This window comes from Patiria miniata, unplaced genomic scaffold, assembly GCF_015706575.1.
Source record: "Patiria miniata isolate m_02_andy unplaced genomic scaffold, ASM1570657v1 HiC_scaffold_2, whole genome shotgun sequence".
Lineage (NCBI taxonomy): Eukaryota > Metazoa > Echinodermata > Asteroidea > Valvatida > Asterinidae > Patiria > Patiria miniata.
Window position 1 is genome coordinate 8412028 of NW_024037058.1, and position 72089 is coordinate 8484116.

Consider the following 72089-nt stretch of genomic DNA (forward strand, 5'->3'; position numbering starts at 1 on the left):
GAAATCTTGTGTATTTTTTCTTCTTTTCGTGACCAATCATCTGGCCAAAAATCAATTCCATGCTCCAATTAATTTTTGAGATAGCATGTCCTCTTTGAATATAGTTCCTGTGCAAAAGTGAGGCAAATGTTCTGTTTGGAGTGCCACTGCAGGCCATCGCCAAGTTTTGCTACGGGTCGCGACACAAGACACTGTTGAGGGAGAGAAAACCAATATTTCGTTTAAATCTTTTGTATATTTTGTCTTCTTTTCTTGACCAATCATCTGGCCAAAATTCAATTCAATGCTCCAATTAATTTTTGAGATAGCATGTCGTCTTCCACTATCGTTCCTGGGCAAAAGTGAGGCAAATTTTCTGTTTGGACTGCCACTGCAGGCCATCGCCAAGTTTTGCTACTGGTCGCGACACAAGACACTGTTTAGGGAGAGAAAACCAATATTTCGTTGAAATCTTGTGTATTTTGTCTTCTTTTCGTGACCAATCATCTGGCCAAAATTCAATTCAATGCTTTAATTAATTTTTGAGATAGCATGTCCTCTTGCACTATCGTTCCTGTGCAAAAATGAGGCAAATGTTCTGTTTGGACTGTCACTGCAGCCAATCGCCAAGTTTTGCTACGGGTCGCGACACAAGACACTGTTTAGGGAGAGAAAAACAATATTTCGTGGAAATCTGTATATTTTGTCTTCTTTTCGTGACCAACCATCTGGCCAAAATTCAATTCAATTCTCCAATTAATTTTTGAGATAGCATGTCCTCTTGCACTATCGTTCCTGTGCAAAAGTGAGGCAAATGTTCTCTTTGGACTGCCACTGCAGCCTATCGCCAAGTTTTGCTACGTGTCGCGACAAAAGGCACTGTTGAGGGAGAGAAAAACAATATTTCGTTTAAATCTTCTGCATATTTTGTCTTCTTTTTGTGATCAATCATCTGGCCAAAATTCAATTCAATGCTCCAATTAATTTTTGAGATAGCATGTCCTCTTCGACTATCGTTCCTGTGCAAAAGTGAGTCAAATGTTCTGTTTGGACTGTCACTGCAGCCCATCGCCAAGTTTTGCTACGTGTCGCGACACAAGACACTGTTTAGGGAGAGGAAAACAATATTTCGTTTAAATCTTCTGTATATTTTGTCTTCTTTTCGTGACCAATCATCTGGCCAAAATTCAATTCAATGCTCCAATTAATTTTTGAGATAGCATGTCGTCTTGGACTATCGTTCCTGTGCAAAAGTGAGGCAAATGTTCTGTTTGGACTGCCACTGCAGGCCATCGCCAAGTTTTGCTACGGGTCGCGACACAAGACACTGCTTAGGGAGAGAAAAATATATTTCTTTTAAATCTTCTGTATATTTTGTCTTCTTTTCGTGACCAATCATCTGGCCAAAATTCAATTCAATGCTCCAATTAATTTTTTAGATAGCATGTCCTTCTTGAATATAGTTCCTGTGCAAAAGTGAAGAAAATGTTCTTTTTGGACTGCCACTGCAGGCCATCGCCAAGTTTTGCTACGAGTCGCGACAAAAGACACTGAGAGAAAAACAATATTTTATTCCGGGCCCTTAAGCGGGCCCTGAACTCAACGTGCCAAAACTTTGTGGACCCACCTATTGGGGGACCACATTTTTCTGCAAACAAAATGAGTTTCAGATCGGCCATTGCGGAGGCCGAAGAGCTCTCACTTTCACACCGACTGAAGGTGCCCCCGTTCTGAGTAGTTGCCCCTTTTTGGTGTCCCCCCCCCTCCCCCCGTTTGAAAAGCATTGCGCCGTCCCTGCCTTCTGGTGCCGTACATCAGATTCGAACTAGACAAACTTGTTTGTTTCTGCATTCATTAGGGGACGTTGAACATTATTGGGTTCAACAAATACAAAACAAATGGGATGTCTTCCTAAAAAGTTAAAGTAATAACAGAAGAGTGACAATTTCGACGATTGCACATAAAAACACACTTTGGGCGGGACGTCACCACGTTTAATGGGGAAGTTTCTTTTTTAACTTTTATGCAAATTTTAGGAATGAGATAATTCGTCACCGACACCACGAAGTAACACTCTACTGTGTTAAAGCATATTTTTTTCGATTTTTAGTTTTTTGGATTTTTAAACATTATTCATCAAGGCCTACCATTGCACGAAGTTTCAAAGCTTCAAGAGCTTCACTTTAATAATTACGCTAAGTATCCATGGCAACTTTTGCGCAAAAGTGACAGTGTATGAGCGCGCGCGCGCTGACCTGAAGTTGCACTTTCCTCGTGTTAAATACATTGAAGAGTGTTACTTCGTGAAAACGAAAATTTACAGTTTCGCAGCTTTTTCGGTTTCACGAACTAACACTCATCCTTTTTCTCTTATTTCTTGTTTATTTAATACACAAACGAGTGAAAAACAGCAGATTTAATAAATTCAATTCATCAAGTTTCCACAACGAGAAACCCAACTGAAAATACTCGGTCGTTTTGACGCAAAGTGTTGTTTTAAAAGGCGTTCAACTTTAGTTGCCGTTTTCTCCGATTGCTAGTTTTTACTGGTATGTAGATGGGTGTTACTTCGTGGTGTCGGTGACGAATTATGTCGACTTCCTTCTGTCCCCCCAGTTTTCTGTCCCTACAAGTACATCCTAGCAACAAGTGTTTGTCCCCATCACTACGGAACAAGACAGGTGCATTTGAACGCACCCGGGAGCAAAGGGAGAAAGTAGGGGCAATGGTACCCAACAAGTCAGTAGAAATTCGACCTGACGAGGAAAACGCTACATGTAGGCGATGACAATACCCCTCGAGCCTCTCGGCTGAGGGGTAAAAATACAACATTTGCAAACATCAAAAAATAAAACTACCAAATCATTTTGAAATACCTTGCTGGACTGTTAGTGAATGACAGTGTAAAGCATCCTGTAAAATCATGGCACCTGGTATACTGTCATTTTCAAGAAAAGTTGTATTTTTGTATCAATTTCCAACGCTGATCGGCCGACCAGCGTTGGAAAAAACTGGCTTTTTTCAAATACTGGCCCCAATTGACCATCGCACTTGTTTGCAATCGATTACACACCTATGAATGGGTACAAGCCAGCTAGACTGGTTACCTGACTTTACAATTCCCCAATGTATGTAAACTGCTCTGTTTCTTCTTAAATGGAGTCAGGGAACCAGACTACAGGAAAATGATTGTTTTTCTTGGTTTTTGTAGCATTTTTTAACCCAAAACCTCAAAAAAGTCAGTGTAACTATATTTGCTATATATTTCCAACCCCCCAATTCCATCCATTTCTGAAAATTACAGTAAAAGCAAATGATGTATATTCCCTTTATATATTTCTATCGGAACCGAAGAGAACAGAAAGGAAGAAGGGACGTATTAAAGTGGCAGGTGTATTACATTCGTGTGAGTACACAGCGTTTAAAAATACAATATTATTAAAAATCAAAATGTCATTTACAAGAAAAATGTATGGGCCAGCACACAAAAGAGGGATTATTGGATTTGAGGAGAGATCCACAGGTGAACATCATAATGGAGAAGAAATGACCGGCAACGGACAATTTGTTTGGGCGAGGATAAACGAAATGGGTTTGGGGTTGAGATAGATATCAGGCTGGGGACAAAGAGAGTGGCAAGAAGTGGGATCATAAGAAACTAAAAATTTGGGTTTTTTTCCTCCTGTGCCCCCTCCTTCCCAACCCCCTCCCCTCCATTCTCACCCAAGCATAATGCCCTATGTATCTCCCCCTCCTTACACTTTATCTCTCTCATATGTTTCTCCATCCATCCCTACATGCCCGTGTGTCCCCCATGGCAGGTGTTTCTTTATATACATACCAGTACCACTGTCATTTGTCAGCAAAATTGCAAATTGACCTCGTTTGAATCAGAGTGCACTTAATCACACCCTGATTTACATATTTAGGCCACGCCCACAAAAGGGTAAAATAAGAAGTGTTATAACGTTAAAAGTTTTACCTTGTGCCCAAATGTATTTTAAAGCATAACTGAACGGGGAAAAGGTGCAAAAAACCTGTTCTTGTAAGTTTTAAAGTGTTTACTATCCGTACCCTTTTCTATAAGCTCCGACTCCAGCACGTGTAATGTAAAGTACATGTACTGCTAACCTGGTCAATAGCCTATTTGTTTCAGGAAAAAGACATTTGATGAGAAAATTGCGGGTTTTTTTTAGAAATGGGTACAAAATAGCCAAAATGCATCGGCAAACATGCCAGGAAAACTTGACAGGAATAATAAAGTGCGTTGCGATGATATAAACGAAAATATGCTTGGAGGGGGTGGCGGCCCCGCCCCCTCCATGCTATTGGCATCGCTCTTAAGTTAATTAGTGTGATCTTAAATTACTCGTAAGCTACATTTTTATTTTCGTCGAGCATTAAAGCACTTATAAAAACCGGTTTTACAATTTTCTATATCGTGGCGTTGCAACTGTATCAGCGAAAAGGAATGGGAGGGGTTATGGCCACGCCCCCTCCTATACAGGTTTTTCATGTCTGGCGGGCACCTTCCATCACTGAAAATGTCTGGCAGTGGCCATTCATGATACCTGGGACTAGGCCCGACATTTTCCAGTAGGTTTTATCATAGAGCTAGGACCATGGTTTTATTGGGTTAACTCACCAGCTGATCTAGCTCAATTTTGTGGCCCCTTTCTCATGGCCCTCCTGCTGCGCGTGAAAATTTGTTAACTTTCCAGCTAGGCTGACCCCCCCCCCCCTGGCTCCCGGTCTATACAGGGACATTTTGTGGTTTTTTTACCTAGTTGAAAGAGCTAGGTCATCCAACTATCTATTTTTAATACAATGTAAAAGTTCACAGGGAAAACAAAAAAATGCAAAGGATACTATTCAAATAAAAGTATGATAAGCAATATTTGTTCATTGCTGTCTAGAAATTTTGAGTAACATATTCGTCAAGTTGGTTCAATGGGATTCGAACCCATGGTTTCCTGCATTTTAGTGCAGACGTCTAACTACACGGCCATCAAACTTACAGTTACCTACAGATATGTTTATCTATGATTTAATTTAATGCAAACATTAAAAAAAATACTTTCGTCGGATCAGAGTATTTCTCAAAATGTTGCCTTTTTTGGTCCCCCCAAAATAAAACCAATTAGACTTTTGATCGGAAAATACTGGAACGAAAGTGTGGACAAAATGTGATTGGTGTTGGTAACTTAGGTTTTAATTGAGGGCGCCCTACATGCTGACAGGTAGTAAGGCCTTGGTTAGCAAAAATCACATGAGGGCGGTAGTCAGTATAACCATTAATTCTGCTTTCTGATACAAACAAAACAATAATTTGACCTTTAATTAATGTTAGGTAGAGGCAAGAATCTGGAGGGACTTACTTTAAAAAAGTACTGAAATTGCATGATAAAGCATCTGAAAAGAAAAGTTCCAGTTGCTACGCCCTGAATCTTGCCAAATGGATGTTAAATTGCGGATACAATAGCTGCCAATTACAGATACAATTACAGTGAAGGTAAACAAAAACACGAAACCGCTTGGTTAACCACTACTGCGATAAATTTTTTTATGATTTTTTTTTAAAGGAGAACAAAACTTCAAAGCATTTTAAACATTATTTTAAAAACATACGCCTACGGAGTATTGTCCGAAAACTTGTAAGAAAAGAAAACTATGCTTGCACAGGTGGGATTCGAACCCCCGACCTTCTAATTTTCCATGCAAGTGTCTTTACCGTTCGACCATCGAACTTGAACATTTTAGGATGTTGAATTAAATATGTACAGTAGGTATGAATAGGAAAAAATACCATCATCACAGTACTAAACAGACTTGCGAGATATTTTTTCACAAAATTTGTTTCCCCTCACACAGCATTAAAACAATTCTTTCTAGTCGAAAGTTTCATTTTACGAAAATAATTTTATGCAAATAACCGCGCGGAGAAAAACTTTCGTGCCAAAATGAAATGACACGGGGCGTGGTCTACGAATCACTACGCTGAAGATGGGCCAGTGATGAGGCACGGTACACTGTAAACAAAATAATAACTGGCTCCCGGCGCAAAGTGCTTTTGACCGTATAGGGACGAGGTACCAGGGACCATGTGCTTTTTCGCATTGGTGTTGCCGATCGGCTGTAAAATAGCGGGAACAAAATCAAGTAAGTTTACCGCTATTTCTCCTTAAAACACATTACACCTTCAAAATTTTGTAGACTCATGGAGCTAAGAAACTGAATGACTTACTCTTATTAATGGGCTTATGTACTAATTCTGAATTTGTGCAGTTGAGAAATGTTCGAAGGTTTGATTTTTATTTTTCAGTCGAATGTGAAGTCCTCCATCAAGAAAGACATTATGTAAATTTTTAACCTAGTTTCCAGAAAAGAATGTGTTTTCCAGTGACCTTTTTGGGATAGTTTTGAATTTGAAATACATTTTTTGTTTTGTTAAAAGTTTCAAGCAACTCAAGAAAAATTATAAACATTTCTACTCTGGCCTCAACGTATGCGCAGAGACTGTTCTTCTTTATGGCTTCGTGGAAGGTTACTAGCTGTGAGAAGGTACTTTCCACAATCACTGGTTCGCGTCGTCCGATGCTTATGAAATCAGAGTCGGAGACACGGGACCAGGGATATACCAGACGAACTCGCAAACGGTTCATTTGAAGCACATGTTGTAAATTGGCGGCAAACTCGGCATTGCGCATTCTAACTTAATTGCAAAGATTATCTGGGAGGTGACGGACAGAACAGTGAAAGTAAGTTTGCAACCTTTTTGCCTAAAACGTAAATATTTGCATGAACACATTTTGTGTAAATACTGTGACAAGTAACTTACAGGCTGAAAAACACTTTGTGAAATGAAAATAAACTCTTTGGGAGGAGAAAAAAGTGGAGAAATAGGCCTAATTATATTCCCATTCTGCCAACTTTTCAAGTGCAATGTAGTGACAGTGCATTGCTAAAAAGCCTATGAATAGGAGAAATGAGTTCCATACCTGGAAATCGCTTAATATTCTGTTCACAAACCCTATGAGACTGGTCTGAAAATTCCAAGTGTTTTCTCAGTAAATGCTTCAAAGTTTTCCCTGCTAAATTTGACTTTGGAAAAATGTTGCAACCTGATGCCACAGCGGTTGTGTACAAAGTCTACGAAGAGTCGAAAAAAATTTAAAAAAAAAAATGGAAATGTTTCTCAGTCCCAGATTTATGTCTTATCACCATTTTTGCATTCACTGACATTCATTGAGATGATATATGAAGAAAAAAGTGGCGTCGGGTTACAACATTCTTTCCAACTTCACCTTTTCACGAAAGTGGGAAACCATTTTCACACCTAGTTTGGGTAACTCCAGCTTAGGCCAATAAAATAATAGTTCTGCTTCCGGTTTCCCTACCTAACCCTATTCTGAGAGCCCCTACCCTATGTTTTTTATGGGAAAAATTTGAAAAAAAAGACACCCAAAACCATTAATGTTTACCTTTTACCCTTGACTGCACGCAGACGCCTCCATATGATCGTACTAAAAAAAATTGGCAAAATAAACCATTTCCCTACCTACCTACCCTATTTTTGACTGCCATGTAATCGGGAGCAGAACTTTTTTTTGGGCCTTACATGTTCATCACAAATTTGCCATGTAGGCCTAATGCTGGAGGGAAAACTGCATTGTAAACATACCGGGTCAACAGGCGTTGGGGGGGGGGGGTATTTACCCCCCCCCAATATTTTGTAAGGACTGCCGTTTTCCATTCAAATGCCCTTTTTCACCAGCACTCACTCACCCCCCCCCCCCCCAATATTTTGTAAAGGGTGCCCTTTTCATGAACAAGTGCCCTTTTTTTTCTGAACGAGTGCCTAGCTTTTTAAAAAGAAGTCGTGCCTTTTTTGTCCCATCGCCCGTTCGAGGTGCCTTTTTTAAAATTCGCGCATGGATCGCCCTGAAAAGCGCCGTATATTGGTCATTAGTATGCACAATCATCGGCTTTGAACAGTGCCCCCATGGACAGATGGTACCAGCCCCTCCCCCCCCCCAAACAGACAACAGTTACCGAAAAATATTGATGATTTTGTTGGTGCTGCTGTCAGTGTGTGTTGAGGTGGTTACATGTACGCGGCACCATATACGAGCAAAACAAATCTGGATTTTGTGGATTCTCATTATTTTATAGGGACTTCGCCATTTTTGACCCGCTACATATATTGGGGGTGTGTTTACGAACTGGCGAAACAAGCATTTTACTTCATAACTATATTTCAAGGAAATCGCTTTCAAAGTTATGCGAGTTTTCAGATGACAAATTTTATAGTTTAACATCACAATTGTCGGTAAAATTTTGCAGGTCACCTGCACAGAAGGTGCTTTTAATAATACACCTATGGGTTAGAGTCATAATCGGAATTTTAGTGGAGAAAACAAACTCTAAACAAGTTTTTCAGTTCGTTAAACCATTTTTTATGCGCTTATGTATCATGTACGTTGTGAGAACTTTTTACGAACTGGCGCGTGTACTATTTTATCACTTCATAAAAATTTGACAGTGTGGACAAGTATGATGCAATGATGTTTTACGAACTGACACTATAGGCCTATATGCGGTAGTTCGCCCCAGTTTGTTTTTATGTGAGAAATATTGTTTGCAAACCACCATTATTGTCCATGGGCGAAAGTTATAAGAGAAAATGTTGTTCCCACATGTATTTACTATTGACCAAACAGGATGGATTGATTGGATTCCCTTGGAATTGCCAGACACCAGAGCAGACATTAATTAACACCAGTGTTGTAGTCAAGTACTTTTTTTCCGAGTACCGAGTACTGCCGAGTACTTAGGTTGCCGAGTAGGAGAACAAGTACCTCCGAGTACAAGATCGGATCTACGAGTACGAGAACTTGTACTTCCGTGTACAAGTACGAGTACTTACGGCATACGGCAAATGGTTCCTTGTGCGTAATTGGCCCAGGCCCAGTCGACTGATATACGGACCCACTCACAGCAAGCTGTTAAATGTGTTTGTCCGTTCTTGCACGGAGTAAAATCAGGAAATCTCGATATCTCAACAAGCCAATCAACAATTTCCAACTGAAAGAATCGATAAAATAATAAGGCCTTGGTAAGTGAAGCTATAACATTTTTTTCCACGAGTACTGCTATTCGAGTACGAGTACTTTAATGATTGAGTACAATTTCGAAATGTCGAGTACGAGTACTTTGCTGCCCGAGTACGAGTACCGTCATTTCGAGTACGAGTACTTTGACATTCCAATACGAGTACGAGTACTCCAAAAAAGTACTCGAGTACTAGTTATAAGGCCAACGTACGAGTTATGATTCCCATGCAAGGTGTACGTGAGAGAGATTTTTTTCACCATGTCCCTAATATAGCCTCGTCGAAGGCGGAATCCGCCCCCCCCTCAACATTTTCCGTGATAGCCTCTAAAAAAATTTTTTTCGCAACCCCAGCTTTTATGACTTTTTAGCCTCGAGCTTTGCGCATCTTTTGATACCCAAAACATAAAAATCGGACAACGGGTTGCCGCGTAGCGAAAAATTTTCCGGCGCAAACTGAATTTTCGCATACACGTCGTGTACACAGAGCAGAATTGCCATTCATACATATGAATAGTTAATTAGCCATAATTCCAAAACCCTTTGACCTATAGTCATGAAATTTCTTGCGTATGTTTAGGAAGAGTTGCTCTATGCATGTGCCAAGTTTCAAAATTTTTCGGCACTAGATGACCAAGATCTTGGGGGGGGGGGGGGTGGAATCCGCCTTCACCCGGCTGAGAGATGGTCAAAATAACCCGGCCCCTTTAGGGTTAACACAAGTGGGAAAAATCATCAATTTTCGGACAAGTGGGACATTGTTTACATTTCACTGGAGGGAAAACATTTTCTTTCTTTCTACACAAGTGGGATACTGTTTTCACACCTTTTTACACAATAGGGAAATCATTTGTTTCCAACTACTTGTGTGAAAAGGTATGCAAATGTTTTCCCACTGTGTGATACTTTTTTCTTTTTCACATTTGGTGAAATAAAAGTGAATTTCCTGGGAGGAGAAACACTGTGAAGAAAAATTCCCCTTCCCATGTTAACTTTCAATTGCAGTGTACTCTAACATGCAGAACATGTAAAGCTGGGGAATTAACTGTTAAAACCAGAATTGACTGAATTTGAATAGGAACAAATGTTCAGCCAGAGAAAGAGGGTTACAATTAATGAATTAAAAATTTTGTATAAACTGCATTGCAATCATATCATTCATACTCAGAATGCAATGTGAATGTCCAAGAAAGCTATTGATTTTCAGAAATGGGAGGGCAAATTTAACGAGCATTTCATATAGGCAATTTACAGTAGAAGAAACACAGAAAAAGACAAAATATATAGATCATTCCTGTCAAATCACCCCCCCCCCCCCAGAAAAAAAGTTTAAACCCCATCCCCTTGAAATTGGTTCATATTTAGTGTACATGGCGAGTTAGGCTGAACAAAGTCTAAAAAAAAATAATTTTAAGGCCATCGGGCAAATTGATTCTGCGATACTTTTGTTTGCAATTTTGGTAAAATTGGGCATGGCCAAGTAATTTAAAGTAATTTGAACTTTACTCTGACCTTGAATTTTTCTTGTGGACCACATGAGCTTGTGATGACCTTGGTTGAAAATTATCCCACAACATATTTGCTACAAAATATCCAACAATTGGGAATATATTTTTTGTTTGGTTTCTAGCTCATCTGAAGTTGGCATGTATGCAGTGAACTAGCGGATTTAAAGCAGGGATTTTGTTTTACCCTGAAATGTGTATATGTATAGGGAGTATATCATTTTGCAACACTTTTGCCAACTTTGAAATAAGCTAGATACCAAACAAAAAAATATATTACAAAAAACTAAATTACCCCCATTTTTTGGGATATTTTGTAGAAGTCATGTTGGGATGCAATTCAACACTGTTTTCACGAAGAGCCACATGTCGATTTTGAAGAAAAAGCGTTTTCGAGATAAGGCCAAAAAAAACCAAGTCGGTCTCTGGTCAGCGCGCGCGTTGATTTTAATCATGCGTGTCAACCTTTTTTTTTTTCCTTCAAATTGTCCGTGGTAGCTACAGCAGCGCCCTCTATTGCCGCACTTCCTCAAATTTTTGCACCAAGGAGTGCTAAGGAATGGTGAAATGGCTCCAAGGCAAATGATGGAGGGCACCTAGGCAAAATATGGAGGACCCCAATGTATATGAGGACACAACAAAAGCAAAATAGTAAAAAAAAAAAAAAAAAAAAAAAAAATGCATCGCCGCATCAATTCCGGAACTTTGGTCTGACCAGAGACCGAATATTTTTTGTTTTGGCCTAATCGCAAAAGAAGTTTCTCATATTTTAAAACTGCAAAAAATACCACTTTGCAATAACTTTGTGCAGCAAGGAAACCATCAAACGATTCTAAAAGAGCTGAATTTTTACATGAACCCAGTAATTAGACTTAATTGGTGAAAATTAATTAGTAAAGATATGTGGCTGTTCGTAAAAATGCAAATTCAGGTTTCCGACATATTGGCCCTTTCTGGTCAACGTGTATTTCCATAAGCGCGTGAGTACACGCGCGCAGCTGAAAATGTAACAAAGATATGTGACTCTTCGTGAAAACGCATATCTCATTTGACCTACTTTTACGTATATCCGTGCCATGGGTGTTGTACGCGTCCAAAGGGCCAAAATGTATGAGGCTCTTCGTGTAAATGCAAAATGCATATATCGAGATTTCTGCCCCTTGCAACATTAATGTAACTTAGAAATTAATGATGTTTTGCTTACAGAAGTAGGTCAAAATGGTTAAGTACAATGTTTTAATGCAAAATATTGAAAACAATCAAAATCGAAAAAATTGAAATTTTCGACATATGTGGCTCTTCGTGAAAACGGTGACAAATTGTCATCTAAGTTTTTCTCAAGATCATAAGATCCACAAGGTCAAATTGAAGGTCAAATTGCAGGTCAACTTGAAGGTCAATATGTCATAATACTTGAAAATACTTCAACTTGAAAGGTATTGGTAAATTTGGATTTCTTGTGTCTTGTGATTTTGCCATTCCAAAGAAACCAAGATTAACCAATTAAACCAACAGGTATAAAGATAAGGTCGTATGATAATTGATGACCACGCCTATTTTGGCCAAAATCACCAAACACTGGTTGGTGGTAGCGCAAAACACGTTTGTCTGATGGCACCATAGAGCAAGGACCCAAGGAGTCTGCAGAACTCTTGGGCGATTTACATTTTGACCATTAACATACCAATCCCTCGGGAATGTCTATAGCTACAGCACTGTGACCGCAAGCCTGGACCATTCAAAGCGTGAATGCCAGCGGCCTTTGAACACGATGATCGTCGCCGCCTTTTTAGTTGGTAACCAACAACCTCCCTATATGCTGCATAATAAGTCATGTCACGTCGCTGCTCTTTTTTGAAAAATATATTTTACGACAAGATAGGTTTTTACAACTGCGCAGTTGTTAGATGTGAGTTATGAACTCAAGTTAGCAATGTGCAGTTGTTGGTGCTTAAAAGCGTTATTTGTCCCTGTAACTTGGAGATAAATTGGATTTCTTTCAGATAAGTTTTCATGTATTTTCAGACATTTTAATTGGCAATATATCATTGATGCAATGTGTTTTTTGGGAAAATGTCACAAGTTTTCACACTAAAGGTACAGAGCATTTTGTTCTGCATGAAATGATTGTTCCAGTGATGTTGACCACATTTATATACAGTATCATCCAACTGCGAACAAACACTTCAAAATCATTCATTTTTAGCGATGTATGACAACTGCGCATGCGTATTTACTATGGTACTGTCTACGAAGCCATGCAAACTCCTTTTTCTGGCATTAGTGAGGGCGGATCTCTATTGTGTCGAGATTAGTGTAGTGAGCAACTGAGCAAGCTGGCGCCAGGTGCTTTCTATTGTAGCTTTCGAGCGTGGCGACCATCATTTTACTTTTGAAGTCTTGGAGTACGAACTCCTTGGGTCCTTGCTCTATGATGGCACTTAAACTTAAGATTTAAGCGTTTTCAGACAAAATCAACCCCCATACTCAATATGAGCAAATTTGAATTAAAGAGCTGGGGTATACGCATTTGGGTAATTTGAGATGAAATTACCCATTTGACACCTTAGAAAACTGAGAAATGTAATTAAGGCTGACAAAATTAAATTTCAGTTTTAGTGCCACCGACTAAAAGGTTTTTCACTACTGCCCACCATTGTTCTGCAATTTTTGTCAAAATGGGTGTGGCCACCAATTTTCAAATGAATACGATATCTCCATAACCTGTCAGCCAAATATCTTGGTTGCTTTGAAAAGCTTACATCGTAAGGAATCCAAATTTTCTATAACATTTTATGTTGGAGCAATTTGAAGAGTGATGACCTTTGACCTTTACTTTGAATTTTATATTTGACCTTGTGGATCATGTGAGCTTGAGACAAACTTTGATGAATACCCCAACATGTTTTCTGCAAAATATCTTAAATTGTGGTATAATATCGTAATGAAATGGCCCTTCGCCATTACCTTCCTCCCCGCCTTCTATTTTTGGTTTAGCCTGCCCCTCTCATCCACCACATCCCTGAGCTGAGTGTGTATCAGTCCAGCCAGGCATGCAGCATGTTATTTGCATAAATCTATTGTTAGCCCCATGCGTATGGAATTTGAAATAGCCATTTGTGCTTCAGTCTGCTGGGTGCTGTGCTAGGGATAGGTTGTCTGTGGAGGGCTGTGCAGGTTTTGCCTGGGTGTGGCAAGGAAAGGCCTTGATGTAATGACCAAGTAAGTTGTAGTGCATGACAACTTATTCGATTCCCCCTGGGTTGGGAGTAGAGTACCACAAGATATACCCTACTCACTTTGACCATCACTGAGCCCCGCCCTTTGTAATTTCTTATAATTAATTGTTTTTCTTGAATGTATTTCTCCCACAAATAGGCTAAAATTTTATATTCCCAAACTTACTTTATACAACACTTTTAATTCTGTCCCACATCAATTATGGACTCCTAGCGTGGGGAAATCCAGCACAGAGTTTACTAAATCGTCTTCTACATTTGCAGAGAAAAGATTTACAAGTTGCCTAGCTCACACTGATTCGCTTTTTCTCAAACATAATTAAGACACTTAAATTTAGCGACATTTATTGCTTCCAGCTTGGGGTTTTCACGTGCCAAATTACAAAAAAAAATTATTTGCCAACCTACCTTATCCAGATATTGATGTTCATGCATATTTCACCTATCCATCATCTCAGTTTCACTTACCAATTGTTTTATGTTTTTCTTAGATATGTATACAAAAAACAAAGTGAGCAAATGAGGCGGCAGAAACAAAACGACTATTCTAGGAGGAGGAGGGAAGTAAACTTCATCCTGGTAATTCATAACGATACAAATTGCAGTAATGGGAAAACAAATCTAAAAATATTCAAGAATCCTTAATCCTAGCAGAACTCAACCCATCCAACCCCAACGGCATGTTTTATTGAAATCTGTCGGGGATGGGTACAGTACCCCTAAATTGACAGTCTGTTACATTGGGTTGGCACACCTCCAGCCCTTTTCACATTAGAGCCTCTCAATCGGGTTGCACTCAACCCTGGGTGAACCCAGTGCCACCCCAGGTTGAGTTTTTGATTTTTCAACCCCTCGTTCAACCCCGCATCGTTTGACACTTGTTTCGTGCAAATCATTAGCTAATCATGCTCAGTTTCTACTTTTTTGAACCCTGGCAAGAATTTCAACCCTGTTCTGGAGCGAAATGAATCTCGGTGTGAAACAATGCATGTTCTCCATTGGTGGATCTAGGGGGGTGCCATGGGGGCGTGCGCCCCCTGGCAGTAACCAAAATTTTGTAAAATAAGGTAATTTTTCACTCCAATGAGCCGTTGCGCCCCCCGGCACGAACCTCTCTGTGATCCGCCACTGTTTTCAAACCTGCGTGAACCCTGCGTCAACCTGAGATTTGTTTAGTGTGAAAAGGGCAAAACAAGTCAGAAATAAATGTGTGCAGTTTCTCATATGGTGTTGGAATTTGCCAGAATGGGTATGGTTCCCATTAAATCATAGGGAGTTGGGGTTAAAGTATCATATGGAATAAAACATTTTTTCGGCCATTTTCTTACAGGCAAAGAGAGAAGAGAAGAGGGCAGAGGTAAGCATTTTACAATCTGGTCTTCAGGTTATATCTTTCCTTGAAGAAAATCCTCCAAACCACAGATTAGCAAAAGAAACAAGTTTGCCGAGTGATTTTGGAATTTCCATTGAAGCGCTGTCTGACAAACATTTGGGCTAGTCTGATATTTAACCACATCTGACGTAATGTCCATGATTTCAACAATTTCTTGCAAGACTATGTGCAGTCTACTGCACTCTGCGCTGACAATATTCAACTGACTGCAGTTTTCAAATTTCCCACACTGACGGTTAATCTGTGGAATGGAAGGTCATCACTGTGTCATGTGACTTGAAGTCCATGATATGATAGGCTTATATATTGGAAAGCTATTTGAAGGTTATGCTGAGCCACGGAATGCTGTACTGCTGTAAAATTATTTTACAACTGACTGCTAAATTGGAATGCTATACTCAATTTTTAGACACCCAATGCTCCCCTAAACGCTGAACTCTGATGTAGCGATTTTGCTATCGATTTTGATCGAGATTATCCTCTCATCCAGGACACACATTTCCAAAGTTAAAGTTCCTAATCAAAAAGGAATTCATACCTTTTCGAAAAAATGTTTTTTTATCCCAAAATCTTAACCATCTGGCCAAAAGATGACCTTCAGTCATCATCTTCCACGAATATCGTCCCGAAAATGTTCTTCCATGCAATTTCAAAATGGCGGCCGCATTGTAATGTATGCGTTATGCGGGCGCACTATGCATTGTTCAGTTGATGACCTCTTGTTTGTATGGCCAGCCGTGCCGTGCGACCAACAAACGTCATGAACTGCAATGCAGATTCATAATCTTGCCCAAGCGCCCTCGCATAATGCATAAATTACAACGCGACCGCCATTTGTTATCGCATTGAGGAACAATTTGGGCCGATATTTATGGGAGATGATGACTGAAAGTTGTATTTTGGGCAATATGGATGAAGATTTTGGGATAAAAGAACATTTTTTTTGGAAAAGGTATGAGTTCCTCTACAACTAGGAACCTTAACTTTGGAAATGTCTGTCCTGGATGAGAAGATAATCTCGATCAAAATCAGTAGCGAAATTGCTACATCAGAGTTCAGCGTTTAGGGGAGCATTGGCTGTCTGGCCGTACTACAGAGCTTGAGGCCAGATGCAGTCGGGCTAATATGTACCTGTACTCGATGTTGGTATTAAAGCTGGTACATACACTGTTAATATACGAGCAGTTGAAAATGACCGCGCGGGTTGATTACTAATTTGGATTTTGAAAAGCTGGCAGCTATACGTACGGGAATGCCAGTGGGCCGTGTTGTTGCAAAGGTACTGTATACGGACTCCAGCTGCCTTCTACTGTCACTGAACTTATGTTTTTTTTATTGAATGGAAAATCAATATTTTAAGATCAAAAACTGGGGTGGGTGGGTCAGTCAAAACAATTTGGAAAAAAAAAAAAAATCGAAATTAAAAACATTGAAAATTTTGGATGAAACGAAAAGTAAAAGGGGGTGCCAGCTGATCGCCATTAAACTTAAGGGGACACTGATCAAACCACGTACATGTATGAATGATCAAACCACTACATGTATGTATGATCAAACCACGAACATGATCAAACCACGTACATGTATGTAAGATCAAACCACGTACATGTACAGTATGTATGATCAAACCACGTACATGTACATGTACGTATGTATATCATTCACGACCATTTTAAGTTGACGTGAACAAAAACCGGTACCCGGCGTAAAGTTATTGCATATATTTTTTGCAAAATTTTGCTTTTATTTTTGGGACTCGAGTATTATTAGCCTTCCTCGAGTCGAGTCGAGTCATTCTGATGAGGGACTCGAGTTGAATTGAGTCATTTGTTTGCAGTGACTCGAGTTGAGTCAAGTCATTTGCCCTTAGGGGACTCGAGGCGAGTCACCAAAAATGGTGACTCGAGCCGGACTCGAGTCGAGTCATTCACTTGAGTCATTACAACTCTGCCATCATGTTACATGCATGTATTTAATCAGAGAAGTTTTGCGATGTTTTTATTTCATCATAAACATATTTGTCAGGTTTGCCAAATTACAAAATCTCGGATGGTCAGTTGTTCTTCACACTGTGTTCCCAGTGTATGCTATTCGTCAGTTTGTCGGAACTCAACTTTTCACGCGGGCTCTGTGTACAGCGAACATGCGAAACTGAGTTGTCATGACTGAAGATTGAATTGTGATTTGAATTTTGACTGACATGTGATTTGACTTTTGACTGACATGTGATTGGGTTGTGATTCAACTTTTGACTGTGATTGTATTGTTTGTAAATAACGTAAAATAACCCTTTTTCAAACAGAGGAGGAGACAAAGATCGGAGGTGGAAGAGATGTGTAAATTAAGGTAAGATTAAAGCATCAAAATATGAAAATATATTGCTACGAAACAAGTGTCATGTGCTCTGCGATCTTGTCAAAAAGAACCTTAGTTTTACTGTAAAGTGTCTATCAGCAGAAATTGTGCTATGATTTTTGTTTTGTAATATTTTATTTTTGTTGCCATGTTGACCTTAAATGAATCATTTTTATTCAGGCCTCCCTACCAATGGCATAACTGCATTGGCGAAAATTCCCCCCCCCCCTTTCCATTTTTACTATATATTTTACTATACTATTTCATTATAAGGAATAATTTAATATAATATGCCTAATTTGCGTAAATCTTTAATAACTGCCGTGTAATATATTTGTTCCCATATTTGGGTATATTGTTCATTAATATATTTTTTGAAAAGTTTATTTTTGTGATTATACTTACACTTCCTTACTTCAAATATTTTCTAAAGCATATAAGTGACTGAATAATTATGAGGACATAAAAACAATCCAAAATGCCTACTATTATACCCTAAGGTTGCTCACATATACTTTGCATCAGATGTCATCAAGTAGTCTCGCCAAACGTCAGTTTTGATGAGCTCCAAATTTACAAAGTCACTTTCTGGCACAGTTACCCTAACAAAGTTAATTGGGATATTATGTGGCAAATGATAAAATCTTGATATTTAGGCCAATAATGAAAACAGGGGAGGTGTCCGTAAATTGGGCTAAAATTAGGGTTGCCTAACGTGGGGGACTTAAACAACTTCAAGGAAATCCCCCCAAATCAAATATTATTGTTACATGTACATTAATTATGTCAATGTTGAAATGTTTTCTTATCAATAATTTTGGGAATTTTCCTGAACGTGCTCAAGCCTCCCATGTTATGCAACCCTTCAACCACCTTTTTGCCCAATTAATGGACACCTCATTTCCCCCCTTTTATATCACACTGTTATCTTTGTTCACATGATTTTCCATAAGGTTTTTATGGGTTAACCATTTTAGATTATTACTATAGCCGTGTCTGCACTGGACTTTTTTTGGAAGGTTTTACCGAGACGATGGTAAAATGAGAAATGGTCAAATGTGACCACTGTCCACACTTGGACTTTTGCACAGGAAATTTTACCCAGACCGTGTTGGAGAACATGGAGAAATAACTGAGCTGTCAGTTCTGGTATAATGACTCACCGTATGTGGAAAACGAGATGCTGGTCAAATTTTCAGCCGCCGATACGCACAGTAATTACAAACGCCATTTGCAATCGTTCTTGGTGATGAACATAAAGAATTACTGAATAACATACACTTACAATGTAGTCTTTTTGTAGTCTTTATGTAGTTTGTTTGCTTTTATCCAGTCTGATATCAGAACAAGGTCAGTATTAACAATGTAAATCAAATTATTAATATTTTTGTTACTATAGAATAAATTTGAATTGATCGGCGAATAAGATACATGACAAACGTTATGAGACATTAACTAGGTCATTTATATAAACAAGAAATAGTAGTGGTTTAAGAATAGATCCTTGAGGAACCCCACATGTCAAGGAACATATATTAGGAGTGTCGTAAACTAATACATATTGCTCTCTGTTAGAGAGATAAGTTTGAAACCAAGCAAGAAGGACTCATGATGCCATAGTAATTAAGCTTGTATAACAATACATTATGATCTAAGGTGTCAAACGCTTTTGAAAAATCAAGAAAAATACCAAGGGTGTGTTCTGAATTGTCTAAACCTGCTACAACCTTATTAATGAGATGAAGAACAGCAAGATTAGTTGAATGTTTTGCACGAAACCCAAACTGGAAGTTTGATATATCGTATTTACGTAAGAAATCAAGAGTACGTACATACATTGTAAACAATTCTTTCAAAAATTTTCGAAAAACTATTTCGAATCTATCAGTCAGAAGCTGTTTTACCTGGTAGTATGGAACAATGGGATCCTTTGACTGGTTCTCAGGTATGCCCCTTAATTGCAAGTTGAAGTTGCGGGAATAACGCTCCTGCTGAAGAATAGCTTCTTTGAGGGTGGTGATGTTCTTTTGTGCCGTCTCCAGCTGAACAGACATTCTGGACATTCCTTCCGTCAGCACCGTGTTTTGGGACTGAAGTTCCTCAATTAAAAGCCCAATGACTCCTCCATATCTCTCTGCTTTCTTTCGACATCTGCCACTCTCCCAGGTAGGGATTCTTGATTCAGGAGGGCTTTGTCGAGCTTGGCATTTATGTCGGCAGCTAGATTGCGAATTTCCCGCCTCAGATTGCCGATGGCGTCGCCTTCTTCTGTGATAGTGCCAGGCTATCGGTCAGTGGCGTCATCTGGCGGGTTGACCGAGTCGTCTGATCCAGTCGAGAATGACTGAGTTTTTTCCTTTCTCTGCATAATCACAGGTACACTGTAGATAATTACTATCAAGAGACTCGATATAAAGCCAGTGGCACAAGAATACTGAAATCTTAGATTTTCATGAGATTTATGGAGAATTTACCAGTCAATTGTGACGGTCCCTGGAGCATCGATTTGACACGTCCGTCTACATGACTAGCGCCCTCTAGAATAGCATCCTATCAATATTGTGCATATCTTCCCGAGAATCTTTTGTTGTTGTGTAATAGTCACTATCAGCATTGCAGTAGCCTTACCTTCCTCCTCCCCGGCCCCCAGGCCTCCCAGCTGGCGGCCCTTTGCTTCTCTTGCTGAAAAAAGCAAATTCATGTGATTTACGCGTCAAGTACAAATGTCAAATCTCCTACCAGTAGTGTGGATTTCTTCCAGAGAACCTTTTTGTGTTAGTATAATAGTTATTATCAGCATTGCAGTAGCTTTAATACCTTCCTCCTCCCTGGCCCCCAGGCCTTCCAGCCGGCGGCCCTTTGCTTTTCCTGCTGAAAAACTGCTGAAAAAGGCAACTTCACATGATCTACGTGTATAGTAGAAATGTCAAATGTCCTACCAGTATTGTGCATTTCTTCCAGAGAACCTTTTTGTGTTAGTACATGTATAATAGTCATCAGCATTGCAGTAGCCTTGCTTTCCTTCTCCCTGGCCCCCAGGCCTCCCAGCTGGTGGCCCTTTGCTTCTCCTGCTGAAAAACATGCTGGAGGGTTAAAAGTTAAAACTTTAAAAAGATTAATTACACTTTACACAGTACAAACTTTTCCTGTTTAAATACACAGTTTTATTTACGACAGGCAACTGTTTCTAAACTATTGTTAAACTGACTTGTTTCACGTTTTTGGCTTGTAGATGCTGGAAAAACCAAGAAAACCAATTATATTCTTGTAGTCTGGTTCCCTGACCCCACTTAAGATGAAATGGAGCAATTTATTGACTTTGGGGAATTGTGCAGTCAGAGTATCAATTAAGCTGGCTTGTACCCATTGACAGGTGAGTAATCAATTGCAAAGAAGATGTGGAATAACTAAATATAAGAAATATGGAGTAGTTTTTGAAAATAGCCAGTTTTCTCCAGTGCTGGTCGGCCGACCAGCATTGGAAAAATACAATTTTTCTTGAAAATGTCAGCACACCAGGAGCCACAATTTTACAGGATGCTTTAGACTGTCATTCCCTAACAATCCAGTAAGGTATTTTGTGATAAGTGGATCATTTCGTTTTTTGATGTTTGCAAATGTTGTATCTTTCCTTTAAAAATTACATATCATGGGCCCTTTAATATCCATAAGGAAAAATGATTTTATTCAATTTACCTACATGTATTAAGTTCTCATTGTGGTTTTTTTTCCAGCAATCTTAAGTTAAAAATTTGGGATCACTCAGTGTAACTGCTCCCGCATTATTTCTTAAAAAAAAAAAAACACACAGAAATTACTGTTCTACTTCCAGCATCACAAAGACAGCAGCCAGTGACTTTAACTGGATTTCATAGCACACGTATGTATGGGTACAAAATAGTTATTTACACCTTCATGTACATGTACTTGTATCTATTTATCTATTATTACCCACTCTTGTGGTAAAGTGCTTTAAAACAACTTTCTTGAATCTTTTAACAAAATTAAACACTGGCCGGAACTACTTTTCACTCAACAAAAGTTGGGAATCAAGTTTAAACCCCTTGTTAAGAGATAGTGGTTAGGCAACAACAACAACAACAAAAATCTGCTTCCGCTTACATGCCTTTCAAAAATAAGGTCGGTAGGTTGAATGTTCTTTTATGGAGTTTTCAATTATCTGTATTTAGGGTCTGAAAAATTGTGCCCTATATCAAATAATTTAACCCTCCTATGGACACATGCATTGTCAGCCTTGTTTAGTTAGGTCAATATTGGTCAAAACCACCATTGGTTTGTACACAGTAAGCCAGGAGGTGAGGAAGACAATTTTGACCGATTGTGACCTCTTAAATAGTAGGAGGGTTCAGGTAAAAATATATTTCAGGTCGATGATTCTTAAAAAAAAAAAAAACACAGAGAATTTAAGTCGCACACACCGCTATATACACAACGTCTGTATCACGCAGTATCACAGCGTTCGTGACTGCACTTTGTAGTGGTCAACGAACCACATTCTCCCAGCTGTAGAAAATTTTGCAGAAACACGCTGCACTGTAGTGCTTCTTGTCCGAGCAGCGGAACCTTGAAATAAATACAAGCATTTTCGACGCAAAAAGGTTGTTGAGAAGCCTTTTTGTGAAAATTTGTTTCATTTGCCAATAAAATTTAGGATCACAGCATAATATTGACCTGGCCTGGTGCTCAGGCAAAGATTGTACAGGTTTGTGTAAACCTAGGTGGCAAGCCAACTTTGGTCCAATGTTGGCCCAACGATGTCAAATGTGGATCACAACATTGGACCAACATTATTTTGCATGTTGGGACAACATTGCTCCAATGTTGATACCAACACACCCTCAATGCCTCACCCGTACACCCCACCTTCACTCCAACCCCGCCCCCACCCTTGTTCTCCCTCTTCCTTACCTGTCCTTGTCATTGTCTCGGTGCTTCCTTTCATCACTTGTATTTATTGCATGATCGCTGATTGTACTGCTGGGATTTGGTGGAATAGAAATGTATTATTGTAAATTAATGAACAGTGGAGTTTACAGTGCTGTGAAGGTTAGCATTCATTGTCCATGTTTATAGTGTAAAATTCGGAATTGTAAATACTTCCGATTGTCTTGAATCGTGCAATTAAGATGACATTGTCTTAGTGACCTCTGATAAGCTGTTGGCCTCTATTCATGCCCACAGATGGAGGTTTTTCCAATGTTCATTTTGCCGGGGAAAATTGGAATCAATTCCAAATGAAATTGCAATTCCTGGATGGAATCAGAATCCATTCCAAAAATATTGGAGTCGCTCAAGAGTATGACAGATTTTTTTTCTTGTCACTAGGAATTGGAAACAGTGTTAGATCTAAAATCACTAAAATCTGTATGCACCTGTATTGGAGAAAGATCTATTAAATGGGATAACCAGCACACATTTTTCTTTTCTTGTGATAACAAATGCATCCTTTATTGTTTTGTTTTTCAGTCTACTATTGTACTAATTTCCATGTTTGTTCTGCTATCAGTCTGTGTCCCACTCAAAAGCAAAAACAATTTCACTTTTCTTTTCAAGTTCGAGGAAATATTAGTTATTGTAAATACTTCCGATTGTCTTGAATCGTGCGATTAAGATGACATTGTCTTAGTGACCTCTGATTAGCTGTTGGCCTCTATTCATGCCCACAGATGGAGGTTTTTCCAATGTTCATTTTGCTGGGGGAAATTGGAATCAATTCCAAATGAAATTGCAATTCCTGGATGGAATCAGAATCCATTCCAAAAATCACCGTGTTTTGGGACTGAAGTTCCTCAATTAAAAGCCCAATGACTCCTCCATATCTCTCTGCTTTCTTTCGACATCTGCCACTCTCCCAGGTAGGGATTCTTGATTCAGGAGGGCTTTGTCGAGCTTGGCATTTATGTCGGCAGCTAGATTGCAAATTTCCCGCCTCAGATTGCCGATGGCGTCGCCTTCTTCTGTGATAGTGCCAGGCGATCGGTCAGTGGCGTCATCTGGCGGGTTGACCGAGTCGTCTGATCCAGTCGAGAATGACTGATTTTTTTTCCTTTCTCTGCATAACCACAGTTAGATAATTACTATCAAGAGACTCGATATATAGCCAGTGGCACAAGAATACTGAAATCTTAGATTTTCATGAGATTTATGGAGAATTTACCAGTCAATTGTGACGGTCCCTGGAGCATCGATTTGACACGTCCGTCTACATGACTAGCGCCCTCTAGAATAGCATCCTATCAATATTGTGCATATCTTCCCGAGAATCTTTTGTTGTTGTGTAATAGTCACTAACTTCTACACCAGCTGAGGTCCGCTTCGACTTGTGGCTCTTGTCGGAAGAGGGAGCTCTTTTTTCTTGCCTGCAAAGCAAGAAAACAAAATGTTCATGATTCCTTCCATATCCAGGACATCCAATTCTTGTGTCGCGGCCACCAACCTCATACCACCCCTCTTATCTACCTAGTCCCGAATGATTTCGTTTGCCACTGCTCTCCAACTTCTCCAGTTATTTGCTGCCGCAGGCCTGGTGCTCAGGCAAAGATTGTACAGGTTTGTGTAAACCTAGGTGGCAAGCCAACTTTGGTCCAATGTTGGCCCAACGATGTCAAATGTGGATCACAACATTGGACCAACATTATTTTGCATGTTGGGACAACATTGCTCCAATGTTGATACCAACACACCCTCAATGCCTCACCCGTACACCCTACCTTCACTCCAAGCCCGCCCCCACCCTTGTTCTCCCTCTTCCCTACTTGTCCTTGTCATTGTGCTTCCCTTCAGTGCTCTTGGGTGTCTTATCAGCCTTGCTTTCCTTCTCCCTGGCCCCCAGGCCTCCCAGCTGGTGGCCCTTTGCTTCTCCTGCTGAAAAAAGATCTTGTTGAGGGTGGTGAGCACCTATGCCAAGAGGACCTGTTGCCACCTCATAAGAGGCTGGGACCTTTACATCAGCTTCCAATAGAACACGTTGCACCATTGTGGGACGATTACCCAGGGGAGAAGATGATAACGCCTTTATATTGGTAGTCGGGCACCATTTCAGCAAATGGATGGAGGCATATGCCATTCCAGACACACAAAAAAGGCCGACACAACGGCAAAGAAAATGGTGAGTTCCTTGATAATATTTCCGTTTAAGACCAATGGAGCAATTCTCCTCTTCAATGTACTCAGGGTGTCATAGGTCGGAATTCGGCTCTCAAACTTACTGATCATAGGTAGGTGTCGGCATGTATTCAAGGGTAAAAGGTAAACACTGATGATTTGGGTTTTTTTTGCAAGCATCCTACCAATATTGTGCATATCTTCCCGAGAATCTTCTGTTGTTGTATACAGTCGTCTCCCGTTATAGCCAAATCCACGGGACCGGTCAAAATGTTCGTTGTATCTGAATTTCGTAATATCCGATACAATGTTTCCCGTCCATTGTTCACCTTGAATTGGCCCTATTGTGCACGCTTGTGAACGTACGTAATGTACACAATGACTTTTTCTGTTTAAAACAATTAAGAACGTGCTCTCTATGATGTCATTTGTCAAATAAAAAATGTTTGAAATGTTTCATTGTGTAAAGTGAAAAGAAAATTGTTCAATGTACGAAATGAAAATAAAATAAACATTACGAAGATCTGATGTTTTATTGCTTGATCATCGATTAGAAAGAAGTCAACGTTGGATGACCTGGATCACTTATATAATAAAACCGCATGTGGGTACCATCTTTAGTTAAAAAAATATGGTCGGAACACCAAGAAATGTGATGAAGTGATGTGATGAAGTGGTCCTATTTTGGCCTGAATATCCAAATGACTCGTGTGGCCTGATCGCATCACGTAATCAAAATGTTGGCTATATTTCGAGTTGTTTTCAAACTCCAAAATGTCAAGTGGTTTATCCCCTTACAAATTTTGGCAAAAATAGGCTGCTCAGTTGGAAAATCAAGATTAGTTGGTGCCGGGGCTGGGCTGAGGCAGTTTGAGAACAAATTGGGTAAAATATTGATTTGCTGGAAAAATAAGGGGTTACTATTGTCTTTCGATGAAAATTAGGTATGACGTTCAAAACTGTAAGGGGATAACCTTGCATTTTTCTTTAAATCACACAAAATGTGACTGCCTGGGAAATAACATGTAATAGGGATTAACATTGCATATATATTTAAGCTGATCAATTGCTTAACATTACAACACTTTTATAAGGTTGTGTCTCGATTGCAAACCTTAACACCCTAAAAGTTAACATCCTATGTGTCAATGCAGTACGCCGTATCATTGTGTTACTAGTTAAAACATTTATCTTGAAATTCATCAAACTTCATATTCTTGACCTGATACTAGGTATCACAATGAATTTTTTTAAGTCTGAAAGACTGAGTTCTTTTGTGGCTGAGGTGAGAGTACTCTACAAATGAAGCATTTTGATACCTCACATGTCAATATATGACATTCACTAACAAAGTTATGGCAATTTTAATATGTACCAAAATGGGTCAAAATATGCAAATTAGCGATATATGCCTTTTCCTCCATTTTCCAGGCCTTGTATCTAAACAACTACACCCTTGACAGTTTTGAAACTTTCTGAAACTGTTTAAACTTGGCCGTTCTTCACTCCTATTTTTTTCCAGCATCACTGAAGTCTCACATTTTTAATTAAGATTAGCTAAAAATGACCTTTTAATCATTTTTCACATGTGCAAATGTACTCAAATTATGCTGTACATGAGCAAATCCCTTGTTTAGAGACTTTTTCAACTACACTGATGTTCCTACTTCCTAGTTCCCGAATTAAAAGTGTTTGAAGTTGGACATTTGTGTGTTAGTTAAACAACATTATAAATTGTGCAAAATTTTGACACAAAAAATAGGTTTAAAAACACCATTTTTGGTTAAAAAGTCGTTTATTTCATGTTCAATCATGTTATTTTCATTTCCAATTACACATTATTACAGTTCAAGTTGCAAGATCTCTCAAATGTTAACCCTTAACATCAATGTAGTATCTAAAAAAAATTATGCCATTTGATTAATAATTATGATATTTGACTTTAAAGGTGCACTCCTGGGTAATGACAAATCAATGGGTTTTTACACATTCGTATGGTATATATTCATGATATAGTATTAATGCAATTAACTTATAAACAAATAGTTATTTCCAACACATACATAATTGGCATTTGGTTTATAAAAATATACATTATAATATGTATACAATGTACATGATAATCGCTTTAAAGGTGCACTCTTGGATAATGGCAATCAATGGGAAATTTACAAAAATGGCACATTGACAAAGTTATGTAGTCTATATGCAGGTTTCAAAGAAACTGGAATTTGACAAATATTCTGTGAAAAAAATCTTTAAATGAATGATCTTAAAGGAGCAATGTTTAGATTACAAACATGTTAACCGCATAATTAATCATGAAAATGTTAATTAACTTTTATATTTTCTTTGTAACCGGTATCTGAAGAAAATTAACAGTGATTCACTTTTTGGGACTTTCAATTCAAACCATGATTTACGTTATGTTTTATGCTGATTATTTTAAAGTTGCCACAAGTTAAGTTTAACGGTTTACTTTTGCATTTTTTCCCACTTATTGTGTACTTAAATTACAAATCCAGAAGAGGACCAACAAAGTACAGGGAGCAATAATTTTTGTAAAGCTCCTGCAGATAGTCGCACTCAGCAACTGTCCACGTTCTACCATTTGCTGTACACACATCAAAAGCATTAGCAAAAACAAATTTACTGTCAACTGTGTCAACATCATCAACCCTAGGCCAGCGATATGTGTTTTGATGGCCTCTGCTCATAAACTGAATGACGGCTTTCTCCGATGATTTGACTTCCAATACACTCCCGATAAACCACTCAGTTTCATATGCGACTGCTACCCACTCTCCTTGTGAATGAAAACTATATGAAAATTCAGTGTTAGTGTTACATTCTGATAATGCATTATCTGCGCTCTCATGTGTCAACCTTTGCTTTTTACTAGGTTCGGCTGGGTCTCCCGATTGTTTCCGTTTTTGTCCAGCCTTACCCAAGTCAAGGCTATCATCAGTTACCGAATGTATTGCATGCTCAGAGCTGGAAGTCGATTCGCCAGACATCTTCAACACTTCTTTCAAGTCTGACATCAGTTCTTCAACGCTCTTCTTACCGAAAACAAGGCGCTTATCTACAACACCAAGAACGCTTTTCAAGTAGCTGACTTCATCCTTAATTATCTCAAGTTTTTGTTTATGACTGACTGCATGTTTCACTGCCTCATCAACATCACATGGTTTAACGCAGGGACCACCATGTTGCTTTACAACCTCAACAAGCTTCTTCTTTTGCTCTAGCCGGAGTGCTTCTTTTTCTTTCTTCTTCCTGTTGGTTTCTCTCAAACGCTCTTCAGTCTTCCGTACAACTTCCCTCTCAGCCTCTCTATGTTTTTGTTTAAGATGCGAACTCTTTTTCCTCGCCACCTCCAGCAACCTCACTTGTTCCTCGTCAGACTTTGAAGAGAGCCAGCCTGAAATTGTCTGATTCCGTTTGACCATCTGCACACTAGAATGATAATGCAGAGAAGCATGCCTGCGCCTGAACTGACTGAAATCAAGATCACCAAATTCGTACTCCGAAACAAGGTTTGTCAGTTTGCAATGCCTCATCTTTTCACGGAGACCATCTTCTGGAGCAGAACCATACACCCCTTCTGGCAAGAAATCAGCAAGCTGTTTCCTTGTGACTTTGACGAATCCCATCATTATGGTTTCTAGTGCAGTCTTTGTCAATGCATGGCCCGACACCGTGTCATCAACCAAACATTTCCACACCTTGTCGAAGGGGACGGCAAACTCCGGAAAAACACTGACCGGATCAGTCAACAAGATGCTGCAGTCCTGGGACCACTCTTCAAATCTCTTCAACATCTCTTGGACATACTTGTATTGATCCAAGTAGTGTACGTTGCTCTGCAAAAGGTTCCAAAATGGGCCAGAAATGACGTAGTACACAATACCAAGGGCCCTGATCAGACTTTGAACCTCTTCACTGTCGCAGTCAAGCTTTACGCTTTCAAGCTTCATGTTTAAGGAGTCACAGAAATCATGGAGAAATTCGTGGATGTGGTTCCTATGAAAGAACAACCCTGCTGCCCCTTGAAAGAAGTTATTGAAGCGATTCATCCGGAAACTGGACACCTCCGACTTCTCTCCCAACGTCTGAGAACAAAATGCCTCCCACTTTGCCTTGCAACCATTCTTCTGGTCGCCCCTTGGTCCTAAGACGTCACAAGCAGTTCTAATGTATCTTGCTGCAGCTGATTCGCCCGACGAATTGAAGCGTCCAAACTTCGCATCCGCATCTCTTCCAATTCCCTGACCTTTTTCATTCACAAGATCCTTCTGCAGCTCCTTCAAAACCCCTTCACAGTTATTCGACAACCCCAGCAAAAAATGTGCATTGCAGTACAAAAAGTGAAGCCCCACAGAATCGTCCCCAAGTAGTGATTCCCTGTATGATTCCAGTTGTTTGTTGAACGCCTTGTTCACACTGGACCTGTCAGACATTGTCGCGAACATTTTCTTCATCATCTCTTTATACACCTCCTCTTTTTCTTCACCGCCATACAAATCACTGAGCTCTTCCATCATCGCAATGACGTTGTCCAGAAGTGTGACTCCATCTTCTACCGCAACTGCCGAGAATCCCCCTGACAAAGTCTGACCAGAATTTAGTGTGACCTGTTGCCCAAGTATTTTCTTTCCATCTCTTGAGGTGCCATCCCCATGAAGGTCCCATCTGTCTGACCCAATGATGCCCTCTGCCACTTGCAACTTACTCAGAATGTGTGCCTGGTCCACCATGTTGTTGGCTGTTGAAGCAGACGGCAGATGATCTATGTCGACCTTCTTAAAAATATGCCTACATACAGCTCCGATCACTGCACCAACCTTTGTTGTAGGCACATCTAGCTCACAACACAGCTCCATCACACATTTGTCAACATCATCAATGTACGGCCTGCCTAGTCCATCGCCTCTCAATTCTAGTTGATTTGAAATCATCATGCTGTAATCAGCTTGCAATGTGGCTAGTTCAATTTTGACAGATTTTAGCTCACTCTGCACTTCCTTTTTGTGCATTTTCAACCCTGCTATTTTCTGTTTTTGTATTCGGAACTTCCGTTGCAATCCTTTCACTTTTTTCCGGCCCCGTTCTTCCTTCTTAGATTGCTCATCAGAGATTTTCTTTATGTGTTTCTCTTTCTGACTGAGATACTGGCTTCTTCGTCTGAGTCTATGATACATGGCTGTAGATTTTACTTTGGTTATTGCTTCACTTTTCTCTTGCAGTTGTGCCTTCAGGACCTCAATTTGGTTCTCTAGTTTGCTCACTTTGGAAGTTTTATTATCCAAATTCTTTGCGAGTGAACTTTCCTGACTTTCTAGTTGGCGGACGAGGTCTGACTTTTCCTTGCAAAGATCAGATAGAATACTTTCTTTCTCTTTCAGGCTTTTAATTTCTTCATCTTGATCTCTAATCTTACTATCAACCTTAAGCCTTGCCTTTTCAAGTTTGCTTGAGTTTGGTTTCACACTTTCTTTCCCTACATTGTCGATACTACCTACATGCACAGTACTTATACTACTACTACTACTCCTACTACTGGTACTGGCTTGCTCCTCCGGATCTGATGGACTATAGTGCCTCACTCAAGAAGGTAAGTGCTGAATCACTCCTGGCTTTTGATTTGTTCAGTTTAGTGAAGACCGTTTTAGTTCTTTTAAGTTCTGTCCTGATCGTTTTTCCGTTGTACCTTTCTCCGTAGATGTGGCTGATGAACGAAAAACAACCTCCTCCGTAGCAGTTCCCCAGTTCCAACAGGATCCCTCTTGTAAGCGGACAGCTCCTAAAAACTGGTGGCTGGCTGAAGGTTTGGCGTGAGATGCCTGCTGCTGCACACATTGGACCTTTACCGACAAATGAATCAAAGGAGAAAAAAAAAAACAATTGAATATACATGTATTTAAATTCTCAAGGGGACTCTTTATCCCAATTTTTTTGAGTGTACATAGCTTGATAAAAACAAATAGACTTCATAAATATGAATTTCGTGGAGTGCTGGTGAAGTATCTGCACTTTATTTAAATTTTGATGATTTTGAATTTACTTTTATTCTTTCACTCATTAATTAATTTATTTATTCATTCATTCATTCATTCTTTTATTCATTCACTCACTCAATATTCATTCATTGGGGGAGTTACGCCTATAATGCTTAAAAAATTAACTCATTCAAGATGGCATTAAAATGACTGAAAAATTTTCAAGAGAATCTTTTATTATATTAACAAACAGGTGACCTCCATGTGAATAAAATAATTTTAAAATTTCAAACTGGCTTCGATCTTAATTAAACCTGACGTCCTACCTATGAAGTTGAGATCAATGGACTCCTTGTAGAAATCCTGACGACTGGCTGATTCATGAGGGACATGGATGACTGTAGTCTCTACAAGGTGTCGGCATTTCGACGATGGGTATTCAGGAAAAAGCTTGCCGATCCATGCGACCACATCTGCCCAAGACTTAGGATGACGTATCTTGATGGAATATATCTGAAGTAGCAAGCGATGTGTTGGCTCTACTTCGGGAACGTTTCGCCGCCGTCCACGTCCAGTTGCAACAAAAACTGTTGTGAGCAGTTTTGACTGGTCATCATCTGTTTGATAAAGAGATAATGACAATAAAGATTGTGTTTCTTTAAAAAAAAAAATTAAAAAAAAAAAAAAATTCTTGAATTTTTTTTCACGAAACTGGTTAAATGATGGTAATGGCAATTTCTGATGATTTCCTAATGTTTTTTACGGTGTTAATTTACTGATTTTAAGATTTGAAAACATAACTACTCATTTGTGAGGATGTTTTACACACTATAGAGTATGTTTCTTTTGTAATAGGCACGTAATCGGGATGCAATTCAAGTTTACATTTTCGGTCATCCGTGTCACGACGAAGTGCAGAAACGTGGACGCCATGTTTGAATCAATTTTTCACGATGCGAAAATCAGATGCACATTTTCGACGCATTATTTCTTTTTTGTTAATGCTCCAAAGTGTTTTATTTCAACGCATTTTAAATAAGTATGAACAAAATATGTCTTCTAATTTTTATAAGGCGATTTTATACCATGGTTAGGAAATTATAAAGCTTCAAACATGCGCCTCGTTTTCAAGTCGTGACACGAAATCACCGGATTGTGATCCTTCAGTGCGATTTCTCACGTTGCTTTTTTCGACACCTTCAAACTTGAGATATTTTTCGTCTATATATTTCCCGTAAAATACATTGAAAAATCATTCCACTATATCTTCAAAAAAACTGTCTTTACATCCATACCTATTTCATCGAAGATTTCTCTCAATTTGGCATCATTTTCGTCGTCTTTTGTAGCTGCAGACGGCTCCATGTTGGCTCACACCGTGACGACGCTGCAGCGTGTGTAGCTTTTTCAGCGCGCACGGACACACGGTGTAAACTGGTCCAATTCAATAGCTTTGCGCACGTTCGCCGTGGCAGGCGCTGTTGCGCTGTTGATGGAACTATTTTCTCGGTGAAATTCGCTTCATTTTGATATATTTTTGAGGGGGTTTTGTTCGTTGAAACGTCATAAAAAGGGCTTTTGAAATATTCAATCGATTTTTTTTTCAAAACGACATCCCTCGACCCCACTAATTTTCACATGAAAATAAAGCTTTCGAACTACTTTATTTTATGCCGTTCATTCTGGTTTCATATATTTATCCGCGCGAATGCGTCATTCATAAAAACGAAGCAGTACAAACCGACCCCCGAAAAAATTGCGTTCAATGCGCTTCACGGTGCGTGAAAACCATACACTTTCGGAGTCTCGTACAGGCATAAATCTTACTTTTAATGATTAAAAAAGGTCACAGATCGAAAGATTATGAACAGGACTCTCATTTCATACTTTATTTCACTAAAAACGATGATGTTATGAGTATTCTGTGATTTATTGAAAACGAGCTTAATTCGCCACTTTGTGCTACTGAGACACGCACGCAAGCTACGCTATGCGATACCTACTGATACATGATCAATTCCGTTTTACCTGCATTTTTCAAGCATTTTTTTAAAAGATCGTATGTTGATCTCATTCATTTAAAATCTCTTTGATCCAAAATGGTCCTTTTTTTTAAAAACCACCCTGTACATCTCGTATTCTTGCTCTTGAGAGAGAAATATAACAAGTGATTACGCTTATGGGTGTGATAGAGCCATCATTTCTTTAGATCGTCTGCCACCTGATGCCGTGGTCTTCCTTTACATCGCTGATAACCAGCATGCAGTGTAACACCATCTCATGGATGAGTACATCTTGTATTCTTGCTCTTGAGAGCAAAATATAACAAGTGATTATGTTTATGGGTCTGATAGAGCCATCGTTTCTTAAAGATCGTCTGCCACATGACGCCATCATCTTCATTTACATCGGTGATAAACCAGCATGCCTAGTGGCACATCTCGTGGATGAGAAAATCTCTTATTCTGGATGTTAAGAGAGAAATACAACAAGTGTACACTCATCGGTCTGATGGAAGCAGAACTGCTAATTTTTTTTGCCTTAAAATGATATTAATTTTCCGTATCACAGTAATCTAGCTTGTACTTTCTGTCTTTCCTTGTATGTTTCACTCTCCTTTTCTGCACGGACAAACACAAATTTTCTAATGTAATTTACATTAAAGCTACAGTCCATCATTTGCAGCCATCCAAAAAAGTAAATATTGTTAAAAGTGTAATTGGTTGAAAGACAGTAAGGGGACTACAATCATCGTGAAATTATTCTTTCTGGCATGCTGTCATTTTGAAGAAATCAACCAAAGTAGTTTTTTTTATTATTATTATTCAAGAGGGGGGGGGGGGGGTACCTTTTTTTTAAATTTCACGAATGTATAGCCCTGAAAAGCTGTGTAGCATTTCCTTGGAAAACACTTTTATAGGGACTGCTATTACAGATTAAAACAAACTTTATTGAAAAAAAATGCAGATAAAAACGATCTTTGTTTTTATCACAAGAAAATAACACATAATTTTTGGCTTCATTACAAGTACAATGAACTAGGACTTGTACTCACACACGGAAAGTACTCATACTCTTAGTACTATTAGAAAGTGCAAGTCACTAGTTCTAGTGCTCAGCAATGAAGTATTTGGCAGTACTTGGTACTCGGACAAAAGTACTTGACTACAACACTGCTGTTAACTGGACATGCCTGTCGTATTTCAAGGCCTCTTTCCTCAGCACACTCCTTGGGATCAGCAAGGCCCTCCACATCATCCCAGGCAGTGCTGATGAGTTCTTCGATAATATATGCATTTACGACCAACCAAACTATTTTCTCCATCATTACACTGACGGTGTCATATGCCGGTGTTGGGATGTTTTCCAGGACTTTACACTGAGAAACAACGTGGATAATCCATACAATTGTAAAAACTGGTTATTTTCAGATAAATTAAAATAACAATCAGATATTGATTGGAATGAAATTTACTTAATGTGAATAAGATGGTGTACTGTTCTTTGAAGGGCAAATAGTGGTTAATTGATTGTGAAGCAAATTCTTAATTTCCAGAGAAATTGATATTATTTATTACAATAATTTTTATTACAATAATTTTTTCTTGCCTTTGTCACAGCTTCTTTGTGGAGTGTTCAGACTGTACATTTTTGCAACGGTAATCATGGTCGCCTCCTGGTGATGTTAGATCTTCATTTAACTCGCTGACAGTGTTGTTCTTTTCCTCTTTTGTGGGCTTTGCAAGCCTGACACTTGCTGGCTTTCGTTTCTGTTTCGTTGATTTGAATTTGGGTCTTCTTTGTTGAGTTACTGGGATTGGTAGATGGTGTGGGGAATTTTCCTTGTCTTTAAAAGGGTGCAGAAACCAGTGATGCCTTTCATCATCATGTCGGGATCGCCTAGGTTTTTTTTTGGGGGGGCGGGTAATGTGTAAATATGAGGTTGGAACTTTGAACCTGAAAATCTGGTCAATCCTCCATCCCCCCAAAAAAGGAAAAAAAATCATATTAAATGTTGGAATGTATGCCTATGTTACTTGCACAATGCACCAGAACAAAAATACAGGAATTTATACAAACTTATGATTTTACTATTTATCTTTTATATATAAGTCTATATACAAGGATAAATTAGGGCTGTCCCAAATATGCCAAATACATACATGTATTCAAATAGTCAATCAACTGAATGTTAAAATACCTTTTTACGGTTTCGAATATTCGAAAGAAAATAAAAACACAATTCCAATTATTAACAAACTATTAATTAATAAAAAAAAATAATAGATAACATAATAAACCAAGAAATTACAATTTTGAGGTTTTTTATTTTTATTTTTTTTAAATTTTTTTTTTTAAAGTAAACCAACTGCATACATTATAGGGCCCATGCAACGTAATTTTTTATTGATAAAATCCTTTGTGTCCAATCACAACCTTATTTTTAATTTTTTTTTTTGCCATTTGCAAGGGTATTTTGGTGCCTTTTTGGTTTGTGTGCTATTAATGCAAATTTCTATATTTCTCAACAGTGCCAGGATGTTGCATATTTTGCCATTTCTCTTCGTTGATGATTCAATGTTGCCAATCAGCAACCTTTTCGCACAATTTTTTTCAAGGAGCAAATTGTTGGGTTCATCAGAATTTGAACAGAAAAGCCTAAACTGAACAGTGTCTTCCCAGTATGACATCACAGAAAGTGAAGAAAGTGCACTTTTCAATACAATTTACTTGTAAAAGCTCGTGAGATAATGTTGATACATTTAAAAGGAGAAGAAAGCTGTTCCTGGGGGGAAAAAAACAATCCCATGGACCTTTTAATGCTCAAATGTTGAAAAGAGGCTCTACTTTAAATCATCATGTATTCAGAAAGTACAATACAAACTCAAAGAATGATGTTGACTGCGAGTCCGTGGCCCGAATTGGGGGAGGAGGCAAGTCAGTCACCGCGAGTCCTGCCCATTCTGCACGGGTGGAAGCAGGAAGCTCGGAGCATGATGAACGCGCAGACGGAACCGGTGAGGATTGAATCCTTTTACCGCTCCGTGACTGGTCATCCCCGAGGGTTGCTGGAGCCAGCAGACCGGGGGGACGAGGCGAAGAAATTCCCGTGAAACCACGGGAAATCGACGCCGGGTTGCTAGGTGACGCCGATGGTCCGGAGACCGGAGGCGTAATCGAGCGACTATTGGTCCCATTTTGGGTCTTACCCTTAGGACTGCCAGTGGCCTTTGGTGCGGCCTTTTTAACCGCGGAACCCTTACGGCTGGTCGCCAGGGGGGGCGTAGTTACACGGGGAGTTTTATCCCCGGTATCCTCACGGTGTTCCATACCGTAGGACGTATGTTTGATGCCGGTCAAAAACGCGTAAACACGGGATGACCGTTACAGACTACGGCGATGTCCCTGCGTGGGGACTCACTGCTATCTCGTCTTTTCGTATTATTGTACTACTGAGATATATGCAGTTGAGAACGACTGAGGGGAAGGGAACGACTGCTGGTCGTTGTATCCCACGGAATTTCTCTCTACATGCCCGGCGAGGCGGCCGAGGGAAGTGAACGGCCAGCGGCCGATATACCCACGAATATCTCGCCGCTATCTCGTTTGTCGCCGCACTACCGAGATAGCTTAGGACGGACGAGGGGCAGGGAACGACCTCTGTCGATATACCCAACGAAACGTCCTCTTCTAGCTTACTAGCTCCCCGAGCTAGCTGAAACAGTCAGGGGGGAAGGGAACGACCTCTGTCAATATACCCCCACTGTACTCGTCTTGCTAGGCCCTAGCTCACCGCGAGCTTAGGGGAAACGAACGGAGAACAGGGAACGGCCGAAACCACTATATTCTTCGAAACGTTTCGCTAGTCCCCTGAACGGCCGAAAGTCTGACTTCCGGAACAGGGGCCCCACTCTTGTGGGGCGACTAGCAGACCTTGTGGAGAATAACTGCACTTCTCTCCGGGGATATACGACGCACTGTCTCCCCTAAAGGTCTTTACAGATGTCTATGGAGTCATAAACTAAATGCACTGCTTTTTTTTTTTTTTTTTACAAAGAAATTTTATTATTAGATAACTGTACAACAGAAATAATAACAATAACTCAGAAAAGCCGACTCGGCTAAAATGGGATTGCACTCGATCCCAAAGGGAGAACCCACGATGCCTACCCGGCACTGGGCTAGCCCCGTGGTGCCGACCTGGCCCGCCGCATGTGGTGTCAGACAAAGGCTGAAAAGCCTGCTACGCCACGTGAAAGAAAAACGAAAGCAAAATGACTCCAAAATCACTCCAAATGAGAACTACTAAACTCAAACCAAACTCTACAGATTCTACACAACTCACTTGGTTGATAAATTCTATAAAACAGAAACTCTTAAAGCGAAAATCGTACAAAAACTCATCAAAAGGCGAGAGCAAAAATATTTGCTTCTGCACGATGCCGTCGCTAAGAAAAAAGAGGAAGTATAATGGCGGATTCATGACGTAGCATAATGGGTAGGCCCCGAGAGGGCACTCGGTGGTTGATTAAATCTTTTAGCGTTTGAGCCTGTCGGCTGAATAAATATGCATAGTAGCTATTTGGGTAAGTGAATGAAGTAGACTCTGTTTCTTTCAAGATGTCTGTGTGTGTGGGCTGATCTGGCGTTGCTGTGGATGCTTCTGATGATGTGCTTGTACGTAGGTATCGAGCCACTAAGTGTGTGTGCTTACAAAGAGTTCCCCACACAACACAGTCGACACAGGAACAGTTAAACTCATGTATGCACATCTTGCATGTATGACAAGATAGCTCACAAGACAGCTGACAGCAAGCATCACTCCTTTTGACAGTGTAATCTTGACCATCATCACTTGACTTCACCTTCCACTGGGATGGCCCATCTGATGTCACACCTTCTATGCTCATCTTCAGACTGGACCCACGGCGTGTGTTGATATCCTGCCTTCGCCGTGAAAGCTTGCCCTTTTGAAGCTTGACCAGTCGATCAAAGGACGTGTCCCTTACAAACTGAATAAGCAAATCAACACATCTGTCGTCCCTCTTATTAACAAATCCCTCCATGTACAAATACTTGAGTGTGTGATGCAATGCCTCCACACACATATTTGTATTTATGCGGGCTCCCTTCCTGAAGCACGCTGCCCATTGACTAGTTCTCGAACCATATGTGCCCTTGAAGTAAACATCGAAACTTTCTGTGGCATCAGACTCCGCCAACTTCTCATAGACTTTGTCCAGCAGCTGCTCAAATTTCTCTGTGCTAGTCTCTTCCACGAGGCATCGTAGGGTCTTGTACACAGCAGATTGAGTCTCACCATCTGAGATATGGGATTTCAGTGCATTGCGCCATGCATGATCAACATGCCAAGGTAACTTCTTTGGCTTGTGAGTAAAAACACTCACCCATGCAGAATAATACTGCTCAGCATCATCCGTCATCAGCCACTGTGCATCCACTTCCCAAGCAGCATGTTTCACCTTTTTGGATGTGCATGTGGCAGCACTGATTTGGCTTGGGATACTAAACATGTTTAGCAGGGCTCTTGGTAGTGACAGCAGGACTTTCTGGCTGAAGCCCTACATGTATGTTTTTGTATGAGTAAGTAGTTATTAGGGTTCTACTACATAACACAAAGTTAGGCGGTATAAACTGACATAACAAACTTTAATAACAAGGTTGGCTTTTGTTAGGGAATGCCCAAGAAATCTTTCATTATTTGTATACCACCTAAACCCCCACTTTTTTTGGGTCCAAGTAAAACAAAGATTTGTTTTCTTCGGTCGGGATCAAGCCAAAAAGAAGGATTGGTTGTAAATGAGAACCATAGAATTAAAATGGGTTGCCTTAAAGTCCTAATTGGTATACCGTCTACCCTTGCATCACTTACACCCCTACACCGAACAGTATATTTTTGAATACTCTTCCCCCTGCCTGCTGAAATGTAGCAGTCCTTCTGATTTGAGGCGTGATGGCACCCCCACGCCATCACATGCCTAAAAGCTTCCCAAGAAATGGGAATAATCACACGCCTGAATCCCTCAAAACCACACACCTCGGCATACACTGACTGCTTTTGTTTTCCGCCTCTCTTGTTAAGAGTCAAATATAACAAGCGATTTAGGTTGATATATGTCGCTTTTCAACAATATCCATTATTAATATCAAAATGTTTACCAGCCCTGCCATGTGGTGCCATGCATTTCCTGATCCTTTTCATCAGAGATGATCCAGAAGGCAGCATGACATATTTCGTGAATCAGTGCATCTCGTATTCTAGCTATTGAGTGAAAAATACAAGTGATTATGTTGAGCAGTTTTCCCAGCAAAGATTGCCCAAAAAAAAATTGTGGGTGGGTGGGTGCATAGCGTGTCAAACGAAATAACTGAAAATCAAAATTCCGTTTTCAGTCGAAGTAATGGGGAAAAAAAAGGGAAAAAATCCGTCGGGAAAAAAACTCCCAAAATGTATGTGATTTACATGTGGTAGAAAGAGCCAAATATAACAAGTGATTATGCTCGGAGTGTCTTTGTTGTTGAAAGAGTTGAACGTCACACAGTCACCAAGCAAATGATATAAATTTATTGGATTTTTTCACCTAGCGATTATCACAGAGATATGTTTTTTGTTTGTGTCTTCTCTTATTTCGGTAACATCCATCTAGAATATTAGCTAATTAGAAGCAAAGTTTAATATCTTACAAAAGTGTGATGTTTGGTGATTGGCGGCACAGATGGTAGCGTGAATTCAACAACTCTTGTCCTCTATAATGCATCAGGAACAGTTTATACTATTATGTACTACAAAGTTGGTAATAGCTTCATACCCTGAGCTATAAATTTGTGAGGTGCATCCTTAACAATAAATTCCTTTTAGTGACATATTTGCAAGACACATATGCCTTGGTTACCATGTAGTTGCAAGATGTTCCTCCTGCTGTATATGCAGGATGTTCCTCCTTTTGCAACAGTTACTCCTCCTCTTTTGGCAAAGCTTTATTTGCAAGACACTTCCCATTTGCAACAGTGTATTTGCAGGCTCCTAAATACAGTGTTGCAAATGAAGTCAAGTCTCAAGTCTATTGTTTTCCAATAAGCTTCACAACCCATAAAGTGCTATCCTTGATTCATCGAAGCTTAGGGGTTCTTCATAATGGAGGCTTGACAAAAGTGCCCATTTTGTCAGTAGACAAAACGCAACATAGCATGGGACAAGCAGCTTTAACCAGCTTCACAGTACATGTACATGCATATAATTATATTTCAAGTTCAAAGTTTTCCTCCACTTTTTATGTATTACAGGGCGAGGACTGTGACATCTGTGGCTCTTGTCTCTCCTTCTGGATCTTTTCAGAGATGTATACCTTTAGAATATGTATTTCCTTTGACAGTATCGAAAGTTTATGAACTGGTGAAAGACGTTTTCTCCTTTCGCAATGAGGTTGTTGAATGTGACATTTGATTCAGTGCTGCATACGAGAGAGAGAGAGACCGCCTCTTTAATCGCACTGACCGGAAGCTGATGTAAAGGTCCCTGCCTCTTATGAGGTGGCAACAGGTCCTCTTGGCATCTGTGCTATGCGGCCAATTAAAGAGCATCATAATTATTAATAAACTTTGCTTCTGATGATTAGCAAATATCTTAGACCAACGTTACCGACTTAAATGTGTCGCCTTTCTTTCTGTGGTTGATACCTATATGTTTTGTTGTCTTAGAAAGTCATGTTTGTGCCTCAAATTACACAAGAACACAATTCCTGTCCATAATTCTTGCATGGAACCATTCCTCATATGTTACTTGATTTAAAGCTAGTAATGGACACGTTTTGAAATTACTCCTTCTGGCATGCTGTAAAAAAAAAGAAAAAAATAAATTAAACCATTACCAAATATGCATCTAAAGACCAATTTGGGGAAAGTTGTTACAACTGATAGTGTAGTAACCAAATGATAATGTATCACCAACCGATAATGTCACACAAAAAATTGACCGATACTGTATCACTAACCGATAATGAAATAGAAATTGACCGATAGTGTAGTAAAAATGTACTATACTATCAGTCGATTGTTGTTACATTATCCGTCTTAACCGATAATGTAACAAATATTGACCGATAGTGTAGTAACAATTACTACACTATCTGTTACATTATTGGTTAATGATACAGTATCGGTCAATTTGTGTGACATCGGTTGGTGATACATTATCCGTTGGTTACTACATGATCAGTTGTAACAAAAGTTCTGTATAGTTTGTTTAAAATACAACAATAAACCAAAAGGAGGAGGAGCCTGCAAATACACTGTTGCCAATGGAAATGTGTCTTGCAAATAAAGCCAAAAGAGCTTTGCGATTATTGTAGTGACATGTTTTCTGTTTGTATCTTCTCATATTTCAGTAACATCCGTCTAAAATTTATTATTAAAGCTTTATTTGCAAGAAACATCTCCATTGGCAATAATGTATTTGCAGGCTCCTCTTCCTTGTGGTTTATTGTATTAAAAACAAACTATACAGACATTTCCAAAAATGGGTCTTTAGACACATCTTTAGAAATGATTTTATTGATTTCTTCAAAATGACAGCAGAAGAAATAACTTCAAAAGTTGTTTAGTGCCATTACAAGCTTTAACTCAAGTAAGTCTTTCAACAATAATTTTGTCATTGGCATTTCTGTACCTCTAACTTATGTTTTCAGAGCCGTTTTAAATGAACTGAGAGATGTCCTTTGGGATCAGGATCAAAAGTGATATCACAAATGAAACACATTTACCTGGGGCTCTTCTCTCTCCTTCTGGATCTTTTCAGAGATGTATACCTTTAGAATATGTATTTCCTTTCACAGTATCGAAAGTTTATGAACTGGGGAAATACGTTTTCTCCTTTGGCAATGAGGTTGTTGAATGTGACATCTAGTGACAAAATTTGGACTTTTGTTCAGCCTCCCTCAAGAACAATCTGCTTCAATGACTTTCCCTTCACATTTTAGTTGGTAATGTTGGTCTAAAATATTTAATTATTAAAAGAAAAGTTTGATAACTTATTGACATAACACCAGAAAGCCTCTGCTAGTACATGAAAAATATGTACTATTAATAGATATATTCTGCTCATTCTTTGTTGTGGAATTTCTACCGTCATGAAATGTACAACATACAAGACAAACTTGCCGTTTATTGGGGCCGTGAATATGGTTCATGCCTGACATCAAATAGCTTGTGGATTGGCACATCTCATGGATGAGCACATCTCTTATTCTCGCTCTTGAGAGAGAAATCACAATTGACTACGCTTTGAATATATTTGCTACTGAAAAACATTCCTCCTCCTTTAGCCATGAGTTAGTTGCACGATGCTCCTCCATTGGCAATGGCATTTGCAAAATGCTCCTGCTTCGATGAGTACTTCTTTTATTCTAGCTGGTGATAAAGAAATATAACAAGTGACTACGCTTTGAGGCTCTTTGCTGGACAAGACATTTTCTCTTTTGGCAATGAGGATGTTGTTGTATTCCCTTTAACAGGATGTAATTATACTTATTTCCAACCTTTTGCTTTCACATTGCGTCTTCCTTTTCCGCAGCACATCATAGCTGTGTTTTTTTGAAAAACATTATACAATGTATATGTGTAAAAAATAAATAAACCATTAGCAGATCAGTGGCGGATCCAGCATTTAAACAGCCATCATGTGTCTGGCTTACATGTACATATGAACTCTGACAACAAAGAGATGTGTGCAACACTTCCAGCCACTGGTTGGAAGAATGCTCCTGGTGGAGCTATTGGTCAGGATCTCAATCTGTAAACATCACAAATAGAAAATGCCAAATACTCATAAGGGTGTTCATCGATGGGGGTAACACCACGTTCCTTTCCTTGTCAATAACTGTTTTGTCTTTGGCGTGCCCTATTCCTGGCTCAGCTTCCCCCTTCCTCTTGCTTAGTCCATTCCTGCGGTCAGCCTCACTGACAATCAAAATATTCCTGTTTCTGGCTATTAAAACAAGTCAACTCTTTCTGCCAGCTAGCACTGCCGGGTACCTTTGTACCGGTTCTGTCATCCTCTTCTCAAACTCTCTTTGGCCATCCTCTTAACTAATTGCACCAATAGGGCCCCTATCAAGAGCACAGGAAACTTCTGGAGGTTTTTTGCCTCCTCTCTGCTCTTCAATCTTCAAGAAATGTTCAGTGGCAATGGCCACCTGAGTTGCCTCACCCAATTTTTCCGGTCTTTGACGGCGTTGGAGAAATGATATCTTCAGGCTGTTCTCGTCCGTCATCATCAAACTCTGGATAGGACAGTGCTGTGAGTTCTCTCACGGCTTGGCCCAATTCCTGCAAACCCTCTTTGGGCCTCTGTTTTCTGTGACGGAGGACCATCATGTGGGGGAGGTCACTGCTGACACTCACATACCCTTGTGAATCTGAGTTCCCAGGTGCCTTACAAAAAACATTTCAGTTGCACATGCATCAGTGCCTGCCATATTTTTTCTTCCTTCTGTCAAACAACTTGGGGCTTCTTTCCCAACATTTCTGCACTCTTTTCTATAAATTTTCTCTTTTTGTAGGTGCTCAAAATCATCTCTGGATCTTTCTAATTCCTTGTCACTGCTCTGGGCATTTATCTTCAGTTGGGCTAGCTCTTCCTCAAAATCTATTGCTATAATGTTTGCGTCTATCTTGTGCAAACATATTGACCTTTTTGCCCACCATTCAAGCATGCTATAATACTTTATTCACTCTGAGTGAAACTCAAAGCAAGATTCTTTTTTGCATACAGAGTGTGGTCACCCTAAAGTGCCACTGTTTCCTGCCTATTCGGGTGTAACTAGCTCTCGAATACCACCTGAATACATAAGTGTCAAGTGAGAATTCAAGAGGAAAAGGTTATTTTTTACAGAACTTTAAACTTGCTCGTTTGTCTTGACATTTCAAGCAACTTCGTCACCCTTCATCAGGAGTAACGGTTCCTGTCTGGCCATTTAAAAGTGGCCTGAGCCAGACACTGGTCCCGCACGTGACTCGGCATGTAGCTGCCTAGTCCCTGTTCATGTTCTCGGTTTTCCTAATCCTGAGAGTTTCTTACATCCATCTTGTAAATCAAACTGTTTCTCTGCAAGACAAAAGAACTTGGGTATAAACAGGACAGTGCTAGCATCCTTTTAAGTTCACAATGAAAAAATATATGGATGGTGAACATTTCAAAACAGAAACTCATTAATGCTGAGCAATCGATTTTGGCAAAAGATCTCAAGTATGATGTAACACTAATGCATTGCATTGGTAAAACAGTGCATTGCAGCCACTGAATTTGCATGGAAAACACTCCATACTCCACAAGCAGAACTATTGAGATCGAAAGTAGCATCCTATCTATTTGGAACCAAGCTCCCTAAATCAAACTTTATACAAAGGAAGAATGTGAGGCCATCAACAAACTCGAGAAAGAAAAGACCATCGTCATTCTACCAGCAAAGGGAAAGCAACAGGGGACACGACAGATTACACAGATATGTCCAGAATGTTGGCAGATGAAAAGACTTATTTGAAACACCCTACATTAAAGTACATCGGAGACTGAAGACCATCTTCGCTGCCCCTGACAGAATAATACCCAGAATTTGGAAACGGCTAGTATGTAGAATTGCCTAACAGACCACCTCAACTCCAAAGAAGAAACAGGAAACATCAAGTTTACCTACTTGATGAGAAGTAGGAAGGCAGGCTTCGTTTTTGGACAGGCTAGTCTGTCAGTATAGATCACGTCATCCAATTGTTGGACTATGTACTGAACACCACCACCTAAACCAGCTCCTCACAGGCCACGGGCGTACTGGCCACATGCTACACAAATGGCATATGAAGCCAACACCTGAGTGTGACTGTGGAGCTGCTGATCAGACAGCAAGGCACATTGTCAACGAGTGCCCGATCAAAAAACTGGACGGTGGCATCGTTCGTTGGGCCAGCTGTGATCCGATTGCAACACGTTGGCTGTCAGACATGGACCTTGACATTTGATTCGCCGACTTTAACATTTGATTCAGCGCTGCATACGAGAGAGAGAGACCACCTCTTTAATCCAAGGCACCACCTGCAATCAAGGAATCGGAGTGGCAATGAGAAGCCATGTATCACCTATTTTTGCCAGGCGATCTGTGCATGGAATAGTGGAAACAGAAGGAAGGCCATCCTCACTGCCATCCTCTGACAACATAAAACCAAGAACTTGGAAATGGTATAAAGATGATATGTTCAAACATGTTAAGATAACCTGTGAGGAGAAGCAGGAAGGCGGGCTTCCTTTTTTGGATATGCTAGTCAAGAGGGATGACGGCACTGAGAGAGATATACTGTAATAAGAACCACATGGATCAGTACCTGTACTTCAACTCGCACCACACTCTCGATCAAAAACTATATTTGAATAAACATGTACACCTTGACTGAAAAGACAACATCAATTCTGAAGAGGATGACAACAGACGAAAACAATCACATCAGAGCATCATAAGGTAGATGCATCTACCTTGATTGGTCTTTCAAATGTGTCACTCATCACAGGCAGAAATGGCCCCCAAAACAAAAAAAATCCAAGGAGAGTCTCAACATGGATCAGGAAAACCCCAAGTTGTCTTTCCATACGTTGGATGGGTAACCGAAACTATTGAACGATACATGTGAAAAGCAGGGGTGTCCACAGCACGTAGACCAGTTAAAACTTTAAGACAATTACAAGTACACCCTAAGGATAGACATGATCCACATGACACCAGAGACTTCATCTGCAAAATGCCCTGTGCAAACTATACCAAAGCCTACATAGGGGAGATGGGGAGACAATTGTGGTGAGACTAAAGGAACATCATAAAGATGTGGAAACAGTGTCACATAGGAAATACACAATAGCCCAGAAAAAACTTCAATGGCATGCAGCTTAGGAAAAGCAAACAATTGATTGAGAGAATTGCAAAGTAATAGACAGAGAAACAGTTGATTGACAAGGTGAATGAAAGAAGAAATCTGGATTAAGAAACTGAGAACATGAACAGGGACGAGGGGAGCTTCATGCAGAGCCATGTGTGGGACCTGTGTCTGGCTCGCGCCAACTTAATGGCCAGACAATTACAACTTCTGGTGAAGGCTAACGATATTGCTTGAAAAGTCAAGAAAAATAAGTCAGTTTGATTGTGTGAAAATAATGTATTGCCTCTTGAATTATACATAATTCACAATCAGATAATTAACCCTTAATTATTAAGGGGTGCCAACCTATCTGATTCCTATCATTTCATGTGTACTATCACTTATCCCACTTCTGACACCTTTTGTCGTGGCCCAGAGTGGGTGCCAATAAAATTCTGGCCTGATTATCCAGTGGTCTAGCGTGAAGGCCAGGGGAGCAAAATATGTTTCAGAGAATATACTGCAAGGCAGTATTGCCACACAACCACACAACCACACAAGGATGAATTATATATCACATTTAATGACAAACAAACATGCAGGCAATCAATTATAATGACATATTAAAGCAAATACATCATTTGATGAATGTCACTTGAATCATTAAATATTTTTTACACTTCAATAACAATGTGAACTACATGTACAGTAGATCCCTTCAGACATCCCTTCATAAGGTGATTTTTGCACAGAATATCCTAGATCAGGTGACCCTTTATCAGGTGAACTTTGATCTGGCCTGTCTCTTGATCAGATGATCAAGTAATCTTTGATCCGGCCTGTCTCTTGATCTGGTGATCTTTGATCCAACCTGTCTCTTGATCAGGTTAGGCCTTGGTCTGGTGATCTTTGATCTGGCCTGTCTCTTGATCAGATGACCAAGTAATCTTTGATCAGGCCTGTCTCTTGATCATGGTGGTCCTTGATCAGGTTTTTCTACACGTGAGGTGCTCCTGCATCAGGTGCATTACTGTACTGGGCACTCCTAAAGTTTCCAATGCAGGCATATAAATCCTAATGTATATATTCCTACAGATCACTTGAGAGTCATCTTCTCTACTGCTGTGTCGCTATGCGCTTTTCCTTTCTTCTTTTTCCTTTCTACAAATAATGAATACTTTACTACTGATTTCTGCCTCTTGTATAACTCCTCTCTGATCTTATAAACTTGCTCTTTCTTCCTTTTTCCACGATCCCCATGCACCTTAATCAACAATAACCCTCTTCTGCAATGTATGACTGATTTTTACCTCCCCTCCATGGATACACTATAGGCTCATTATTTTACTCAGTTTTTGGAAACCTTGACACTAAGGAATTTGCGTTGGGTGATGTAAATTCACTATTAGGTTTTGCCCTTCACCAATAAAAAACACACTGCGTACTTTGTGTGTTACCCCCCCCCCCCTTCCAAGTGAAAGTCAGAAAAATCACCACCCTGATATTTTGTACCGAAAGACCACTCAAGGGAAACAATAAAAGTGGTTTTAATAGACTGGTGGTCTTTCTATACAGGTTGATTATATTTGCCCTACCTTGCCTTAAAGGGAAAATACAACATTTGCAAACATTGAAGAATAAAACGACAAAGTTTTTACGAAATACCTAACTAGGATGTTGGTAAATGACAGTCTTAAGCAGCCTGTAAAATAATGGGACCTTGTGTGAAGTTATTTTCAAGAAAATAGTATTTTTGTATACATTTCCAGCAGTGGTCGGCCGACCACCGTTGGAAAAACCTTACTATTTTTCAACTACTGCTCCTACATTTAATTTACAATTTTTTTCACTCCAAAAGTTGTTTGCTATTGGTTACGTGTTTATGAACGGGTGCAGGCCAGCTAGACTGGTTCCCTTACCTAACAATTTTCCGACATCTATAAATTGATGCATTTTATCTTTAGTGGAGTCAGGGAACCAGACTACATAAACATTTTTGTTTTTCTCGATTTTTCCAGCATTTCGAACACAAAACTTCAAACATGTCAGTTAAACAATATTTGATCTATTATACTAACCCCTCAAATAGTTCATTTCTGAAAATTACTACAAAAGCCAATGATATACATTCCCTTTAACACTGGGGTCGGGATACAAATGTACATGTAGTTGGATTAACCTGCCTCAGCAACCATTATTATATTGTGTCTATGTACATGTACATGTACATGTGTTTCATTTCATTGATGTAAGGGTGTGTTAATATTTTGCATCTCATTTAAAAAAAAATTGTTTTTTTTTTAAGGGCTGGGGGGTTGGGGAATTTCAGCATGTAAGAACTAGCTACGCAGAAGCGCATTTCGGGCATAACGACGGGGATGTTTGTCACTAAGTGCCATATATTTTGGCTCTGAAAGGAGCCGTTGGGTTTGATGCGGCCCAGTATGGGCCAAATATGGGTAAAGTTTTTTGTTTTGTTTTTTCAAACTTTTTTTGAAGGATAACAGAGATGACTGGCTTGCGACTTGGCGAAGTTGTAGGTTTTCTGCTGCTACCTTCTCCTCCATGTCCATGCAGGCATTGACAAGAGAACTTGCACCTTTCATGATTGCAAATGTTTTTATGTCATTGAGAAATGTCGCAAATTGTTCATAGTTCTTGACACTTGTGGATGGAGCTCATTCTTGGTCTTCATCCCCATCGCTGTCAGGGTCTGCCGTATCATCGTGAAAGGGCTTCTGCAGATCACTCACAGAGGAGGCTGTACCATTAACTGAGGTTGCCAATTCTTCATCAATGACGACCAGTTCCTGGATGGAGATGTCCAAAGCCTGACGACCAGCAGACTCCAGCGCCTCGTTTTCGGTGGCTGTGGTTTCCTCATCTTCAGACAGTACATCTTCTAAGACTCCACATCGCCGAAAACATTTCTGGATTGTCGAGGCATCAACATCTTTCCATGATTGGTCTACCCAGTAGATGGCCTGCAAAACACCCGTTTTCTTCATCAGTTCAGGGCCGGTCATTTCTTTGTCTGCCTCCAGTTTCTGCAGGATACTTCTTAGTTGCTTCTTCCAGAAATTCAGTTTCAGTGTTTGAATGATGCCCTGATCCATCGGTTGCATCACTGATGTTGTGTTCGGGGGGAGGGGGGGGGGAAGAGAAAAACCAGTTTAATGTTCTTCAGCGGCAGGTGTGGATGGCTAGTGGCGTTGTCCAGCAACATGACAATTTTCTCTTCTTGCGTCCCATCTTCTTGTCGAGCTTCCTCATGTACAGCTCGAAGACATTGCTTGTCATCCAAGCTTTCTTTTTGGCGTGGTACATGTACGTAGTCCACAGGAAGATCTGCTCTCTTGAGTCTACCAAAGCACCTTGGTATGATGGACTTCCCAATGACTAGCGGCTGTTTCTTCTCTCCGAGGGCATTAGCGCACAGCATTACCGTGATTCGCTCCTTGGATCGTTTTCCATCAGAGCAATCTACTCCCTTGATGTGATGTGAGTAATCAATGGAATCCTTGAAGAAGAGGCCGGTCTCATCCATGTTGTAGATGTCCTGGAGGTCGTAACCAGAAGTAAGTTCCGGGACTTTCTTCATCCAATCCTCAACACTGTTGCTGTATACGCCACCTTTCTCACCACTCATCTTCCTGTAGACAATGCTGTGGCGCATCTTGAAAGACTCCAGCCAGCCGTTTGATGCCATGAAGTCAGAAACCCCAAGCTCCTTTGCGATTGCCAGCACCTTTTCCTGAAGGAGAGGTCAGGACACGGGGAACATTCTTGCAGTAGAATCCTTAAACCACTCAGCAAGGCAGTGATCTCCTCGTTACCCGTCTTGCGAATTTTCCTCTTGCGATCAAGAGGAACATTCCCCTCAAACTCTTCCAGCCACTCACTCTTCCTCTTGACAATGTTCTGGACTTGAGTTTTACCGCAGTGGTGGCCTCGCATGCCCAGATTGTCGACAAAAGTGCGACAACTCATCTTCTTTTCATTGTGCATCTTGATGACTTCGATTTTCATCTCCAGCGACAGCTGATTTCGAGACGACTTTCCTGGATTCGGACTCGAAGAATTCGGAGCCATATTCTCTCTTTATCGGATGTCTTCAAGGAAAGATATAACCTGAAGACCAGTTTACCTGCTTACCTCCACTTTCTTCGCTTCTCTCTTCGCCTGTAAGAAAATGGCCAAAAATATGCTTTATTCGATGATAAGTTAACCCCAATTCCCTATGATATACTACAAACCATACCCATTCTGGCAAATTCCAACACGATATGAGAAACTGCACACACATATTTCTCACTTTTTTTGCCCTTTTCACACTAAACAAATGTCGGGTTGACGCAGGGTTGACGCAGGTTTGAAAACATGCATCGTTACACTGAGATTCATTTCGCTCCAGACAGGTTGAAATTCTTGCCAGGGTTCAAAAGAGTAGAAACTGAGCATGATAAGCTTGATTTGCACGAAACAAGTGTGAAATGATGCGGGGTTGAACATGGGGTTGAAAAATCAAAAACTCAACCTGGGATGGCACTGGGTTCGCCCAGGGTTGAGTGCAACCCGGGTTGAGAGGCTCTAGTGTGAAAAGGGCTGGAGGTGTGCCAACCCAATGTAAAAGACGGTCAATGTAGTGGTACTGTACCCATCCTGACAGATTCCAACAAAACATGCCGTTGGGGTTTGATGGGTTGAGTTCTGCTAGGGTGAAGGATTCTTGAATATTTTCAGATTTGTTTTCTTATTACTGCAATTTGTATCGTTATGAATTACCAGGATGAATTGATACATACTTCCCTCATCCTCCTCCTGGAATTCTCCTTTTGCTTCTGCCGCCTCATTTGCTCGCTTTGTTTTTTTGTATACATATCTAAGAAAAACATAAAAGAATTGGTAAGTGAAACTGAGATGATCGATAGGTGAAATATACATGAACATCAACATTTGGATAAGGCAGGTTGGCTAATAATTTTTTTTGTAATTTGGCACATGAAAAGCCCAAGCTGGAAGCAATAAATGTCGCTAAATTTAAGTGTCTTATGTTTGAGAAAAAGCGAATCAGTGTGAGCTAGGTAACTTGTAAATCTTTTCTCTGCAAATGTAAAAGTCGATTTAGTAAACTCTGTGCTGAATTTCCCCACAGCCTCCTCTGGCACTTCCTCCACAGCCTCCTCTGGCACTTCCTCCACAGCCTCCTCTGGCACTTCCTCCACAGCCTCCTCTGGCACGACTTTCTCTCCTCCCTCCTCCTCTGGCACGACTTTCTCTCCTCCCTCCTCCTCTGGCTTCCTCCTCTTCCTCTGCCTCTCTTCCTCTTCCTTCTTTGCCTTCTTAGCCTCTCTCTTTGCTTCCCTCCTCCTCCTCGAGTAACCCCTCTGCCTCCTCCTCTGCATGTCACCACTTTGCTTTTTTCTATTCATATTTGACTCTGGCTCGTCTTCTTTCTCTCCGAAATGAGTTCTTCTCTTATTCCAGCTGGCGAGAGAAAAATATAACATTTGACTACACTTGGAGAATCTTTACCAGTAAAGGATGTTTTTTCTTTGCCAATGAGGTTGTTGAAGTGTATTCACTTTAACAGGATGTTCTTAATTCCAGCCTTATGAGGCGTTTGACCTATGAGGCGGAATATAAATGTTTTGCCTCATACGTCCGACGCCTCATAAGTCCGGAGTTATGAGGCGTCAGACCTATGATGAGGCGTAGGACTTATGATACGGCCCCTTACGAGTTGATTACTTCCTCTTGGCATGATTTTCACACCGCCCTAACCAATATCTGATGTCTACACTCATAACAGCCCCAAAGTATCAAAGGCGCACCTTTGCCATTGTTTTCTTCAACCCCAGGTGTCCAGCCATCTGTCCTCCATGATGTTCGGCTAACACTTCATTTCTTAGGCATGAACGTATTTACAATTGATTTTGACATCAAGGGAATAACAGTGTGAGGAGCCGGTCTTCATTGCGTGATAATGACCAGGTTTGGGGGTGACCGCTGTTAATGGACGGAGACGAGGTCGAGGTCCATTAACAGCGGTAAGCAGGTCTTAATCAATCTTAAGACAATCTTAAGACCAGATTGTAACCTGCTTACCTCTGCTTTCTTCTCTTCTCTCTTAGCTTCTCTCTTCGCCTATAAGAAAATGGCCAAAAATATGCTTTATTCGATGATAAGTTAACCCCAATACCCTATGATATACTAGGAACCACATCCATTCTGGCAAATTCCAACACGATATGAGAAACTGCACACACATATTTCTGACTTTTTTGCCCTTTTCACAATAAACAAATGTCGGGTTGACGCAGGGTTGACGCAGGTTTGAAAACATGCATCGTTTCACACTGAGATTCATTTCGCTCCAGACCAGGGTTGAAATTCTTGCCAGGGTTCAAAAGAGTAGAAACTGAGCATGATAAGCTTGATTTGCACGAAACAAGTGTGAAATGATGCGGGGTTGAACGTGGGGTTGAAAAATCAAAAACTCAACCTGGGATGGCACTGGGTTCGCCAAGGGTTGAGTGCAACCCGGGTTGAGAGGCTCTAGTGTGAAAAGGGCTGGGGGTGTGCCAACCCAATGTAAAAGACGGTCAATGTAAGTTGTACTCTACCCATCCTGACAGATTCCAACAAAACATGCCGTTGGGGTTAGATGGGTTGAGTTCTGCTAGGGTTAAGGATTCTTGAATATTTTCAGATTTGTTTTCTTATTACTGCAATTTGTATCGTTATGAATTACCAGGATGTAATGATACTTACTTCCCTCCTCCTCCTATTATCTTCCTTCTTTTTTTTCCTCCTCACTTCGTACGATTGCTTCTTGGTATACATATCTAAGAAAAACATAAAACAATTGGTAAGTGAAACTGAGATGATCGATAGGTGAAATATACATGAACATCAACATTTGGATAAAGCAGGTTGGCAAATAATTTTTTTGGTAATTTGGCACATGAAAACCCGAAGCTGGAAGCAATAAATGTCGCTAAATTTAAGTGTCTTATGTTTGAGAAAAAGCGAATCTGTGTGAGCTAGGTAACTTGTAAATCTTTTCTCTGCAAATGTAAAAGTTGATTTAGTAAACTCTGTGCTGAATTTCCCCACGCTAGGAGTCCATAATTGATGTAGGACAAAATTAAAAGTGTTGTATGAAGTGAGTGCCATTCTCATTGTGGTGGTGACCTTATTCACATGGGATCAAAGATTGTTAAAAGTTAGGTCTACCTGCAGTGGAAACTGGCAACACCAGAGCAACTGCTGCTAGTTTAGCCATCAATGGCATGATGTCTCCCAGCCTTGAAGTGATGGTCTGCATCATTTCAGAGGGAGTTAGAGTCAAGTATTCCTGGTGCATGAGGTTAATTAAAACATCATACTCGACTCTTGCTCCCTCAAAGTCAATGCTGAACCTGTCGCACAGGGTCTGTAATTATAGGAAAATCATATCATAAAGAGATGAAATGTGAATATAATACATTATTCCACATTAGATTGGGCAAAAGTCAGTCAAATGAGATACATTGAATTCATTGTCACAGTGAGCACATACCTCCAGTTCCAGGTATTGTTGCAGGTCCACATCAGCTGGATTGAAAACATTGAACGCTTTCAGGATGTGGTTATCTGGGAATCGCTGCTCAATGTTTTCAATCACTTTGGCCAAATACTTCTTGAAGATCTAAAGCAAGTATAAGAAAAGAAGAGTTAAGCTGTACCTCCGATTATGAATAAGTTTCCTGCATCTATTTTTCTGGCAAACAGCAAAGCCGGTAACACTCAATTATTACCTGTTTCATGAACTTCTCCCTGTCCCCTGTCTTGATGATGATTTTCTGTTCTCTCAAATCGTCGATGACCTGGTCAGTTGTGTGAAGATATTGTCCTCCCTCACTGTCTTGGAGCTTTTTAGTGATGCTAGTGTGCCATCGATGTGCATATCAATGACAGTGAAGTCCAAATATCTCTTCTGTTTAGGTAAATAATAATGTGATTCATGAAAGTAGGCCCTCAAACTATATGTGACCGGTTCTGTCAAAAGTAGGCTTTTTGGGTCCCCCCCCCCAAAAACAATGAGTTTTGTGTAATTTTAAACTACAACCCCTCAGTTTTCATTTGATACTTCATTTATTTAATCCTTGGCCGATAAAAAAAAATTAAGTATCAAATTAAAGCTGAGGCATTGTACTGTAACAAATTACACAAAACTACTTGGGGGCGGGGCACAAAAGCCTACTTTTGCCTGAGCCGCTCACGTCTAAAAAAAAAAAGGGGAAATTAAAACTTGCCTGAAATATTTTGGACAATCTGGCAAGCAGTGGGAGAACATCACACAACATCAAGAGTGTGGCAACAAAATCATACGTCTTGGCAAAAGTTGCCAACCCAAGGGCCACAGCCTCATGTCTTTCCGAGGCCTCCCTCTCTAGACTCATGATAACTGCAGGTAGTGTTTTCCTCAGTGCATCTACAGCAGCATGATGGGACAGCCACCGGACATCTTTTGCCTGCTTCAGTTTCAAATGTGGTGAATGCACAATATCCTTGAAATGTAATGAGTGAAATACAAAATTGAATTGGATAAGGAACTGCTTATAGTTAACCATGATTTTGCTCCTCCAAAATATTATTACAAGCAATTTCACATCAACCAGACAGAGTGAGGCCAATATATTTCATTCTTAATTTCGGCTGACCTGTATTGCTTTTAGCCCACTTGTTCGCACCGATGAGTACTCATAGAAGCGAAACAGTTGTCCGAGTATGCTCTTGAACTTCAGGAGATATGGGATGCCTTCAGCTGACTGTGCAGCAGCTAAGGCAAGACGATGAGCAATGCAGTGTATGTTTACAAGCTGTTTGTTTGTGCTCCGTAGCTTAGCTGCAACCTGTACACAGGTATAAAATTGAACAGAAACCAATAGTTGTTATTTATTCTGGCAATATCCTTAACCCTAACCCACCTCACTCCTCCAAAATCCTCCTGGCGGTTTTGGAGGATTCTAGAGGATTGAGGATGAATGGTGATTGAATCAAATGAGGATTCTGGAGGATTGAGGATGAATGGTGATTGAAGCACATGAGGATTTTGGAGGATTGAGGATGAATGGTGATTGAAGCACAAGAGGATTTTGGAGGATTGAGGATGAATGCATTTTGAGGCAGGACTGTCTGATGATTTTGAAGGATTTGGCGTTGGTTATCCTTCATTTAAACACGAGTGCAAAGTTTTGGGATGAGGAGGATTTTGGAGGATTGAGGATGAATGCATTTTGAGGCAGGACTGTCTGACAATTTTGAAAAATTTAGGCGGAGTTGCAAAATTTTGGAAAATTTTGGAGGATTGAGGATGGTTGTAAGCAACAAGGGCCTAGGGGGTTAGGGCTAAGTAAAAAAATACTATGTCTGCAAAGATCATGTATGAATCAAGATGCAAAACTGAGAACACATACCCCGTTGTGTTGGCCCACCATAACATTAGCACCATCTGATCCCAAACCCACAAACTTTGTCTGGGGTAGGCTCAAGGATTGGAGCATGTCTTGCACTGCAGTTGTTATAGTTTGTGCGAGACCATTAGGTAGATCAACCACTTGGAGGAAAGAGGTAGTCACCTGCAACATTAAACAAATCTGTTTGAATATCGATTTTTAAAGAGTGTCAAAAATTCTTGAACAAGTTAAACAAAAACAATTGAAAATATGTAAAAACAAAAATATATATAATGCATTTTGTAAACCAAACAGATAAAATCATACCTTCCCAGATTTCGGGGAGAGGTACTGGGCAAAGATTATGAGTTGATTGAGCACAGCAACATCTGTTGTTTCATCTATGAGGAGGCTGAAGCATGGGCTTTCTTGTAAGCTCTTGTGGATCTTTTGCCGGGTTACAGTGGCGAGAACCTCAATCATCTCCTGCATCGTTCGTTCTGACCGGTAGTTTGCATTAGCACCCTGAAATAAGTTCGAAAAAGAAACATGAAAGAAACATTGCTTGAAAAATATTATAATGCCTATAGAATACACTTTATTTAATTTTAAAGCGCAATTTTGAATCAATTTACCTGGTCAAGATTAGTCAAGTACGTGCAGCCAACATCTCTAACAAGGTCCAGTAATGGACTGTAGTTGGTTGTGTGTGGAACTTCTTGCTTTGCCAGCCAGTACATACAACGAAGACTAGCAAGAAAAGCCATCCGTTGTAAGCTGACTTGATGCTGTAGTGCTTCTTTAATTCCTTGCGTGGACCGTGCACTGGCCTCCAATGTCACAGCGTTTTTGTGGATTCCGCTCTGTGCATGCCGATCTAAACTCTGTTTGGTGATTGAGGTGCAAGGAAGATTCACCCATACCAATGTCTCCCGCCGCCCAATGAAATGCTTCTGGCACAAGGAGCACATCATTCCTGCATTAAGCAAGCAAAATTTCATCAAAAACCGAAATGCCCGATACTGAAAATTTGATGAATTATTGAAAGTACATGTTTTTTTTTTAATCCAAATAGGTCTCATTTTAAAAAATATATTTTTAAGAGTGCTCAAGTTATTATTTCTTTTACATCTTGTTGATATCTTATCTTCGAAAACTGTCCCTATAAACAGAGACATTCCGTGTTTACAGGGACACATTTTGTCCCCCGATCGGGGGATTTCTGCGTTATTGAGGACAATCCGCGAGTTAGTGCGTGCGCCCGTACTGTTGAACATACCTGTTTCGTCGGCAGTTGCTTGGAGCCACGAGTAGCTGGTAAACCATTTTGGATCGATACCCGTTTTTCGTTTTTTCTTGTCCTTGGCCGTTTCTCCCGGCTCCAGAGCTGCCCCTTTTTCGGTTCCCGTGCACGTGCCGGAGCTTCCAGGTCCATCGCACTCTGAATTTCCCCTTTTCGCGGGCGTGCACTTTATTGGCTTAAAGAATAGACCGATTTTTGACTGCTTATCTGCCATGATTGTACACAGAGAACTGTGGCAGCGAAAAACTTTGTAACCTCAATCTCGGTAATTTTACACGAAACGAAGCGTGATCGTACCTGTCCGGGATCGACGTTGCACGAAACGGCATGGCTGCAGCTAGCTAGCCAGCCGGAGACACGTTGTGTGCATACATCGTACATAATGTACACGTCCATGTACAGTACAAGGTATGCACACAACGTGTACGTTGCTGTACTGTGGCCGGCTATCTAGACTCGACGTTGATCGCCAGCGCACACGGCCTCAGCCGGGCGCAGGAAACTCGTTCGGCGGTAAGCATAGGTCTTGACGTAATGCACACATGACATCATGCATCAAAATTCAGAAATTTATGCTTTTTGGGTCAAGATTTTTTATTGTCAAATCGAGTAATGACGTTTGAAATGATTATACCGTGCGTGTTAATGGTGTTTGCAACAATAATATTGTGCATATCGGGGCTTGAAAAAACTGACCGGTATTTTTTTCTGTGTATCGGGCCTAAATTCCAGCGTATCGGGCCGATACGCACGTTTGTACGTGGGGAGAAGCCTGTCATTAGAAGAAAAAGTTTCATAATTTATTGACATTACGCCAGAAATCTTCTGATAGTACATAACAAATAGTACTACATTGTATTCTGCACATTCTTTGTTGTGGAATTCGCTCCCTCATGAAATATAAAATGTACAGTACAAACTTGTCCTTTATTGGGGCCATGAATATCGTTCATGCCTGATAGCCTGTGGATTGGCACATCTCATGGATGAGTATACATCTCTTAATCTAGTTCTTGAGAGAGAAATCTAACAAAAGACTATGCTTTTTGTTGGAGAAAGATGGTCCTCTTCCTTTGGCATTTAGGTAGTTATACGATGATCCTTCTTGAACAATGGCATTTGGAAGATCCTCCTCCTCCTTCAGATTGGCACTTCTCGTTGATGAGTACTTCTCTTATTCTAGCTGGCGAGAGAAAAATATAACATTTGACTACACTTTGAGGCTCTTTACTGGTAAAGGATGTTTCCCTCCTCCTCCTATTATCTTCCTTCTTTTTTTTCCTCCTCACTTCGTAAGATTGCTTCTTGGTATACATATCTAAGAAAAACATAAAACAATTGGTAAGTAAAACTGAGATGATCGATAGGTGGAATATACATGAACATCAACATTTGGATCATTTTGTTTGTAATTTGGCACATGAAAAGCCCAAGCTGGAAGTAATAAATGTCGCTAAATTTAAGTGTCTTATGTTGGAGAAAAAGCGAATCAGTGTGAGCTAGGTAGCTTGTAAATCTTTTCTCTGCAAATGTAGAAGACGATTTAGTAAACTCTGTGCTGAATTTCCCCACGCTAGGAGTCCATAATTGATGTAGGACAAAATTAAAAGTGTTGTATGAAGTGAGTAAAATATGTTAGGGAATATAAAATTGAAGCCTTAATAATGGCTATATTTTTTTAAACATAATTGATGTCCCTTCTGTCCCCGCAACTTCCCTTCGCTCTTCTTCATCCTTCTGGGTCTTTGCGGGGATGATGTACACCTTTTGAATCTGACATCTGGTGAAAAAAATTAGCACTTTTGTTCAGCATCCATTTGAAGCTGCGACTAATCCAAGATAGCTCTTGTTCACGTCTTAATGGGTTATGAACTTATCATAAAATAATGGACTTGAGACTTGACTTGATTTGCAAAAACTTGACTTGGGATTTGACCTGACTTTGAAAAAAATTATGCCTCTTGAATATGACATCTTGTGAGAAAATTGGTGCTCCCTCAAGAACAACGTGCTTCAATGATTTCATTTCACATTTCATTTCATCATTAACTGAGGTTGCCAATTCTTCATCAATGACGACCAGTTCCTGGATGGAGATGTCCAAAGCCTGATGACAGGCAGACTCCAGCGCCTCGTTTTCGGTGGCTGTGGTTTCCTCATCTTCAGACAGTACATCTTCTAAGACTCCACATCGCCTAAAACATTTCTGGATTGTCGAGGCATCAACATCTTTCCATGATTGGTCTACCCAGTAGATGGCCTGCAAAACACCCGTTTTCTTCATCAGTTCAGGGCCGGTCATTTCTTTGTCTGCCTCCAGTTTCTGCAGGATACTTCTTAGTTGCTTCTTCCTGAAATTTAGTTTCAGTGTTTGAATGATGCCCTGATCCATTGGTTGCATCACTGATGTTGTGTTCGGGGGGGGGGGGGGGGGGGGGGAAGAGAAAAACCAGTTGAATGTTCTTCAGCGGCAGGTGTGGATGGCTAGTAGTGTTGTCCAGCAACATGACAATTTTCTCTTCTTGCGTCCCATCTTCTTGTCGAGCTTCCTCATGTACAGCTCAAAGACATTGCTTGTCATCCAAGCTTTCTTGTTGGCGTGGTACATGTACGTAGTCCACAGGAAGATCTGCTCTCCTGAGTCTACCAAAGCACCTTGGTTTGATGGACTTCCCAATGACTAGCGGCTGTTCCTTCTCTCCGAGGGCATTAGCGCACAGCATTACCGTGATTCGCTCCTTGGATCGTTTTCCACCAGAGCAATCTACTCCCTTGATGTGATGTGAGTAATCAATGGAAGCCTTGAAGAAGAGGCCGGTCTCATCCATGTTGTAGATGTCCTGGAGGTCGTAACCAGAAGTAAGTTCCGGGACTTTCTTCATCCAATCCTCAACACTGTTGCTGTATACGCCGCCTTTCTCACCACTCATCTTCCTGTAGACAATGCTGTGGCGCATCTTGAAAGACTCCAGCCAGCCGTTTGATGCCATGAAGTCAGAAACCCCAAGCTCCTTTGCGATTGCCAGCACCTTTTCCTGAAGGAGAGGTCAGGACACGGGGAACATTCTTGCAGTAGAATCCTTAAACCACTCAGCAAGGCAGTGATCTCCTCGTTACCCGTCTTGCGAATTTTCCACTTGCGATCAAGAGGAACATTCCCCTCAAACTCTTCCAGCCACTCACTCTTCCTCTTGACAATGTTCTGGACTTGAGTTTTACCGCAGTGGTGGCCTCGCATGCCCAGATTGTCGACAATAGTGCGACAACTCATCTTCTTTTCATTGTTCATCTTGATGACTTCGATTTTCATCTCCAGTGACAGCTGATTTCGAGACGACTTTCCTGGATTCGGACTCGAATAATCCGGAGCCATATTCTCTCTTTATTGGATGTCTTTAAGGAAAGATATAACCTGAAGACCAGTTTACCTGCTTACCTCCGCTTTCTTCGCTTCTCTCTTCACCTGTAAGAAAATGGCCCAAAATATGCCTTATTCGATGATAAGTTAACCCCAATTCCCTATGATATACTACGAACCATACCCATTCTGGCAAATTCCAACACCATATGAGAAACAGCTTACACATATTTCTGAATTTTTTTGCCCTTTTCACACTAAACAAATGTCGGGTTGACGCAGGGTTGATGCAGGTTTGAAAACATGCATCGTTACACTGAGATTCATTTCGCTCCAGACCAGGGTTGAAATTCTTACCAGGGTTCAAACTGAGCATGATAAGCTTGATTTGCACGAAACAAGTGTGAAATGATGCGGGGTTGAACGTGGGGTTGAAAAATCAAAAACTCAACCTGGGATGGCACTGGGTTCGCCAAGGGTTGAGTGCAACCCGGGTTGAGAGGCTCTAGTGTGAAAAGGGCTGGAGGTGTGCCAACCCAATGTAAAAGACGGTCAATGTAAGTTGTACTCTACCCATCCTGACAGATTCCAACAAAACATGCCGTTGGGGTTAGATGGGTTGAGTTCTGCTAGGGTTAAGGATTCTTGAATATTTTCAGATTTGTTTTCTTATTTCTGCAATTTGTATCGTTATGAATTACCAGGATGAATTGATACATACTTCCCTCATCCTCCTACAATCCTCCTTTTTCTTCTTCCTCCTCACGTCATAGCTCTGTTTTTTTGTATACATATCTAAGAAAAACATAAAAGAATTGGTAAGTAAAACTGAGATGATCGATAGGTGAAATATACATGAACATCAACATTTGGATAAGGCAGGTTGGCAAATCATTTTTGGCACATAAAAGCTGGAAGCAATAAATGTCGCTAAATTTAAGTGTCTTATGTATGAGAAAAAGCGAATCAGTGTGAGCTAGGTAACTTGTAAATCTTTTCTCTGCAAATGTAAAAGTCGATTTAGTAAACTCTGTGCTGAATTTCCCCACGCTAGGAGTCCATAATTGATGTTGGACAAAATTAAAAGTGTTGTATGAAGTGAGTAAAATATGTTTGGGAATATAAAATTGAAGCCTTAATAATGGCTATATTTTTTTAAACATAATTGATGTCCCTTCTGTCCCCGCAACTTCCCTTCGCTCTTCTTCATCCTTCTGGGTCTTTACGGGGATGATGTACACCTTTTGAATCTGACATCTGGAGAACAAAATTAGCACTTTTGTTCAGCATCCATTTGAAGCTGCGATGAATTGATACTTACTTCCCTCCTCCTCCTACAATCCTCCTTTTTCTTCTTCCTCCTCACGTCATAGCTCTGTTTTTTGGTATACATATCTAAGAAAAACATAAAAGAATTGGTAAGTAAAACTGAGATGATCGATAGGTGAAATATACATGAACATCAACATTTGGATAAGGCAGGTTGGCAAATCATTTTTTTTTGTAATTTGGCACATAAAAGCTGGAAGCAATAAATGTCGCTAAATTTAAGTGTCTTATGTTTGAGAAAAAGCGAATCAGTGTGAGCTAGGTAACTTGTAAATCTTTTCTCTGCAAATGTAAAAGTCGATTTAGTAAACTCTGTGCTGAATTTCCCCACGCTAGGAGTCCATAATTGATGTTGGACAAAATTAAAAGTGTTGTATGAAGTGAGTAAAATATGTTTGGGAATATAAAATTGAAGCCTTAATAATGGCTATATTTTTTTAAACATAATTGATGTCCCTTCTGTCCCCGCAACTTCCCTTCGCTCTTCTTCATCCTTCTGGGTCTTTACGGGGATGATGTACACCTTTTGAATCTGACATCTGGTGAACAAAATTAGCACTTTTGTTCAGCATCCATTTGAAGCTGCGATGAATTGATACTTACTTCCCTCCTCCTCCTACAATCCTCCTTTTTCTTCTTCCTCCTCACGTCATAGCTCTGTTTTTTTGTATACATATCTAAGAAAAACATAAAAGAATTGGTAAGTAAAACTGAGATGATCGATAGGTGAAATATACATGAACATCAACATTTGGATAAGGCAGGTTGGCAAATCATTTTTTTTTGTAATTTGGCACATAAAAGCTGGAAGCAATAAATGTCGCTAAATTTAAGTGTCTTATGTTTGAGAAAAAGCGAATCAGTGTGAGCTAGGTAACTTGTAAATCTTTTCTCTGCAAATGTAAAAGTCGATTTAGTAAACTCTGTGCTGAATTTCCCCACGCTAGGAGTCCATAATTGATGTTGGACAAAATTAAAAGTGTTGTATGAAGTGAGTAAAATATGTTTGGGAATATAAAATTGAAGCCTTAATAATGGCTATATTTTTTTAAACATAATTGATGTCCCTTCTGTCCCCGCAACTTCCCTTCGCTCTTCTTCATCCTTCTGGGTCTTTACGGGGATGATGTACACCTTTTGAATCTGACATCTGGTGAACAAAATTAGCACTTTTGTTCAGCATCCATTTGAAACTGCGATGAATTGATACTTACTTCCCTCCTCCTCCTACAATCCTCCTTTTTCTTCTTCCTCCTCACGTCATAGCTCTGTTTTTTTGTATACATATCTGAGAAAAACATAAAAGAATTGGTAAGTAAAACTGAGATGATCGATAGGTGAAATATACATGAACATCAACATTTGGATAAGGCAGGTTGGCAAATCTTTTTTTTTTTGTAATTTGGCACATGAAAACCCCAAGCTGGAAGCAATAAATGTCGCTAAATTTAAGTGTCTTATGTTTGAAAAAGCGAATCAGTGTGAGGTGGGAACTTGTAAATCTTTTCTCTGCAAATGTGATGACGATTTAGTAAACTCTGTGCTGAATTTCCCCACACTAGGAGTCCATAATTGATGTAGGACAAAATTAAAGTGTTGTATAAAGTGAGTAAAATATGTTTGGGAATATAAAATTGAAGCCTTAATAATGGCTATATTTTTTTAAACATAATTGATGTCCCTTCTGTCCCCGCAACTTCCCTTCGCTCTTCTTCATCCTTCTGGGTCTTTACGGGGATGATGTACACCTTTTGAATCTGACATCTGGTGAACAAAATTAGCACTTTTGTTCAGCATCCATTTGAAGCTGCGATGAATTGATACTTACTTCCCTCCTCCTCCTACAATCCTCCTTTTTCTTCTTCCTCCTCACGTCATAGCTCTATTTTTTTGTATACATATCTAAGAAAAACATAAAAGAATTGGTAAGTAAAACTGAGATGATCGATAGGTGAAATATACATGAACATCATAATTTGGATAAGGCAGGTTGGCTAATAATTTTTTTTTGTAATTTGGCACATAAAAGCTGGAAGCAATAAATGTCGCTAAATTTAAGTGTCTTATGTTGGAGAAAAAGCGAATCAGTGTGAGCTAGGTAACTTGTAAATCTTTTCTCTGCAAATGTAAAAGTCGATTTAGTAAACTCTGTGCTGAATTTCCCCACGCTAGGAGTCCATAATTGATGTAGGACAAAATTAAAAGTGTTGTATGAAGTGAGTAAAATATGTTAGGGAATATAAAATTGAAGCCTTAATAATGGCTTTATTTTTTTAAACATAATTGATGTCCCTTCTGTCCCCGCAACTTCCCTTCGCTCTTCTTCATCCTTGTGGGTCTACGGGGATGATGTACACCTTTTGAATCTGACATCTGGTGAAAAAAATTAGCACTTTTGTTCAGCATCCATTTGAAGCTGGGATGAATTGATACTTACTTCCCTCCTCCTCCTACAATCCTCCTTTTTCTTCTTCCTCCTCACGTCATAGCTCTGTTTTTTTGTATACATATCTAAGAAAAACATAAAAGAATTGGTAAGTAAAACTGAGATGATCGATAGGTGAAATATACATGAACATCATAATTTGGATAAGGCAGGTTGGCTAATAATTTTTTTTTGTAATTTGGCACATAAAAGCTGGAAGCACTAAATGTCGCTAAATTTAAGTGTCTTATGTTGGAGAAAAAGCGAATCAGTGTGAGCTAGGTAGCTTGTAAATCTTTTCTCTGCAAATGTAGAAGACGATTTAGTAAACTCTGTGCTGAATTTCCCCACGCTAGGAGTCCATAATTGATGTAGGACAAAATTAAAGTGTTGTATGAAGTGAGTAAAATATGTTTGGGGATATAAAATTTAAGCCCATTAATAATGGCTATATTTTTTTAAACATAATTGATGTCCCTTCTGTCCCCGCAACTTCCCTTCGCTCTTCTTCATCCTTGTGGGTCTACGGGGATGATGTACACCTTTTGAATCTGACATCTGGTGAAAAAAATTAGCACTTTTGTTCAGCATCCATTTGAAGCTGCGATGAATTGATACTTACTTCCCTCCTCCTCCTACAATCCTCCTTTTCTTCTTCCTCCTCACGTCATAGCTCTGTTTTTTTGTATACATATCTAAGAAAAACATAAAAGAATTGGTAATAGAAACTGAGATGATCGATAGGTAAAATATACATGAACATCAACATTTGGATAAGGCAGGTTGGCAAATAATTTTTTTTTTGTAATTTGGCACATGAAAACCCCAAGCTGGAAGCAATAAATGTCGCTAAATTTAAGTGTCTTATGTTTGAGAAAAAGCGAATCAGTGTGAGGTGGGAACTTGTAAATCTTTTCTCTGCAAATGTGATGACGATTTAGTAAACTCTGTGCTGAATTTCCCCACACTAGGAGTCCATAATTGATGTAGGACAAAATTAAAGTGTTGTATGAAGTGAGTAAAATATGTTTGGGAATATAAAATTTAAGCCCATTAATAATGGCTATATTTTTTTAAACATAATTGATGTCCCTTCTGTCCCCGCAACTTCCCTTCGCTCTTCTTCATCCTTCTGGGTCTTTGCGGGGATGATGTACACCTTTTGAATCTGACATCTGTTGAAAAAAATTAGCACTTTTGTTCAGCATCCTTTGAAGCTGCGACTAATCCAAGATAGCTCTTGTTCACGTCTTAATGGGTTGTGAACTTATCATAAAATAATGGACTTGAGACTTGACTTGATTTGCAAAAATTTGACTGGAGATTTGACCTGACTTTGAAAAAAATTATGCCTCTTGAATATGACATCTTGTGACAAAATTGGTGCTCCCTCAAGAACAACCTGCTTCAATGATTTCATTTCACATTTAAGTCGGTAACGTTGGTCTAAATTATTTGCTCATTAGAAAAAAAAGTTTGATAATTTATTGACATTACGCCAGAAATCTTCTGATAGTACATAGCAAATATGTACTACATTGTATTCTGCACATTCTTTGCTGTGGAATTCGCTCCCTCATGAAATATAAAACGTACAGTACAAACTTGTCCTTTATTGGGGCCATGAATATCGTTCATGCCTGATAGCCTGTGGATTGGCACATCTCATGGATGAGTATACATCTCTTAATCTAGTTCTTGAGAGAGAAATATAACAAAAGACTGCTTTTTGTTGGAGAAAGATGGTCCTCTTCCTTTGGCATTTAGGTAGTTATACGATGATCCTTCTTGAACAATGGCATTTGGAAGATCCTCCTCCTTCAGATTGGCACATCTCGTTGATGAGTACTTCTCTTATTCTAGCTGGCAAGAGAAAAATATTACATTTGACTACACTTTGAGGCTCTTTACTGGTAAAGGATGTTTTTCTCTTTGCCAATGCGGTTGTTGCAATGTGTATTCAAAATAACAGGATGTTTTTAATTCCAGCCTTATGAGGCGGAATAAATAAATGTTTTGCCTCATACGTCCGACGCCTCATAAGTCCGGAGTTATGAGGCGTCAGACCTATGATGAGGCGTAGGACTTATGATATGGCCCCTTACGAGTTGATTACTTCCTCTTGGCATGATTTTCACACCGCCCTAACCAATATCTGATGTCTACACTCATAACAGCCCCAAAGTATCAAAGGCGCACCTTGGCCATTGTTTTCTTCAACCCCAGGTGTCCAGCCATCTGTCCTCCATGATGTTCGGCTAACACTTCATTTCTTAGGCATGAACGTATATTACAATTGATTTTGACATGAAGGGAATAACAGTGTGAGGAGCCGGTCTTCATTGCGTGATAATGACCAGGTTTGGGGGTGACCACTGTTAATGGACAGAGATGAAGTCAAGGTCCATTAACGACTCCTCACACTGTTATTTCCGTTAAAAAAAAACCTTTTTAACGAAACAAACAGTTAAAATGCTCCAATTTTGTGACTTTTCTTTGGGCGATATTTCCAGATGTTTTGTGTTCATGTTCATCAGGGCCATATTTTAGCTTATGCTTGGTACCCCGTCTCTTCAATATGCGTTGTTATATATCCTCATAGCCGGGCCCAGGCTGCGTTTGACGACGTCTTCATCGTTGCATTAAAAAACGACATCCAGAATGAACTTCTGCTGCCGTAGCAAAACAAATTACAACATTTTTTTTTCAAATTGTTACCTGATTGTTTTATTATTTGTTATCTTTTTTTGGGGGGGGGGGGTTGGCACAAGTCAAATCACAAGTCAAATGTCACATCAATATCAGTCAAAAGTGATTTCACAAGTGAAACACATTTCAATAAAAAAAATCAAGGCTTGGAGTCGGACACATTGAGTGGTTTATCGTAAGCGTGATATGTAACTAGGGTTTAAACAACTGGAAAACGGCTGCTACCCCCAATCCGCCATAAAGCAAAAAGAATTCACATCATGCATTAAACAAAAACTGTTGGAAGGTCATTTTGTCTGACGTCCTTCAAACATTCAACATGATGGAAGAAGTTTTAAAATATATCAAAATGCATTTTTAGACTCTTTAGTTACAAATAAGGTGTTTGAGAGAGGTGTTAATAGTATGATTTAAAAAAAAAATCTCCTTACATGTCTTGGAACTCTTCTTCTGCTTTTCCTTTTCACACACAATGTTGTTTTCTCATATAAAAACATGCATTAAACAAAAACTGTCGGAAGGTCATTTTGTCTGACGTCCTTCAAACATTCAACATGATGGAAAAAGTTTTAAAATATATCAAAATGCATTTTTAGACTCTTTAGTTACAAATAAGGTGTTTGAGAGAGGTGTTAATAGTATGATTTTTTTTTTTTAAATCTCCTTACATGTCTTGGAACTCTTCTTCTGCTTTTCCTTTTCACACACAATGTTCTTTTCTCATATAAAAACAAAACAAAATGACTTGAGACTTGACTTGACTTGCTAAAATTTGACTCACATCACTGCTTTCTTTGCTTCTCTCCTTACATGTCTCGAAACGCTTCTTCTGCTTTTGCGCTTCACACACAATCTTGTTTTCTAATATAAAAAAACCCCAAAATAACTTGAGACTTAACTTGACTTGCTAAAATTTGACTCACATCACTGTTTTCTTTGCTTCTCTCCTTTATGTCTCGAAACTCTTCTTCTGCTTTTGCGCTTCACACATAATCTTGTTTTCTAATATAAAAACAAAACAAAATGACTTGAGACTTGACCTGAAAAAAATAACTTGGTTACAACTCTGGAAAGTAATACATCAGATCAGTGAAAGTAATATATCAGATGTGGTCAATCACAAGTCAGTCAAAAGTCAAATCAGAAGTCAGTCAGAAGTGATACAGGCCTAACCAGTGAAACACATTTCAGTAAAAAAAAAAAAAAGTGATTTCATGTAATACAAATGCCTCTCTTCTTCTCTTCGTTCTTCATCCTTCTGAAACCAAAAAAATAAAATTTGGACCATGGGTTGTCACGCAGCGAGAGAAAAATATAACATTTGGCTACACTTCTTGGCTCTTTACTGGTAAAGGATGTTTTTCTCTTTGCCGATGAGGTTGTTGAAGTGTATTCACTTTAACAGGATGTTCTTAATTCCAGCCTTTTCCTTTCAAATTCCACCTTCTTCTGCCACACATCATAGCCATGTTTTTTACAAACACCATATATGTGTACAAAAATAAACCATTGGCAGTAACAGCATTTAAGCATCCATCATGTGTGTGGCCAAAATGTACATATAAACTCTGATTGGTCAACAACAAAAATATGTGTGCAACACAATAATTCAAGAGGAACAGGTTGACCCTTTTGTATTCAGGTCGTACTCAAGTGGTAGTTACACCTGAATAGGCATAGGCAGGAAACAGTGGCACTTGAGGGTGACAACACTCGGTATATACATAAGAGTTTGGCTTTGGGTTTCACTCAGAGTGAATAAAGTATTATAGAATGCTTGAATGTTGGGGGGGGGGAGCTAAGCCAGGAATAGGGCACGCCAAAGACAAGGAAAGGAGCGTGGTGTTACCTCGATCAATGAACATCACCCTTATGAGTACTTGGTATTTTCTACTAATGTGTTGTTTACAGATGGAGATCCTGACCAGCAGCTCCACCAGGAGCATTCTTGCAACCAAACAGTGGCTGAAAGCTTATTTTTTTACAGAATTTTTAACTTGCTTTGTCTTGACACTTCAAGCTAATCGTTGCTCTTCATCTGAAGTTGGTTCCTTTCCGGCCATTGTCGGCGACCTGAACCAGACACTGGTCCCGCACGTGACTCTATGCATAGCTCTCTAGTTCCTGTTCATGTTCTCGGTTTTCCTAATCCAGATTGCTTCTTTTATCCATCTTGTAAATCAAACTATTAATCTGCAAGACAGAGCTTGGGTATAAACAGGACACTGCTAGCATCTTTTTAGATACACAATAAAAAAGATCTTGGTAAAAGATCTAAAGTATGCTGTAAACAACAGTGCGTTGCTGCAACTGAATTCACATGGAAAACGCTGTCTACTCCAAAAGCAGAACAATTGAGATCAGAAGTACCAGCTTATCTATGAAACCAAGCTCCCTAAATCAAGGATTACAAAGGAAGTATGTGAGGCCATAAACAAACTCAAGAGAGAATCGTCTCTCATCATTCTACCAGCAAAAGGAAAGCAACAGTTCCGGTGGACAAGACAGATTAACACATGTGTTCAGAATGCTGGCAGATGAAACGGCCAATGTGAAACTCGGCAAACTCCCTACATCGGAGACTGATTGAGTTACTGACAAACTTAGAGGAAGACAAGATTTCGCATGAACAGTGTTGACCACCTGCACCGAACTCTAGCGAACATTCCAAGAATCTACTGCACACCAAAATATACAAAACCAGGAACCCCTATAATGGAGCTGGGATCCGTCATGTCCAGGAGATTAGCCAACCTCCATTCTCTTTCAGTGGGAAAACTCTGTCAGGACTTTTATAAGCAGCTATAACAAAGACCAGGATAGAAGCAAATCAGATGATGCTATTTCATGATGTACTATCACTGTCCACTACTACTGCGATTCCTGAACTCCTTCACATCATCAGAAAAGACTAGAGAATCATGAGACACTACCAGACGGGACAAATCTATCAGCAGATCATCCAATTTTTGGACTATATGGCACCATCAACTGGTACGCGGATGACATGTTCACAAATATATAGAAATTGGAATGCCAATTGCCTTACATGCCTCCTCAACTCCATAGATAAAACAGGGAACATCAAGTTTATACTATGAGGAGGAGTAGGAAGGCATTTTTCCTTTATTGGACATGCTATAGTCACTAAGAGGGATGAGGGTACTTAGAGAGATATCATGAGAGAGATATACAGAGAGAGATATACTGTAAGAAGAACCACATGGATCAGTACCTGTGCTTCAACTCAATTCACGCTCTCAATCAAAAACTATATGTGAATAAACAGGTACTCCCTGACTGAAAAGACAACATCATTTCTGAAGAGGATGACAACAAAAGAAAACAATAAAATCAGACCAGCATTTGGTAGAAGCATGTTCCCTGATTGGTCTTTCAGACGTGTCACTCTTCAATGGTAGAAATGTGCCCCCAAACACACATAAAACCAAGTGGAGTCTCAACATGGATTGTCTTACCACACGTTGGATGGGTCACTGAAACTGTTGAAAGATGCATCTGAAAAGGAGGCTGCCCACAGCAGCATACCAGTTGCAACTTTAAGGCAATTTCTGATGCACTCTAAGGATAGATGTGATCCACGTGACACCACAGTAGTAACGCAGTGTATATAATAATAATAATAATTTGGGAGGCTAATCATCCTTACTCACAGCTGGTATGCTGAATTGCGAAGGACGCCGCTACAATGTGGTCGGGCCGCTGGCACGTAAAGGCACCTTGGGCTGCCGGCCACATCGACCCATATATGACCACGGAGCACAGCCTGAGATCGAAAGTGTTTGATTTTTCCGGAGGGAGGAAAACCGGAGGGCCCGGAGAAAAACCCACGTGGCACAGGAGAGAACCAACGCACAACTCTACTCACATGCGATCAGCGGCCAGGATTCGAACCGTGGTAACCTTGGTGAGAGGCGAGCGCTTTACGCACAAGCCAACCATGCCACCCATATAGAGGAGATGGGGAGAAAACTGTGATGAAACTATATAAAAACATCAGAAAGATGTTGATATGGTGTCACATAGGAAATAAACGAAAACCCAGAGCAAAGCTGTAATGGCATGCATCGCAGGAAAAGCAAACATTAGATTATAGGACTTAAGCAAAGTCTAAGACAGAGAAACAGTTGATTTACACAGTGAATGAAAGAGGCAATCTGGATTAGGAAAACTGAGAACATGAACAGGGACGAGGGAAGCTTCATGCAGAGCCATGTGTGGGACCTGTGACTGGCTCGCGCCAACTTAATGGCCAGACAATTACAACTTCTGGTGAAGGCTAACGATATTGCTTGAAAAGTCAAGAAAAACAAGTCAGTTTGATTGTGTGAAAATAATGTATTACCTCTTGAATTATACATAATTCACAATCAGATAATTAACCCTTAATTATTAAGGGGTGCCAACCTATCTGATTCCTGTCATTTCATGTGTACTATCACTTATCCCACTTCTGACACCTTGTGTGGTGGCCCAGAGCGGTTGCCAATAAAATTCTGGCCTCATTATTCAGTGGTCTAGCTTTAAGGCCAGGGGAGCAAAATATGTTTCAGAGAATATACTGCAAGGCAGTATTGCCACACAACCACACAAGGAGGAATTATATATCAGATTTTATGACACACAACATGCAGGCAAGGAAGACCTGATCAAGAGATAGGCCCGATCAAAGATCACCTGAGCAAGGATCACCTGATAAAGAGACAGGCCCGATCAAAGATCACCTGATCAAGGATCACCTGATAAAGACAGGCCAGATTAAAGACCAACGGATCAAGGATCACCTGATCAAAAGACAGGCCTGATCAAAGGTTACTTGATCATCTCATCATCTGATCAAGAGACAGGCCAGATCAAAGATCACCTCATCTAGGATATTCTGCGCACAGATCACCTTATGAAGGGATGTCTGGACCTATTGTATTTCACATTGTTATTGAAGTGTAAAAGATATTTAATGACTCAAGTGACATTCATCAAATGACTTATTTGCTTTAATATGTCATTATATTAGTGAGGTGCTCCTGCATCAGGTGCATTACTGTACTGGGCACTCCTAAAGTTTCCAATGCAGGCATATAAATCCTAATGTATATATTCCTACAGATCACTTGAGAGCCATCTTCTCTACTGTTGTGTCGCTATGCGCTTTTCCTTTCTTCTTTTTCCTTTCTACAAATAATGAATACTTATTACTACTGATTTCTGCCTCTTGTATAACTCCTCTCTGATCTTATAAACTTGCTCTTTCTTCCTCACTCCACGATCCCCACTTTAATTTTATGACACACAAACATGCAGGCAATCAATTATAATGACATACAGGGTGTATCAAAAAAAAAGTATACAGTTAGAGAAATGTATCAAAAAAGGATGTTTTATAATTTTTCAAAAATCTGTCACTAAATATTTATGGACCCAAGGTCTTACGATTCAATTGCCACCATGTCGATCTTCACCTGTTCCACATGAGTGCACACTAGCTATTTACTTTCACTAGATTTGAATTGGCTTGCGCACAAAAGTGAAATGGTTAAAACATAATCAAACACCGTGGTAGGGAAGTTTAGGCATGTGTTTTGTTGCTCACAAACTTTCATGAAAATTGGATTAATCGTTAGTCCTCCACAGGCCCACCAAGTTTGCACTCAAGTTGCGCCTTCCTCAAAACATTAACAACAGCATGACCTTACACGTCAATGATTAGGCCTAATGGTAACCGTCATGAGGGAATGCAACGTTTGCACTTCATGCATGCACGATTCAGTCTTCGACGTGGCCACCATTTCTTTGCACACAGACTTCTGCCCTCCTCAGCATGTCATAAACTGCCACCTAATCATTGCGGCATCCTGCCTCACAACAGCAACGTCGGC

The 72089-nt window shown here is 39.9% G+C and overlaps 2 protein-coding genes, 1 long non-coding RNA gene and 3 pseudogenes across 3 annotated transcripts; 1 reads left to right on the forward strand and 5 right to left on the reverse strand.

The window, feature by feature from the left end:
- The first annotated feature begins 6078 nt into the window (after nt 1-6078).
- Nucleotides 6079-20531, forward strand: LOC119726292. The gene is made up of 4 exons (XR_005270821.1): nt 6079-6737; nt 14326-14413; nt 15165-15191; nt 17530-20531. It is a non-coding gene; the product is annotated as an uncharacterized LOC119726292 (long non-coding RNA).
- Nucleotides 20532-27220: 6689 nt separating this feature from the next.
- LOC119726912 lies at nt 27221-32074 on the reverse strand (annotated as a pseudogene).
- Nucleotides 32075-42931: 10857 nt separating this feature from the next.
- LOC119726913 lies at nt 42932-49728 on the reverse strand (annotated as a pseudogene).
- Nucleotides 49729-52838: 3110 nt separating this feature from the next.
- LOC119726915 lies at nt 52839-54181 on the reverse strand. Its single transcript, XM_038198765.1, has 4 exons — nt 53849-54181; nt 53428-53572; nt 53190-53318; nt 52839-53063 (listed from the first exon to the last, which is right to left on the reverse strand). The coding sequence occupies exons 1-4, from the start codon at nt 54070-54072 to the stop codon at nt 52848-52850; spliced, it is 714 nt and encodes a 237-aa protein (XP_038054693.1). The 5' UTR covers nt 54073-54181; the 3' UTR covers nt 52839-52847.
- A 137-nt stretch (nt 54182-54318) lies between these two features.
- Nucleotides 54319-55794, reverse strand: LOC119726916 (zinc finger protein 862-like). The gene is made up of 3 exons (XM_038198766.1): nt 55396-55794; nt 55090-55251; nt 54319-54525 (listed from the first exon to the last, which is right to left on the reverse strand). The coding sequence occupies exons 1-3, from the start codon at nt 55558-55560 to the stop codon at nt 54319-54321; spliced, it is 534 nt and encodes a 177-aa protein (XP_038054694.1). The 5' UTR covers nt 55561-55794.
- Nucleotides 55795-58847: 3053 nt separating this feature from the next.
- On the reverse strand, nt 58848-59903 carry LOC119726143 (annotated as a pseudogene).
- Nucleotides 59904-72089: the final 12186 nt, after the last annotated feature.

Bases quoted from the DNA above. Each gene is read 5' to 3' on its own strand.
- LOC119726916 (XM_038198766.1), bottom strand. From the start codon at position 55,560: ATGCAGGAGATGATTGAGGTTCTCGCCACTGTAACCCGGCAAAAGATC. The intron at 55,252-55,395 runs GTATGATTTTAT...TTAATGTTGCAG, and splicing joins TCTCCCCGAAATCTGGGAAG to GTGACTACCTCTTTCCTCCA. The intron at 54,526-55,089 runs GTATGTGTTCTC...ACCTGTGTACAG, and splicing joins TGGTGGGCCAACACAACGGG to GTTGCAGCTAAGCTACGGAG.
- LOC119726915 (XM_038198765.1), bottom strand. From the start codon at position 54,072: ATGAGTCTAGAGAGGGAGGCCTCGGAAAGACATGAGGCTGTGGCCCTT. The intron at 53,319-53,427 runs GTAATAATTGAG...TACTTGCTTTAG, and splicing joins GGGAGAAGTTCATGAAACAG to ATCTTCAAGAAGTATTTGGC. The intron at 53,064-53,189 runs GTATGTGCTCAC...CTATAATTACAG, and splicing joins AACAATACCTGGAACTGGAG to ACCCTGTGCGACAGGTTCAG.